We start from the raw sequence: 70,547 nt of genomic DNA, 5'->3' as shown, positions 1-70,547 counted from the left end.
GTACAACCACCCAGGCAATTTAATGAGCATGTTTTATGTAAATGGAATAATTACTGCTCCAGGTACAGAGAGTGAACACTCCACACCTCCCATGTCAGCCACCCAAACAAGTCATGAGCTGATCATGTTCCTTGTATGGACCACAGTGTGCAGGGACACAGCTCAGGCATGGGGTTGAGGAGCAATTCCCACCGGTGTCAGGTTGTCCCATGGAGAATGTTGGTTTCCCTGGGGATTTGCTTTGTGGATCTCACCTCCTCCAGGTACCAGCAGGTGATGAAGGTCAGAAATGTCCTATCTTGGGGGCTGTAGTGAGGTGGTGGTCATTCTGTTCTCCTGTGTAACAAGCAACAGGGTAAGAGGAAATGGCCTCAAGTTGCACCAAGTTGGACATGAGAAACTATTTCTTCCTCAGAAGGGTTGTGAAGCCCTGGCCCAGGCTGCCCAGGGCAGTTGTGGAGTCCCCATCCCTGCAGAGGTTTCAATGGGACCCCTGCAGGGGTTTCAAAGGTTTCAAAGCTGTGTAGATGTGGTGCAGAGGGACATGGTTTAGTGGTGACCTAGCAGTACTGGGTTAACATTTGGACTTGGTGACCTGAAAGGTCTCTTCCAACCCAAACAATTCAGTGATTCCATGATCCTGTGATTCTCTGTTGGGCTTGATGTCAAAGGTCTCTTTCAACTAAAAGGATTCTGTGATGTTCTGATCTTGGAGTCTGCATGGCTGCATGGTTTGGCTTCCCTCCCTTGATTGAGTTTCTTATCCAATTTGGTCCCTTCTATCTGGACTTTTTCAGGACAAGCCTGGGTCTTACCCACATCAGTGACCATGCTGAGTTGAATGAAATCACAGGCAAGAGGATCTCCCATTCTTTCTTTCCCCTTTCCCCCACTTCACTGTTTGTTGCATGAAGAAGAAGAAACAGCTCAAGGATAAAACAGCAGTCATAAAGCCACCAGCTAACAATTGAAATGAAAAATCAGCCACTTTAGGATTCAGGAGATGCTCATGGGCCTTCCTGAACAGCTACCACACACAAAGCAACATGTGTATGGGGGAGGTCAGGGGAAGGCAGGGATGAAACACAAGTTCTCTGAGTCACAGCCCACTGCCTCAGCCATCAATTATGCTGCCTTCTTCAGCACTGCAGATAATGAAGCCCAGCACTTTGTTCTGAGCTAGCTGTCCATTTAGACCAGCTAGGAGCAGTTATTCATCCCATTCATTATGGTGATTGTGCATTGTAAGAGGCAACCCTGCTGTGGTACCCACCCTGCAGACACCACTGGGCCTGCAGGATGGAATAGAATAGAATAGAATAGAATAGAATAGAATAGAATAGAATAGAATAGAATAGAATAGAATAGAATAGAATAGAATAGAATTAACCAGGTGGGAAAAGATCTTTGAGGTTATCAAGTCCAACCTATCACCCAACACCATCTAGTCAACTAAACTATGGCACCAAGTGCCTCATCCAGGCTCTTCCTAAAGACCTCCAGGGATGGTGACTCCACCACCTCCCTGGGCAGCCCATTCCAATGGCCAGTCTCTCCTTCTGTGAAGAACTCCTTCCTAACATCCAGCCTAAACCTCCCCTAGCACAGCTTGAGACTGTGTCCTCTTGTTCTGGTGCTGGTTGCCTGGGAGAAGAGACCAATCCCCACCTGGCTACAACCTCCCTTCAGGGAGTTGCAGACAGCAATAAGGTCTCCCCTGAGCCTCCTCTTCTGCAGGCTAAGCAACCCCAGCTCCCTCAGCCTCTCCTCACAGGGCTGTGCTCCAGAGATATTCCTAAGCCTCCTGGGCACTGTCATCCGGGGCAACCTGCTGTGAGTGACCCTGCTTTAGCAGAGGGGTCAGATTAGGTGATCCCCAGTAGCCCCTTCCAACCCCCACCAGGCTGGGATTCTGGGATCCTCTGATGATGAAGGCTGAAAGCAAATGGGGAGAACAAACCAAGCAGGGCAAACACAGGGCAGCCCTGATCCAATAAAAGCTGACACTGTGGAATGAAATGTGATAAAGCTCCTCTTTCATCTGCTGTTGGAAGGTACTTGGAGCGTTGTTCCAGCTGCTCCCCAGGATCTGGGGTCCTGCTCCTGCTCCCTCTCCTTTTCCAGCGGCTGTCTCTTTATTAGGCTTGGCAGTGGAAAGGACTTTGATTCTGGGAAGGACAAACCCCTCATGGCCTTCCTTCAAGGGTCCATCAGGCAGTGACTGTCTCTGCCTGCACCTGGCATCTGTCTCTCCTCTTTCTATTCTGGGAGGAAGAGAAGCAGCTGAGCTCTGCTACCCTGCGCGAGGGAGGCAGATGGGTGTGAATTCAGCAGTGATTGTCCTGCTCATTTGTTTGGCATCAAAATGATGGACACAGGATGGAACAACCCGGAACAAACACGCCGGGGAGGGGGCTGGGGGGGGTGGGGATGAATACTGAAGAGCTTTCACCATCATTAATTTTCCTGTGGCTGTGAGTTTTGCTTCTCAGTCAGGGATAAAGCCACACGAACACGGAGGGTTGGAGTTGTCACCCTGATCCTCACCAGCGTAGTTTCTAGGCTTGTAGAATAGAATAGAATGGAATAGAGTAGAGTAGAGTAGAATAGAATAGAATAGAATAGAATGGAATGGAACGGAATAGAATAGAATAGAATAGAATAGAATAGAATAGAATAGAATAGAATAGAATAGAATGGAATAGAATGGAATTGCATTGAATAAACCAGGTTGGAAGAGACCTTTGAGATCATCAAGTCCAACTTATCACCCAACACCATCTAATCAACTAAACCATGGCACCAAGCACCCCATTCCTAAACACCTCCAGTGATGGTGACTCCACCACCTCCCTGGGCAGCACATTCCAATGGCCAATCTCTCTATCTATGAAGAACTCCTTCCTAACATCCAGCCTAAACCTCCCCTGGCACAGCTTGAGACTGTGTCCTCTTGTTCTGGTGCTGCTTGCCTGGGAGAAGAGACCAACCCCCTCCTGGCTACAACCTCCCTTCAGGGAGTTGTAGACAGCAACTGTCCCTCCTGACCAGCCATGGCTTAATTCAGGAGACACCAAGCTCCTGCTATGCTCTTTGGCAAGCAAATCCCTGTTTGGATGGCTGAGCCCAGGCTTTTCCCCTCCTCCTTTGCCTGCTGTTATTTACAGTGGTTGCTAATTTCCAGGCTCACCTTTTTGCTGTGCACTGCTACACCTGCTCCCTCCCTGCAGCAGCAGCAGTGGCAGAGGTTCTGCATCAAACACACACCTAGAGAGCAACAAATAACCCTCTGCTGCACTGATCTTCTCGTTCTGACACCCAGCTAAGGAAAGGTTGTTGAGTTTCTCCTCTGTCCTACTGAGGGATTGACTATACTTCAAATCAAGGGGTTTACAGCCTCTTTGCCACTTCATATCCTGGTTCTGATCTCACCAAACCAAGCATTAATCCTGAGGAGTGATCTTTGAGGTCTCTTCCAACCTTAGAGATGCTGTGATACTGTGATTTCACTGGAGTTAATTAAACCAGGGTGGTGTTTTCAGGAGGCAAGAGGATGGGGCCAGACTCTTTTCACTGATGGCCAGCGACAGGACAAGCAGCACCAGGCACAAACTGGAACCCAGGAGGTTCCATCTGAACAAGAGGAGAAACTTCTTTGGTGTGAGGGCTCTGGAGCCCTGGAGCAGGCTGTCCAGAGAGGTTGTGGAGTCTCCTTCTCTGGAGACATTCCCAGTCCAGCTGGACATTGTGATCCTGGGCAAGTTGGTGTGGGTGTGGAATCATAGACTCATGGAATCATAGTCTCATGGAATCATAGAACCACTTAGGTTGGAAAATACCTCTAAGATCACCAAGCCCAACCCTCCAACCAACAACCCACCACCACCATGCCCTCTCAACCACATCCTGAAGTGCCATGGCAATGTGTGTTCTGAAAATGACCAAGCATGGCTGGAAATGAAGTCCTGCTCAGTGCCAGCATCAAACCCTGAGCTGTTATCACAGTTTCCTTAGCCTTGGAATGGAAAATGCTGCTGCCTTTATGCATGGGCTGAATGCTTGCCTGGCTTCCCTGTAACTTAATTAAGTCTCCTCTCCATCACCAGCCAAACTGCTGTGTAACCCAGGCTGGCACCATGCCTCTCCTATATTGCAGCAGATATGGCTGGCAATGCAGGGAGCTTATCATGGGGTATTAATTACTTGAGCATAAATAACATTCCCTCTTATCTCAGCTTCATGATCCACGAGTTCTGATGGAAATATATGCACCAGAGCAAGCCAGACAAAACAAGGAGGGGGGTGGAAAGTCAAGCCTGAAGCTGAGCACTGGGGGGCTTGAGAGGAGCAAAAGGTGAAGCCAGGCTGATTAAAAAATGCAAAGTAAAGGTGGATTTCTAAAAGTCACCTTGGTTAACCCCTGGAGGTGGATTTTGTTGTTTTCCCCTCCAGATATCTCCAGATTCAATCTAAGAAACATAATTTAGTCAAAATGCAGAAGCCCTAAAAGCACAAGGATGGGAATTCATGTAGGAGAAAATAGAAGCCATGCAGGAAGCATGAGTCTGGAAACTCAGAGAGGAGAAAATAGAACCAGAGAATGGTGGGGGTTGGAAAGGACCTCTGGAGATTATCCAGTCCAACTCCCCCTGCTAACTCATGCTTCCCAAGATCAGGCTGCCCAGGAACACATCCAGGTGGGTTTGGAACCTTTCCAGAGAAGGAGAACTCCACAACCTCTCTAGGGCAGCCTCTAGGGCTCCAGCACCCTCACACCTTTGGAGGCTTCCAACCCAAACCATTCCATGACTCCATGACTCTGTGTTGCTGAGCTTAGCTGCACGGTGGTGGAAAATCATTTGGGGCTGGAAAGAAAACCCCCAGCCCTGTGGGTTTGCTTGCTGGGGAGCCAATGTGGATGTTTGTGCTGGGAGGGCTGCTCAGCAGTGCCACCTTTCTGAGGCAGAGGTTTGGCATATGTATTTTTAGCCTGTTTGCTGGGGCTGCTGTGTGGAGATGAATGGTTATTTGTGCAGGAATGGTGTGTTTACAGGTTCTGAAGGCTGCTGGTGGAGGGTTAGTTAATATTGTTGAGAGGGGAGAGGCTGAGGAGTGGATCGCAGGGATGGGATATTGCTGTGGGTGATGCAGCTGGGAGAGCTAGTTCAGCTCACAGAAGAGCTGCAGACTTGCATTTAAATGCTCATTACACCCAAGAGTGGCTCTGTTAGGCTTTTATTCCCGTGGTTCATTGTCCTCCACACACTTGGGTGATGGGCATCACGAGGTGACAATTCTGGAAGAGGCTTTCCCTCCCTTCCAGAAAATTTGATCCACTCACTGAATTAAACCTCCCTTTGGGAGGGATTTCAGGGAAAGGAGAACACAGGTTAGTCATCACAGAATCACAGAATGGCTTAGTTGGAAGGGAACTCAAAGATAACCTCCTGCAACCTCTCTGCCATGGGCAGGGACACCTCTCAACCAGACTCAGCTGCTCAAGGTCTCATCCAACCTGGCCTTGAACACCTCCAGGGAGGAGGCAGCCACAACCTCCCTGTGCAACCTGTTCCAGAGTCTCAGCACCCTCATACTGAAGAACTTCCTAAGATCCAGTCTAACCCTACTCACCCTCAGGTTCAAACCATTCCCCCTTGTCCTGTCTCTGGACACCCTTATGAAAAGTCCCTCTCCAGCCTTCCTGTAGGATCCCTTTAGGCATTGAAAGCAGCTCTAAGGTCTTCTCCAGGCTGAACAACCCCAGCACCCTCAGCCTGTCCTCACAGCAAAGGTGTTCCAGATCTTGGATCATCTCTGTGGTCTCCTCTGGACTCACTCCAACATCCCTGTGTCCTTCTCATGCTGGGGACGCCAGAACTGGTTGCAGTATTCAGGGTGGGGTCTCACAAGAGCAGAGTAAAGGGGCAGAATCCCTGCTGGCAACACCAACCCCTAACAGAGGGTAAATGATTCCCCAAACTGAATTATTAGGAAAGTGCAGTTTTCTGTGATGAAATCTTGAGGGCCCTGAGCAGATGAAGTATTTTTTTGACTACTTGGAGATGCTTAGCTGCTTCCTGGAGGGTAAAAAGCCTGAAGAAGAAAGGTGCAGCTGCAATCTAGTGCCATTTCCATGCTCTCTGTCTCTGGCATTACTTAAGGGACCCAGCAAGCCCTCACTCACATCGAATTGAGCTGGACAAGTCAGCTCCTCGAGTAGAGCTTATGTAACACCTCTCCAAGGGGCTGAAATTGTCTCTGACTTGCACAAACCAGTCACAGTTTCACTTCCCATTACTCTCCTCCCCATTAGGAGTTTAGCTGCAGAACAAAAGAAAAAAATGCCCTGAGAAGCAATTTGAACACAATTAGTTTGCAGAGGTGGGATGAGAAGTGGGAAAAAAAAGAACAACCCCTTCCAAGAAACCTCTCCCATTTCCCTCCCTCTGCTCCTCTGAGGTTTCGTGTGGAAAAAGAGGAAGCTGAGCAGAAACTGCTCTCTCTGAAACTCTTCTGCAGCTGAGCATTTCACATCAAGCTACTTCACTTCAAAACTCAGTGCATCACATCATGGTGTTTCCTACATGCTGGAGGCCAAGCTGGCTGCTGGCTCTTGGGTGTTGAGTACAACAGAGTGATGCTCAGAGGCATACAGCACAGTGATGCTCAGAGTCATACAACAGAGTGATGCTCAAACACAGAGTGATGCTGAGCATCACACAACAAAGTGATGCTGAGAGTCATACAACAGAGTGATGCTCAGAGTCAAACAGCAGAGTCATGCTCAGAGAACCTCTCCTGTGGGGGACAGGCTACAAGAATTGGTGCTGTTCAGCCTGGTGAAAAGAAGGCTCCAGGGAGATGTGAAGGTTGTGCCTCTTGCCCTTTGTTCTGCCACTCTCCACCAGCTACTTACTTTGACTACTTGCTGTGTTTTAAATCATCAAGTGGAGCTGCAATTGGGACATGCAGGCCAGGAAGAAACCTTCACTGGGGCAAGGTCTAAACTTTGGCTGTGGACAGCCTGTGACATGTGTCAGAGATTCCAAGGAAAGAGTACACAAAGATGGTTTAGATAGTCATGAGGTGTTGGATGATAGGTTGGACTTGATGATAACCAACCTTATAGATTCTAGGAATAGAATAGAATAGAATAGAATAGAATAGAATAGAATAGAATAGAATAGAATAGAATAGAATAGAATAGAATAGAATTAACCAGGTTGGAAGAGACCTTCAAGATCATTGAGTCCAACCTATCACCCAACACCATCTAATCAACTAAACCATGGCACCAAGCACCCCATCAAGTCTCCTCCTAAACACCTCCAATGATGGTGACTCCAGCACCTCCCTGGGCAGCACATTCCAATGGCCAGTCACTCTCTCTATGAGAATTTCTTCCTAACCTCCAGCCTAAACCTCCCCTGGCACAGCTTGAGACTGTGTCCTCTTGTTCTGCTGCTGACTGGCTGGGAGAAGAGACCGACTCCCACCTGGCTACAACCTCCCTTCAGGGAGTTGTAGAGAGCAAGAAGGTCTCCCCTGAGCCTCCTCTTCTCCAGGCTAAGCAACCCCAGCTCCCTCACCCTCTCCTCATAGGGCTGTGCTCCAAACCCCTCTGTGATAGCACTTCAGCTGGAGAAGACAGCAAAACCCATCAGACAAACATGCTGATGGTTTGCAGGGAAAGTTGTCCTATTAATAGAGTAGAGTAGAATAGAATAGAGTAGGATAGGATTGGATAGGATAGGATAGGATAGGATAGGATAGGATAGGATAGGATAGGATAGGATAGGATAGGATAAAGTTGAATTGAATTGAATTGAATTGACCAGGTTGGAAGAGACCTTTGAGACCATTGAGTCCAACCTATCACCCAACACCATCTAATCAACTAAACCATGGCACCAAGCACCCCATCCAGTCTCTTCCTAAACACCTCCACATAGCATATATATATTTCCCAGGAAATAAATCACAACTGTGATCCTGGAGAGAAAAGGCTAAAATCTCTTCCTAAAACTCACGAAGGCAAAACACTCCACTGGATACCAGAGAGGTTTGGGTTTGGGGTTGTTTTTTTTCCTCTTCTTTTAATTTAGCAGTAACAAGGTCTACAATACATTGACTCACAAAGAAAGTGAAGGTATGAAACCACATTCTTCATACTGATATGGGACATTCTGGACTTTGTAAATACCCTTTCTCAAGGGAGAAGAGTTCTGGACACCCAATGAACATCTTTTGCAACAACCCGTGGTGGGAATTTCAACTTTGAACAGTGATGGTGTTTGGTGAACCTTGTCCATGGAGATCCAGATGCTTCACAAACGAGTGCAAAGCTCAGAACCTCACTGTACAGAGAGAAAGGGGAGGGAAACTGAGGCACAGTGCTCTGCAGTGGCTCGCCAGGGTCAAGCAGCAGGCAGCAGAGATCTGGACATCAATCTCAGCTCTCTGGCTCCCAGTCAGGGCCCAGCTTGCCAGGCCACAGTCTCCCAGTGCAGGTGGGTATCCATCCAGCAGTTCATCTCTTAGACAGGTATATCTTCTTTCACCTCTCCTGCTGTCCCATTGGCTCCATTCAGTCCTGCTGGCTCCTTGTCTTCCTCCTCCTCTTCCTCTTCTTCCTCTTCTTCTTCCTCCTCTTTCGCTGGCTCTGCTTCTCTGCCTCCGCTCAGGAGGGTGGCACTGGAGAGGTGGCCGAGGAGCTGTCCCTCCCGGCGGGACTCGGCCAGCTCCTTGGCGCAGCACACCGGGGTGTTGGTCTCGTAGGTGCTGTGGAAGCTGTTGTAGTCAACCTCATAGAAATCCTTCTCCAGGGTGAGGACGGGAGTGAAGCGATGTCCCCACAGCACCTCGGTGTCCATGTAGGAGCTGCGAGCCTGGCAAGTCATCCCTGGGTGGAAAGAGAGGGATGGTAAATGCAGAGCTTCCTTACGTGCTCACCCGAGCGCCTGCCCCGCTTAAAAGCACTTTCGTGTCAGCGCCGTACCCGAGTGCTCTGGGACACACAAAAGGTCTTCCCTTAGCAAGCCTCACAAAAGCCTCCCCCATGAAACAGCTGAGCACCACTGCACCTTCAGACTCTTGCCTGAACCTTCTGCACGTGGCTCTGAAGCCTGCTACCGCTAAGCAGCTTCTCTGTGTCCTCACATTGCTCTGCTGAGGTGTGGCTTGTGGGTGATACTAAAAACACACCTGGTGAAGTGTGCCAGAACAGCCTCCAACCCTGCCAACGTGCCTCAAACCTTCAGCCACCCAGCTCCTAAGCAACCACTGCCCTCCACTCACGTTGCATCTGACCCCATCCCTCTTCACCACCAGCAGATCAGCATCCTGCGCTGGAGCTAAGACACCGAAGTGGAGAGGGCTCTTATGAGTGGATCTTACCACTCTTATGATTTCATGGAATCATAGAATTGTCAGGCTTGGAAGGGACCTCAAGGATCAGCCAGTTCCAACCCCCCTGCCATGGCCAGGGACACCTCACACTACAGCAGGTTGCTCAGAGCAACCTTAAATCAGCCTGGCCTTAAAAACCTCCAGGGATGAGGCTTCCACCACCTCCCTGGGCAACCTGTGCCAGGCTCTCACCACCTTCATGGGGAAGAACTTCTTCCTAACATCCAATCTGAATCCACCCATTTCGATTTTTGCTCCATTCCCCCCAGTTCTATCACTCCCTGACACCCTAAACAGTCCCTCCCCAGCTTTCTTGTAGCCCCTTTCAGATACTGGAAAGCCACAATAAGGTCTCCTTGGAGCCTTCTCCAACAGCTCCAACTCCCTCAGTCTGTCCTCATAGAAGAGGTGCTCCAGCCCTCTAATCATCCTTGTGGCCCTTCATTTATACACCAGACTGGCTTTTTGAACACCTCTGGGAGGGTTCCACCCAACTGCATTGGGTTGGTAGAACCAAAATCCACACCACCAGTGAGTCAAGACCACAAGCAGGTTGAATTCCATGGGTTTGTGGATTGGATGGACAGCGGAAAATAGAAGCTGGTGCTTGCCAAGCTGCTTCTCAGCCCCAAGGAGCAGAGGTGGCTTGAAGTTCCAAGAGAAGCTTTGCAGAACAGGGATGAGTATTCAGCATTGGCATAACTGCAACCAAGCTCTCTTGGAATCATTTGCCAGTGTCAAGGTTGACTTTGTCTTCTGTTTGTCCTAATTATGGAACCAAGGACAGTGAAATCTGGAAAACCTGACCTCACAAAGTCCCCTCTCTGATCTCTCTTGCAGGATGAGGGATAGACCAGACTTGAACACATCCAAAACATGCACTTGATTCACTTCCTCACCAGTGCTTCCAAGTCTAACTCCTACAGCCCAAAGTACAGAAAGAAAGATCCAAAGCAATGCATAGGGGGGGAAAATACCAGGGTCAGATATCTTCTCCCCATGTGAGCTCAGAGGAACCAGAAAACTCCTTTCCTGCAGGAAAAAAGCAGTGACTTTTGTGCACAGATGACTGTTTTGTTCTCCTAATTGCTACAGCCCATGAAAAGACACCCACAGAAGCAAGCCCTCTGGAAAGCTTCGCTTGTCTCTTATTGCTTTCCTTAGTTTAAAGCTCTCCAGCAGGAGTTTATTAGGCTGCTTTGGTTCTTGAGGTGTTAGAAAGGAGGGGAGGAGGGGGGAGTGGTGGTGTGTGGAGACACAGGAAACACCAAGAAATTTCCAGCTTTGCATCACAGATTGAAAAGCCAATTTTATTTTCCCTTTCTTTTTCCCCCCACCAAGAAGAGCTGCAGGAGTATTTGCTTCTGGGCAGGAACAACAAGTACAGTTAGTCATAGTGTTCCAGTGTGCCTGCTTCCTGGCCAGGAAGGAACTGGGATGTGCAAAGCCTGCTATGATAAAAAAAAAAATAGAGAGAAGAAGAAAAATCATCCCAAGTGGGTTTTGCCTTTGGGAGAAGCTCTGCTGGGCTACAGGATCTCTTCAGGAAGCTGTCAGCGTGTGCTGGTAAAAGCCAGTGTGGAGCCCACTCCTGATGATGGTGACACTATCATGTGCAGCATCAGCTCTCCTGGGCTCCTCAAACCTCAAGGTGAAGACAGAGATGGTTTTGCTCTAGGAATGACAGACCTCCAAGTGCCTCCTCCAAGCCTTGAACACTGGAGCAGGCTGCCCAGAGAGGCTGTGGAGTCTCCTTCTCCAGAGAGATTCCAAACCCACCTAGGTGTGTTCCTGGGTGATTTACTTTTATTTCTGATTTATTTGTGTCCAGTTCTGGGGCCCTCAGTTTAGGAAAGATGTTGACTTGCTGGAAGGTGTCCAGAGAAGGGCAACAAAGCTGGGGAGGGATCTGGAGCACAGCCCTGTGAGGAGAGGCTGAGGGAGCTGGGGTTGTTTAACCTGGAGAAGAGGAGGCTCAGGGGAGACCTTATTGCTGTCTACAACTACCTGAAGAGAGGTTGTAGCCAGGTGGGGATTGGTTTCTTCTCCCAGGCAAGCAGCACCAGAACAAGAGGACACAGACTCAAGCTGTGCCAGGGGAGGTTCAGGCTGGCTGATAGGAAGAAATTCTTCCCAGAAAGAGAGACTGACCATTGGAATGTGCTGCCCAGGGAGGTGATAGAGTCACTGGAGGTGTTTAGGAAGAGCCTAGATGAGGCACTTGGTGCCATGGTTTAGTTGATTAGATGGTGTTAGGTGACAGGTTGAACTTGTTGATCTTGAAGGTCTTTTCCAACCTTCCTGTGTTGAGGGCTTCAGAGGTGGACACAGTTCTCCAGGTGAGGTCTTATGCCCTGAACTCCAGAGAAACCATCCTAGTTATGTTCTGAACCCCAAAGACACCATCTCAGTAATGTCCTGAATCCCAGAGACACCATACTGGTTATGTTCTGAACCCCAAAGACACCATCCTAGTTGCATCCTAAACCACACAGACACCATCCTAGTTATCTCTTGCTGCCAGTACTCAGTTAAGGGAGTAACAACACAAAGCTTTTAGCAGCCAAACACTCCACACAGCCAGCATCCTGCCATAGCTGCTTTCTGTAACCCCAGGGGTACCTGGAGCCAGCACAGCCATGCAACTTGTAATTGCTCCCTAATCCCCTTTGAATCTCCCTGTTAGCACACGTGCAGTGGTGCTTTAATTGCGTGGGGACAGGCCACTTGGCAGCTCCCACATTATCCAGTGAAGAACCAGCATTGTCTCTGCTTCGAATTCCATTAAGTGCCTGCTTTGCAGGCTGCCCTGTGCTCTCCAGCCTGGTTAATTAATGCATCTCTAATGTCCCCAGCTAATTATTGCCTCTGGAGCTACAAAAGAGAAAAAAAAGAGAGATGACAGGAGAGGTGTGGAGCAATAAACTTTGCTGTTGTTGCCAGGACATAGGTGTTCAAAGAGGGACTGGATGTGGCACTTGAAGCCATGGTTTAGTTAGTCATGAGGTGTTGGGTGACAGGTTGGACTTGATGATCTCTGAGGTCTTTTCCAACCTTATTGATCCTATGATTCTATGATTCTTTTCCAACCTTATTGATTCTATGATTCTATGACCCTATGACTCTATGATTCTATGGCTCTGACTCTATGATTCTATGACTCTGACTCTATGACTCTATGATTCTATGACTCTATGACTCTGGTTCTATGACTCTATGATTCTGTGACTCTATGATTCTATGACTCTATGATTCTATGTCTCTGCAGCCACCAACCCTTGCACACAACCTGCCCTATGGGCTTGCAATGTCTCCTCAGTTTCAGCTTGCAGTGGGGCTTGCAAACTTCTCTCTTGCAAAAATAACCACAGTATTTATGGGCCTGAAACAGACCTTTTCTTAAAGTAGCCATTGCTGCATGTTTTGGGTTGAAATGTTTGGTTGTTCTCTACATCTCCCTGATAGGAGGTTGGAGTGTTGGTCTCTTCTCCCAAGGAACAAGTGATAGAAAGAAAGGAAATGGCCTCAAGTTCCCCCAGGGCAGGTTTAGGTTGCATATTAGGAACAATTTCTTTGCTGCAAGAGTGGTCAGGCATTGAAACAGGCTGCCCAGGGAGGTGGGGGGAGTCCCCATCCCTGGAGGTGCTCCAGAACTGTGCAGACATGGCACTGTGGGCCATGGTTTAATGTGCATGGTGTTGTTGGGTCGCTGGTTGGAGCAACGAGTGCAGAATAACAGCATTGTTTTGTTTGGGAAAGCCTTCTAAGATCACTGAGCACCATGGCCATTAAATCATGGCCCACAGTGCCATGTCTGCACATTTTGGGAGCACCTCCGGGGATGGTTACTCCCCCACCTCCCTGGACAGCCTGTCCCAATGCTTGACCAGGGAAGCTTCTCCTTGTACAGCAGCAGACTAACACTCGAGAGCATCTGAAGCTCTAAGCTGTCTCAGAGGGCTTTGCCAACCTTAATGACTCTGTAAGAGTAATAGTTTGATAGTAATGATTCTCTGTAGTAATAAAAAGTGGTATTTGATGACTTGGGCACCTCATTTAAATAAGCTTCATGCCAAAAGCATATCCTTGGTTCCCCTCTGTCAGCCTGGGTGAAAAATAAAGCCATAAAGATTTCCCTGTATCAAGTCTATCGTGTTTTCCAGCTCCTGAGACCATTACCAGTTGAATTTTCTCCTAAACAATCTGGCTTGGAAAAAAAACCAAAAAACCACATAGAAGAAGAAGAGAAAAGTCTGCTCAATGTAAATTTGTACAATCTGTCAGTTGTGTGTGGAAAATGTGAAGTGAAATGTGAAATCTTCAGCTTTCAAGTGTTGGCTACATCTTTCTCAGCTCCTCAGTCAGCAGCTTGGCTTTCAGCTGCAGACAAGCCTCACATTTCAGTGAAACCAGGGACAGAAAAAAACAACCCCAAACCCAAACCACAAACCAAAACAACAACCCCCGCCCCCAACCACCCCAAACCCCAATTTTGCACAAAGCTAGAAGCAGATGCAGCAATTTTTCAACAAAGCTGGAACCAGTTTCAGGCTCTTTCAAAAACTGGAGGCCAGAGGACTGTCTCCTGGTTTCCAGCTCTCTATTAAAGACTGGGGAGGGTTTTAATGATAATTTCACTACAGGAAAATCCTAAGCAGTTGTTTTTTGGGGGGGCTGGCATCTGGAATCACTACTCCACAGATCAATATCAGAGTTTAGAATAGAGTAGAACAGAATGGAATATAACAGAATGGAATAGAATGGAATAGAATAGAATAGAATAGAATAGAATAGAATAGAATAGAATAGAATAGAATAGAATAGAATAGAATAGAATAGAATAATAGAATAGAATAGAATAGAATAAACCAGGTTGGAAGAGACCTTTGAGATCATCGAGTCCAACCTATCACCCAACACCATCTGATCAAATAAAACCATGGCACCAAGCACCCTATCAAGTCTCCTCCTAAACACCTCCAGTGATGGTGACTCCACCACCTCCCTGGGCAGCACATTCCAATGGCCAATCTCTCTTTCTATAAAGAATTTCTTCCTAACATCCAGCCTAAACTTCCCCGGCACAGCTTGAGACTGTGTTCTCTTGTTCTAGTGCTGGTTGCCTGGGAGAAGAGACCAACCCCCACCTGGCTACAACCTCCCTTCAGGGAGTTGGAGAGAGCAAGAAGGTCTCCCCTGAGCCTCCTCTTCTCCAGGCTAAACAACCTCAGCTCCCTCAGCCTCTCCTCACAGGGCTGTGTTCCAAACCCCTCCCCAGCTTTGTTGCCCTTCTCTGGACACCTTTCAGCAGCTCAACATCTTTCATAAACTGAGGAGCCCAGAACTGGACACAGGACTCCAGGTGTGGCCTAACCAGTGCTGAGCACAGGGCAGAATGACCTCCCTGCTTCTGCTGGCCACACTGTTCCTGATGCAGGCCAGGATGCCATTGGCCCTCTTGGCCACCTGGGCACACTGCAGGCTCATGTTCAGCCTACCATTGACCACTACCCCCAGGTCCCTCTCTGCCTGTCCACTCTCCAGCCACTCTGACCCCAGCTTCCTGGAGTCATCATCCCTGGAGGTCCCAAGAGGGGATTGGATGTGGCACTTGGTGCCATGGTTTAGTCATGAGGTCTGTGGTGACAGGTTGGACTTGATGATCTTTGAGGTCTCTTCCAGCCTTGGTGATTCTGGGATTCTGTGATTCCTGTTTAAAGCAGCCAGAGATGGTGACCTAAACTTCCTCCCGGCCTCCAGCAGATGGAAAGGTACAGAATATGCTGCTCTGGGTATTAAACCAAGGGTTTCATTACATTCAAAAGCAGAGAGGAGGACTGATGTCAGGGGAACCCCACTAACAAGGCACTTTTCTGTCATCAAACCCAGCTGGGATCAAGCAGCTTTCCACCTTATCAAAGACAAAGGGATGTTAACACATCCTGACAAAAAGCAGTTGTTTGATGGCTCCCCGGGTGAGGAGCTTGGGATTTCTGCAGCGTGCTCACAGGGAGCTGCACATTGCAGAAGGTTTCACTGCTTCAATACCACTGATTATGCAACTGGAGCAGAGCTTCTGCTGCTGGAGGTGGGGATGCCCCTCGGTTTCCAGGTCTTGTACATGGAATATTTACTTAGAATTTACTTAGAATTTACTTAGAATTAACCAGGTTGGAAAAGACCTTTGAGATCATCGAGTCCAACCTATCACCCAGCACCATCTAATCAACTAAACCATGGCACCAAGTGCCTCATCCAGTCCCCTCTTAAACACCTCCAGTGATGATGACTCCACCACCTCCCTGGGCAGCACATTCCAATGGCCAATCTCTCTTTCTGGGAAAAATTTCTTCCTAACATCCAGCCTGAACCTCCCCTGGCACAGCTTGAGACTGTGTCCTCTTGTTCTGTTGGTGGTTGCCTGGGAGAAGAGACCAACCCCCACCTGGCTACAACCTCCCTTCAGGTAGTTGTAGACACCCTCAGGTCACTGGTTGCAATCAAACTTTGTTATCACAAACCAAATCTAGCTGCATTTGCATCTCTTTGCCTGCCCAGAGATGAACCAGCAGCCTCTCTCCAGCTGTTGGAGGATGTGTATCATCCTCAAATGGACCATCATAACCAGCAGCTTAGAGGGAGAGGGCAAGGGGCCCCTAAAGCAACCTGAGAAATTGCCCCAGGCTGATCTCAGCAGCAGCAGAGTTGAATATTTCAGCGCTGCTCCATGGGCTGAACTTCTCTCGGTGGGTAGAGACATCTCAACCCCTGGGGCTCTCAAGACAACATTTTTCATCAGCCTAAAATTAACTCTCCTCATTGAAATGCCACCGAGCTCTGTGATTATCTGCTGGTGAAATGTCATGTGGCTGCTGCCTGTGTGTTTGCCATATTTGCTGGGCTGGCTCTGCAGCTCCAGCACAGACATTGCTGGATGGGATTCCACAGCCCTGTCCTTGCTTTCATACCCTGTTGGAGGCAGGGTATGGCTTTCCTCCTCCTATTGCATGCACTAAAGCTGCCTGAGACACCCTCAGCTCCAAACACACTGCAAGAGCACAGAGAAAGGTCTGGTAGGCTCTGAGGTGTAGTGACAGACTGATGTGAGTTAGGGTGACAAGGAGCAGCTCTGTAAATGTGAAGTTCTACCACTCTCATGAAGCAATACAAGCCTTTAGATTAGCATCAGCAATTGGAGAGTTAGAAAATCTATTAGTCCCTCTGTGTTAATTAGGCCAAAGAACAGTGTAACACCCCCCCCAAAAGTCAATATTCCTCCAGCTCAGAAAGGAATATTGGAAGGTAGAAGCATGGTCCTCCAATTATTTGTGCTTGTCTCCTTCAGGGGAGGACATGTCTGGGATTGATTCACTTTGATTTTTATGCAATCAGATTTTAATTTATCTGAGTGCTCTCCAGGCCTGAGAAAGCTCCTCAGCTCTGGGAATGGAGAGAGGAAAAGGTAAGGACCTTATGATTTAAAGATCTTGATGTCTCTGTCAGAGAGAGCCTCAGCCCCAAGCTTACATCACATAACTCCAGGCCTCTCACAATGGTATTTATCATGTCTGCAGAGACACTTCAGATGGCCAGCCTGCCAACATCCACCTCTGGAGGACAATTCAGCTCATGGAAAGAATGAATGGAGACCTCTCTCTCTCCTCCCTATTATTACATAAGCAGCTTCTGTAACAGTTCTGCCAGGTCCTTCTTGCACAGGACAAAATGCTGAGGGAGCTGGGGTTGTTTAGCCTGGAGAAGAGGAGGCTCAGGGGAGACCTTCTTGCTCTCTACAACTACCTGAAAGGAGGTTGTAGCCAGGAGAGGGTTGGTCTCTTCTCCCAGGCAACCAGCACCAGAGCAAGAGGACTCAGTCTCAAACTGCACCAGGTGAAGTTTAGGCTCAAGGTGCTCAAAGTTCTTCCCAGAGAGAGTTGTTAGCCATTGAAATGTGCTGCCCAGGAAGGTGATTGGGTCACCATCCCTGGAGGTGTTCAAGAGGGGCTTGGATGTGGCACTTGGTCCCATGGTTTAGTAGTCATGAGGTGTCGGGTGCCTGGTTGGACTTGATGATCCTTGAGGTCTTATCCAACCTTATTGATTCTGTGTTTAATTCAGGATATCTGATGCTGTGGCTGTTTCTTTTGGGCCTGGAATTTTTACTACATAGAGGTGGCTAAGTGGAGGTGTAGAAAAGCTGCTCTTTGCCTACCCTCTTGCAAGGACAGGAGGAGCTAAATTACTTCTAATCGTTAAGCCACTTTTCATCACACCGACTCTAAGCCAGGAAAATATATTGGATAAACTCTTTTCCCTAAGAGTTTATTAAAGCTCCATTTAGTGACAGGGATAATTGAGCATCTGGACTCTCTCTTGTGGCTTATTTAATGGTGCTGGGGAAAAGAGGTAAGGAAAAGCAGCAAGGACCAAAACAATCATAGAAACATGGAATCAATAAGGTTGGAAAAGACCTCAAAGATCAGCAAGTCCAACCTGTCACCCAGCACCTCATGACTACTAAACCATGGCACCAAGTGCCACATCCAGTCCACTCTTGAACACCTCCAGGGATGGGGACTCCACCACCTCCCTGGGCAGCACATTCCAATGGCTAACAACTCTCTCTGGGAAGAACTTTCTCCTCACCTCCAGTCTAAACTTCTCCTGGTGCAGCTTGAGACTGTGTCCTCTTGTTCTGGTGCTGCTTGCCCCCACCTGGCTACAACCTTCCTTCAGGGAGTTGGAGAGAGCAAGAAGGTCTCCCCTGAGCCTCCTCTTCTGCAGGCTAAGCAACCCCAGCTCCCTCAGCCTCTCCTCACAGGGCTGTGCTCCAGACCTCTCCCCAGCCTCATTGCCCTTCTCTGGATACGTTCATCATCCCAGAGCATGACCATACTGGACACTGTAGATGTGGAATGAAGTCTGCAGGACAGATACAGCAAATCTGATCAGAAACTTTGTCTCCTTTTGCCCTTTGTTAACCTCTCATGGAACCAAGAGAGTGCCTCAACCACTCTGAAACATCAATTGGTTAAGACCCCTGCCAGGGCTGCCTGCTGCAGCTGGCTTCGTGGGTGAGTTGTGCAGCAGCTGTGGGTCGCTGGAGATCTCTCACTGGAATAATGCAGTGTTTGTTTTCTGTTTGCAGCAAAAGCAAAACATCACATTTCAGGCTGGCTGGGAGGCTTCTGGTGTGGTGGTGCTGTTGTTGTTATTTATCCTGTTAAAAATTCAACTCAAAAAACCCAAAACCACAACATTTCCTTTGTCAACAAAAGAAAAACAACAGCAAGCTGAAGGAGTGCTTCAGGAAATTCAAGTCAGCTTGAAGACACAAACAAAGGTTTAAAACCAATGGCTTGAAGCCTTTAGGAAATTCAAGTCCCCTTCAAAGCACGACCATGGGTTTAAAAATCAATGATGTGAAGGGTTTTGGTGACTCTCTGAAATTTGTTCTATGCCTTTTGTTTGAAACTATTGACCATCTTTGCCTGCTACCGGGTCAGAATTGAATTTAAATGTCAGAGAGAAGAGTTATTTGCTTGAGAGGAGGCAAGCCATTGCCTTTGTGGTGCGTGTGTGGTTGGTTAAAGCTGCTGGAGGTGGTTATCAAATGGCTGGGCTGAATTTTCAGAGGTTTGTAGAATGGTTTGGTTTGGAAGTTACCTTAAAGATCATCCAGTTCCAACCCCCCTGCCATGAGGAGGGACACCTCCCACCAGCCCAGGTTGCTCAAGACCTCATCCAACCTAGCCTTGAACACCACCAGGGAGGGTGCATCCAGGACCTCCCTGGGCAACCTGTTCCAGTGTCTCATCACCCTCACTGTAAAGAGTTTCTTCCTAATCTCCAACCTAAATCTGCCCTTCTCAGGCTTAGAGCTCCCCAGTTGTACCTCTGAGCTCTGTGATGGTGGTTCCCAATTTTTCACGGGGGTTACTAAGGGAACAAATGCTCTGCTGCATTTTTCACTACCCTCTCCCTTCTATCAATGTCATGATTTAATAGAAGCCATGCTGGAAGCAAATGACACCTCTCCTGGAAGCAAATGACACCTCTCCTGGAAGCAGATGGGGCTTGAGCAGTACGATAGGAAATAAAGAACCTAACGCATTTGCTTGGAGTGAATTTGAAGGCCTGGAAGCAGGGATTAATATCCCCCAAGCTGCTTTATCAACATTACAAAGTGTGAGGACAAAGCAGGAAAGCACAAACAGTGCAAGCAGCTCTCACTGTGGCAAAATATCACCCCCACCAGTGACCATATGTCATTGATAAAACCAGCCCAGCCTCTGAATCAGACAACGCCATCAGCTGAGCTCTGCTCTGCTCTGCTCCCAGCTCAGTGCAAACTGCCTCTTCCAGCTTCAATTTGGGGATTTCAAAGCCTGCCTTCAGAGACCAGAATAATTCATTTCCACAGATGTATGCTCCCTCATGTCATTACATGCTGGCCTGGACAATCCCTCTGGGAGAGGAGCCCATTTGTAAAGTGATGTTATTCTGATGCCATGCTTTTAATTTGGAGGTTGTTATTGATAATGACTTCCTCTCAGACAGAGCCAGCAGAGGTTGAGCTTTCAGGAGAGGAAGGCAGCGCTGTCACTGTGCAAACAGAGTCTGATGGTGTCACTGTGTGATGAGCAAAGAGGCTTTGGACAAACAGGGGACTGCATTTCACTCTCAGGAGGTTCTAGTATCTACTAAATGATTAGGCTACACAATGAGCTTCCACTGCAAGTCTTTGCCTTTGATAGTCTTTTCCACCCACTCCTTCTTTTGCCACATCCCTACAATCCTCTGCTGAGAAAGATTTGCCTGCTAATGCCAAATGAATCCCTCTTTGGCCATACAGTGCACCAGCCCAGGTACAGTGCAATCCACACATCGTTTCCATCAGCTCCCTCTGGAAAAGTCACCTCTTGCTTCTCACCTAATGACTAAAAGGCATTCTGGGAAAGTGAATTAACTCTCCAGAGAGCTATCCTGAAGATCAAAGATCTGAGAGGAGGGAATTTGAAAGACTGTTTCCTTTTACATCTGGTTGTTTGGAGATCAGTAAGGACAAATCTCAAGAAGGGGACAACATTAAAGGTAAGCAAGGGACAGAATCTGTGTGGCAGGGTGCTGACAGCACTGCACACTCCTATCAAGCTGAACCCCCTTGCTAGTGTTTCAGAGAGAACCCACCCCAGAACCCCAGAACCCAAAGACACTGGAAAGAACCTACGAGGAGTATGGAGCACAGCTCTATGAGGAGAGGCTGAGGGAGCTGGGTTTGCTTAGACTGCAGAAGAGGAGGCTCAGGGGAGACCTTCTTGCTCTCTACAACTACCTGAAAGGAGGTTGTAGCCAGATGGGGGCTGGTCTCTTCTCCAAGGCAACCAGCACCAGAACAAGAGGACACAGTCTCAAGCTGCACCAGGGGAGGTTTAGGCTGGATGTTAGGAAGAAATTTTTCCCAGAAAGAGAGATTGGCCATTGGAATGTGCTGCCCAGGGAGGTGGCGGAGTCACCATCACTGGAGGTGTTTAAGAGGGGACTGGATGAGGCACTTGGTGCCATGGTTTAGTTGATTAGATGGTGCTGGTTGGACTTGATGATCTCAAAGGTCTTTTCCAACCTGGTTATTTCTATTTCTATTCTATTGTATTCTATTCTATGCTATGCTATGCTATTCCATTCCATCCCATCCCATCCTATCCTATCCTATCCTATCCAGTCCAATGTTCCTGCTAAAGCAGGGTCATCCATGGAAGGTTGCCCGGGATCTCAATGTCCAGGCAAGGTTGGGATCTCTCCAGGGAAGGAGACTCCACAACTCCTCTGGACAGCAAAATCTCGATGCCACGATATACTCCATTCCCCGCACCGCCCCCCCCCCTTTCCCTCCCCTCAAGACTGTGAGACTGTTTTGTGACACCTCCTTACCTGTTGCTTCCACCATTCCTTCCAGGATGACCACGATTTCAAACTCCTCTTTCTCCAGCTGGGTGCGGGACATCTCCCAGAAGGGGCTCTTCTCGTTGATTTCGTGCGAGATGATGAGAGGCGACACCAGGAACAACCTGTCGTCTCCAGTGTCAAATCCCACGTTGATATCCGTCTGGTTCAAGGGGATAAACTCTCCTTCTTTGGTCTGTTTGGATTTAATCAGTTTGGCTCTAATGGAAGCCTCGACAATGTGGGAATTGCGGAGGTCTCCCACCCGGAACATGAGGCAGAGCTTCTCATCCCTCATGGAGATCACGGCGTTGTTGGAAAACATGAGGGTTTCAGCCCTCTTCTTTGGTTGGCTGATCTTGACAAACATGCATCCCACCATGAATGCGTTGACAATGGAGCCCAGGATAGCCTGGATCAGGAGCAGCACGATGCCCTCCGGGCACTTCTCCGTTATGACCCTGTAGCCGTACCCGATGGTCGTCTCGGTCTCGATAGAAAACAGAAAGGCAGAAACAAATCCACTGAGGTTTTCGACGCAGGGGATCCAGTTCTCATCTTCCAGGTGGTCCAGGTCTCCCCGGATGTAGGCAATGAGCCACCAGATGAACCCAAAAAACAACCAGGTGATGGTGTAGACCATAGTGAAGACAAGGAGGTTGAAACGCCACTTGAGGTCCACCAGCGTGGTGAAGAGGTCGCTAAGGTACCGGTAGGTTTCCTGGACGTTGCCGTGGTGGACGTTGCATTTGCCGCTTTTCTCCATGTAGCGCTGCCGTGGCTTCTTCCCCTCTGCGGAGATGAGCCTGGTTCTGTCAGTGGCGATGGGGACATCATCCCGAGCCTGCTTGGGTATCTTCTTAGGCTCTCTGGATGCAACACCAATGTCCATGTCCTGGTTCATGAAGATCCGAGAATCTCCGGCCATGGCTGGGCTGCGGGGGAACAGAGGAAGAATGTTTAAGAGGGGAGGGAAAGAGCTGAGGCCATGCTGCAAGTTTTGCCACAGTGGTTTTTGTGGAGGGTTTTAGTGTGGGTTTTTTGGTTTGGTTTTGGGGGTTTGGGGTTTTTTTGTTTGGTTGTGGAGAAGAGGAGGTGGGGGTTGGTCTCTTCTCCACCACCAACCAGCAGAATAAGAGGACACAGTCTCAAGCTGTGCCAGGGGAGGTTTAGGATGGATGTTAGGAAGAAGTTCTTCCCAGAAAGAGAGATTGGCCATTGGGATGTGCTGCCCAGGGAGGTGGTGGAGTCACCATCACTGGAATTAGAATAGAATAGAATGGTTTAGGAAGAGCCTGGATGAGGCACTTGGTGCCATGGTTTAGTTGATTAGATGGTGGTGAGTGATAGGTTGGACTTGATGATCTCAAAGGTCTCTTCCAACCTGGTTAATTCTATTCTATTCTATTCTATTCTATTCTATTCTATTCTATTCTATTCTATTCTATTCTATTCTATTCTATTCTTTTTTTGGTGTTTGTTTGTGTTTGGGGTTTTTTTGGTTTGGTGGTTGGGGTTTTTTGTTTGATTTTTGTTTCTTTGGGTTTGGTGGGGTTTGATTGGTTGGGTTTTGGTTGGTGTTTTGTTTATTTGGGGGTTTGGGAGAGTTTTGGGGGTTTTTTTTGTGGTCCTCAGATTATAGAATCATAGAATTGTCAGGGTTGGAAGGGACCTCAAGGATCACCCAGTTCCAAACCCCTGCCATGGGCAGGGACACCTCACACTACAGCAGGTTGCTCAGAGCCCCATCCAGCCTGGCCTTATAAACCTCCAGGGATGAAGCTTCCACCACCTCCCTGGGCAACCTGAGTCTCACCACTCTCACAGGGAAGAACTTCTTCTTAACATCCATTCTGAATCTCCCCATTTCTAGTTTTTGTTCCCATTCCCATTATATTTTTCCACTCCCAATACTTTTTTTTCCATTCCCATTATATTTTTTTTCCCCTACCCAAAAAGCTGCTTGAGATCACAACTAGGATGAAAGCAAAGCTACATCAAGAGGTATCTTCACGAGGGACTGGAGCCTTTTGATGCCTCAGGTTTTGGGTGCACACCAAGGGAAAGCTTAGGCATGGATAGAAACTGCTGAGCACCACTTGTCTACCTAAAGCCCACAGAAGTCTGAATTATGCATGAAGGTTTCCCTTACAGTCAGCAGAGAAAGGCTCCTCCAGGGATGATTCCCACTTCAGGAGTGCTGAGTCACCCTTCTGGAGGTACCCAGCCCCCCTCCCCCAAATTCTTCTGGGAGCCTGGGCTCCAGTTGTGAGACAGGCTTTTAATGAACGACTCGGGTTGGGTGTCTGAAGGTGTGAGGCACCCAGGCTGACTGCTCATCAGCTGTGGGGGACTGTGATCAATCTGCGGACCTTCTGAAGAGCTCTGGTGAGAAAACATCCCTGTGTTCCCATGAGAAGCTGGAAACTCCCTTGGACTGGGTGTTGGAAGATGAGAAACCACAAGATAAGATAGGAGGCCACCTGAACTAGCTTAACAAGTAACTATAGCAATGCCACCACTAACCCATGAGGATCTTGAGAAGAGTCTGTTAACCAATCACATGCAGCCACACTAACAAGATAGATACAAATATGTGTTGCTTGCTGGACTAAAAGGACTCTTTTGTCTTTCTCTATACTCTGCTTGCATTTTATCTTGCTTGCTCTGACCGTCACCCTCTCCCCATCCCTATCCAGCGACAATCAGCCACCCCTATCATTTCAGCTGACCTCAGACAAGTGCTCCAGACACCCTGAACAGGCAGCTCTGGAAGGTCCTGCTGTCCACACACAAAACTCCAATTAACAAGGGACAAACTAGTCCAAAATGATGCCTGAAATGAGTTTTGCCAGCAGGAGCAGGGAGGTCACTGTGCTCCTGTACTCAGTGCTGGTTAGGCCACACCTCGAGTCCTGTGTCCAGTTCTGGGCCCCTCAGTTTAGGAAAGATGCTGAGTTGCTGGAAGGTGTCCAGAGAAGGGCAACAAAGCTGGGGAGGGGTTTGAAGCACAGCCCTGTGAGAAGAGGCTGAGGGAGCTGGGGTTGCACCAGAACAAGAGGACACAGTCTCAAGATGGGCCAGGGAAGTTTTAGACTGGATGTTAGGCAGAAGTTCTTCATAGAGAGAGAGAGATTTGCCATTGGAATGTGCTGCCCAGGGAGGTGGTGGAGTCACCATCATTGGAGGTGTTTAGAAGGAGACTGGATGAGGCACTTGGTGCCATGGTTTAGTTGATTAGATGGTGTTGGGTGATAGGTTGGACTCAATGATCTCAGAGGTCTCTTCCAACCTGGTTTATTCTATTCCATTCCATTCTATTCCATCCTATCCTATCCTATCCTATCCTATCCTATTCCATCCTATCCTATCCTATCCTATCCTATCCTAGCCTATTCTATTCTACCTGAAAGGAGGTTGAAGTGAGGTGGGGTTTGCTCTCTTCTACCTAGTCACTAGTGACAGCACAAGAGGAAATGGCCTCAAATTGCACAGGGAATGTTTAGGTTGGAGATGAGGAAGAATTTCTTTGCTGCAAGAGTGGCACTGGACCAGGCTGCCCAGGGAGGTGGTGGAGTCACCAACTCTGAAGGTGTTAACAAGATGTGTGGCCATGGCACTTTGGGACATGGTTTAGTGGCCACGGTGGTGTGGGGCTGGTGGTTGGACTGGATGATCTCAGAGGTCTTTTCCCAGCAAAGTGATTTGGTGATTCCACGCTTCTGTAACGTAGCATCCTGCTTGCAGGGATGATTATCTGCTCCTTTAAACCCAGCTCCATGAGAAAAAAAAAAAAAAAAGGAGTCTCAGCTCTGGATGCAGGGCACAGACAAACCTTCTGTGAAGGACTAATCAGGAAGCCTTAGGGACATCAAAGGTAGAGCAGCAATATTCTCCGTGCCGCTCGTTCCCCGCATTGTCCTCTGCAAATCCCATTAAAACCTAACTAAATCTATTACTGCTCCCTCTATCTTTAATCTCCTTACGCCTCTGTGAATGAGAAGAGGTGTAGAGATACAATTAAGAGTATCCTGGGAGAGACAATTTGAAGACTGAGCAAAGTGGCTTCATCTTTTCGGTATTAAAAAGCACGGAAGGGTGGGCGGGGAGGAAGCAGGGAGGCAGGATGAATAAATGATGCAACAAATTTCCACTTCCATTCCACCCTAGCCAAGTCTGGTTAACAGCAAAAAAATTACTTGTAGCCCTTGTATAAGTCACCATCAATCATTCCTCCAACGAAGCAGCCAGAGCCTGTTGCTGGAAGCAGCCCTGCTGGCTCTGCTCACCAGGGAGTCCAGCCATCTGCCCACAGCCCCGGCCCAGAGCTGCTTCCTGCTGGCACGTTTGCCTGCTGTGAAGGGTTTGGGGGCAGGGATGAGCCAGTGCAGCCACAGGAAGGGGGTAAATAACAGGGGATTAATGATGCTGGGATCCTAAGTGAGGAGGAATCAGGTTTGTTATCCTCACTGCACGGGGTGCATGCTCAGGCACCACTGAAGATGAGCCAGTGTGTGTCCAGCTGGCCAAAAATACCAAAGCATCCTGGCTTGGGTCATCAACAGTGTGGCCAGCAAAAGCAGGGAAGTGATTGCCCCCCTGGACTCAGCCTTGAGTACTGGGTTCAGTTTGGGGGTCCTCACTCCAAGAATACCTTGAGGGGCTGGACTGGGTACACAGAAGGGTGACAAAGCTGGGGAAGGGTCTAGAGAATAGTTCTGGAGAAGAGGAAAAGAAGGCTGAAGGAAGACCTCATTGCTCTCTACAACTTCCTGAAAGGAGATTGGAGCCAGGTGGAGGTTAGTCTCTTCTCCCAAGTAACAAGTGATAGGATGTGAGGAAATGACCTGAAATTGTGCCAGGGGAGGTTTAGGTTGGAGATTAGGAACAATTCCTTTCCTGCAGGAGTGGCCAGGCATTGGAACAGGCTGCCCAGGGAGCTGGGGCATGAATCATAGAATTACAGAATCATTAAGGTTGGAGAAGACCTCTAAGATAAAGTCCAACCATCAACTCAACATCACCATGGACACTAAAGCATGTCCTTAAGTGCCATGTCTATGTGTTTTTGAACACCTCCAGGGAGGGTGACTCCACCACCACCCTGGGCAGCCTGTTCCAATGCCTGACCACTCTTAGAATATTACTTTTGCTCTGTGTATCTCCTGATCAATCTGAAATTACTCCATTTGGACTAGAAGTTTTTAACTGAGGGGAAGCTTAGGCTCAAGGTGAGGAGAAAGTTCTTCCCAGAGAGAATTGTTAGCCATTGGAATGTGCTGCCCAGGGAGGTGGTGAAGTCCCCATCCCTGGAGCTGTTCAAGAGGGGACTGGACGTGGCACCTGGTGCCATGGTTTAGCCATGACGTCTGTGGTGCCAGGTTGGACTTGCTGATCTTTGAGGTCTCTTCCAACCTTGGTGATTCTGTGAAACTAGAGAAGGGCAGATTTAGGTTGGCTTTCAGGAGGAAGCTCTTCACAATGAGAAATCCTGCAACGGGCTACCCAGGGTGCTGGTGGAGTCACCATCCCTGGAGACAAATAAGATCAGCCTTGATGTGGCCCTGGGCAGCCTGATCTAGTTGGAGGTGTCCCTGCTGACTGCAGGAGGATTGGACCAGATGACCTTGGAGGGTCCCTTCCAACATAATGCAGTCTGTGACTCTGTAAAAGGTTTGTGAGCAGCCTGTGTAGGAAAGTAAAAGCAGGCATGTGGCGCATGTGGTCAGCGTAGAAAGGATTGTTTCAAAGCTAATTTCATTCTAAAATGATCCTTGAAACTGAGTTTTGTTTACCCTGTGTGAGAGAGCACCATCGATTTCAGGACATTGATTTATAGTGGGAGGCTTTGTGGTTTAGGCTCAAAGAAACCACAAAGATCTTGAAACATATTAAAAAGAAGAGAACAGAAGGCAAAAGAAACACCCCACCCCACCCCAAAACAATCCCCAAAGCCAGAAACCCTTAGAAATATCACTCTGATTGATGAGTGTGTGGTGGAACCTGCTGCAGCTGAAAAAAGCACTCAAGGGACTGGCAGTACCAAAGCTCTAATGCTATTGATCTTTAGCAAGAGGTCAAGGGAGATCTTCCTGGAAACCTTCAGAAGATCTTACCAGGGTCCATTAAAACAGGAACTCTCCTGCTGAATGAGAACTTTACTGACAGCTTTGGTGGCAGTGTGATCTCTCCTAAGGTTTAATCATAGAATTGTTAGGCTTGGAAGAGACCTCAATGACCATCCAGTTCCAACCCCCCTCACACTAGATCCACATCCAGCCTGGCTGCAAAAACCTCCAGGGATGAAGCTGCCACCACCTCCCTGGGCAACCTGTGCCAGTCTCTCACCACCCTCATAGTGCAGAACTTCTTCCTAACATCCAATCTGAATCTATCCATTTCTAGTTTAGCTCCATCCCCCCAGTCCTATCACTCCCTGACACCCTCAAAAGTCCCTCCCCAGCTTTCTTGTAGCCCCCTTCAGATACTGGAAGGTCACAATAAGGTGTCCTCAGAGCCTTCTCCAGACTGAAGAGCCCCAACTCTCTCAGTCTGTCCTCATAAGAGAGGAGCTCCAACCCTCTGATCATCCTTGTGGCCCTTCTCTGGACATGCTGCAGTACCTCCAGATCCTTCTGCTCTCCCATCATAAATAGAATAGAATTAACCAAGTTGGAAGAGACCTTTGAGATCATCAAGACCAACCTATCACCCACCACCATCTAATCAACTAAACCATGGCACCAAGTGCCTCATCCAGGTTCTTCCTAAACACCTCCAGTGATGGTGACTCCACCACCTCCCTGGGCAGCACATTCCAGTGGCCAATCTCTCTTTCTATGAAGAACCTCCTCCTAACATCCAGCCTAAAGCACAACCTCAGTATGTGGCTATTGAAATAATGAAACAGATTAATCTTTGGCTTCGATTTGCTTTAGTTCCCCAGCTTTAAAATGGATGGCATGGATAAAGCTGCTCTGGGGGCTCCTAGACATGGGAATCTTCCAGGAAATTTGCTGTCAATCCCTTATCATTGTAAGTTCTGTGGGAAACTTCAGCAGCAATGAGAAGATGCTCTACATGAAGCATGGTGGCTACAGAAGGATTTGGTTGACTCCTTCACTGTACAAGAGACAGCCACTGACTGCTATCCAGCAGAAACATCTCTGCTAGGTCTCCATGCAAGCATCTCGTGGAGACTTAGGCTTCCATTTGTAAATCACAGCCCACAGCCAAGAGATCCATGAGGTGAAACTGCCTCTTTTAGTCACAGGCACTGTCCTGTTCCTCTGGAATTTACCATCTTTGGTTAAAGGAGGCCAGGATCATAAAAATGTCACTTTTGTACAACGTTGCTTTCCTTTTGGAGAGGCTAAAGGAGAGGTGAGTCAGTGCATTATCAACCCTGCAAAGAGGGTTTTTTTGATCAGGCTTGCTGCTGCTCAGCTTTTGCCCAGATGACAGGGTGACATTTAGGACTCTGAGATTTGCTGAAGAAGAGTCAAGCTGGGGTTAGGTGTCTCCAGGAGGCATTGGCTGGCAAAGCTGCCTACAAGCTCTGCCTGACAGCACTGATGTACCTCCTGATAGCTCCAGGTCTTCAGGATAGAAATTGGCTGAACTCTGTACTCAGCACTGGTTATGTCATACCTTGAGTCCTGTGTCCAGTTCTGGGCCCCTCAATTTAATAAGGACATTGAGACTCTTGAACGTGTCCAGAGAAGGGCAACAAGGCTGGGGAGGGGTCTGGAGCACAGCCCTGTGAGGAGAGGCTGAGGGAGCTGGGGTTGCTTAGCCTGGAGAAGAGGAGGCTCAAGGGACACCTTCTTGCTCTCTACAACTCCCTGAAGGGAGGTTGTAGCCAGGTGGGGGTTGGTCTCTTCTCCCAGGCAACCAGCTCCAGAACAAGAGGACACAGTCTCAAGCTGCACCAGGGGAAGTTTAGGCTGGAGGTGAGGAGAAAGTTGTTCACAGAAAGAGTCGTTGGCCATTGGAATGTGCTGCCCAGGGAGGTGGTGGAGTCCCCATCCCTGGAGGTGTTCAAGAGGGGATTGGATGTGGCACTTGGAGCCATGGTTTAGTCATGAGGTGTTGGGTGCCAGGTTGGACTTGCTGATCTTTGAGGTCTTTTCCAACCTTATTGATTCCATGATTCTATGAAGGTGAAACTAGAAAAGTCTGCAAGAAACTGCTTTCCTTTGCTGACTATGATTCCACTTTAAATCATCACTAATCTTGCTGAAGTAAATGCAAGTTTAGGTGGAGACTGAATTTTCTTCTGCAGAGCTCTAAACTGGTCTAAAAGGAGCCTGGAGACAGGAATTTGTCATTGCTTGTCTAAAACTAATACTTGGGTTTGTTTTCAACCTGAGGTGCATGGGTTTGTGCATTATGAGAATAAACCTGAGATGGAACAATCCCCTGCTCCAGGACAGGTGAGGGCTGACCTGCTGGGAAGCAGCTCTGCAGAAGAAGGACCTGGGAGTGCTGATGGTTGTCCATGAGGCAGCAGTGTGGCCTTGGGGCCAAGAAGGCCAAATGTCTCCCAGGGTGCATTAAGAAGAGTGTGGCCAGCAGGCTGAGGGAGGTTCTCCTCACACTCTCTGCTGCCCTGGGGAGGCCATACCTGGAGTATTGTGTCCAGTTCTGGGCTCCCCAGTTCAAGAGAGGCAGGAAACTGCTGGAGAGAGTCCAGTGGAAGGCAATGAGGATGCTGAGGGGCCTGGAGCACCTCTGTGAGGAAGAAAGGCTGAGAGTCCTAGAGCTGTTTAGCTAGGGCAGAGGGAGACTTGTGGCACTTCACTAATGAATGTGTGCTTCCAAAGTTCCCTCATCCCAGCAATTGCTGTTCAGAGCATAGCCCCACTCAGCACTGGAGGAGGAAGATGCCTCTCACTTGTATCACACCACAAAGGGTGACTGATGGTTAACTAGACACTTGCTAATGAAGCAGAATGACTTTGTTCTTGTTATGGAGCTGGGCTGATGAGGGCTCCTGTCTGCTTGGAGTTCATTAAGCTGAGAAATCCCAAACCAGAAGGTGTTCAGGCTTCAAAAGAAAACATCTTGTAAGAAAATCTCACTGGGTAGGAAGCTAATATGAAACAAAACAGAGCTTTTGGACATTTGCACTTCACTTTTATCTGCTAATTATCTCACAATCTATTCTTCTCCCCAGCAGTGCTGGATAATCACAGCTCTGATATCCCTGAGCCCTTTCATTGTCAGTTGAGAGGTGGAAACGTGTCCCCTCCTTCCATTCCCAGATGTCTCACAGTGTTCAGTGCAGGCATCACATGCTTTGAAATGTTATTTATTTATGTATTAAGGTCTGTGGAACAAGGAAGTGCTTGAAAAAATTGCTGAAAATTGGAAAATGCCTCATGAGACATCAGCATGAGCCCAGGCTAGAGGGATTTGCTCTAGGATAGGGATTTGCTGGAGGACAGGGACTGAAGGACATGGGGGTTCCACAGCACAAGGGATATCTGCTACATGATAGAATCATGGAATCATTACAGCTGGAAAAGACCTCCAAGATCATTGAGTCCAACCATCAACCCAACACCTCCTTGGCCACTAAATCATGTCCCCGAGTGCCATGGCCACATGTGTTTTGAACACCTCCAGGGATGGGGACTCCACCACCTCCCTGGGCAGCCTGTTCCAATGCCTGGCCATTCTTGCAAGAGAGAAATTGTTCCTAATCTCCAACCTAAACCTGCCCTGGTGCCTGCTGAGGCTATTTCCTCTTGTCCTACTGCTAGTTCCTTGTGAGAAGTAACCAACGCCTACCTCAGTCCAGCCTCCATTCAGGTTGTGATGCACCACAGTTTCTGTGCCTAGGTGGATGGGAGGGTATAATCCATGTACCTTCCACTTAATGACCTTATACTTCATAGAATTAAAGAAGATAGGCATGAAAACTCCATGTGCAAAGGATCTGATCACAATATTATACTCCTTGATGGTTCTCTCAGTCTTGAATAGGTTAGGTTTTCTTTACCAACAGATAAAGCCTGAAAATCAACCAGTTTGAGCCTTCCACCTCCAGAGAAGTGACTCTGCCTGGGTGCACTCTCTGTCTCTGTCCCTTTAACCCAGCCTCTATTTTTAGGGGGACCTCATGGTGTCATTGAAAATCTGACCTTCCTCTTTCATCCAGCACGATGGAACAAAGACAGAGACACTTTTGTCTGGAGGAGACACTCTTGTTTCTCCTGCTACTGGCTGCTCACCCACAGCATACACCAAATACTGGGGAAAGCAGAAGCTCAATACTAGGAGAAAATCCTGCCCCAAGAAGGTGAAGGTTCTCCACTGGTTGGATATTTCACCAGTATGGCAACTGGGAATCACCAGGTAACCCAAAGATACAACTGAAGGATGTTAATACCACTCCACACTTATCCTCTAACTTGCATCCAAGCTGTTCAAAGCTGGACTGACCCAATACAGGCTCCTTCTGCCCCAAAATGTTCAACAGTGCTGCTGAAGCCACTGTGCAGGCAAGAGAAGATGAGCTAGAGAGAGGCAAACTGCCCTACCTAGCACCAAGCTGCTGGTTAAGTGCCTACGCTCATCACAAGTGTCCAAGGTGCTCTGCTGACCCCAGACTGAACAGCCAGTGGGTGACTCATAGAGAAATGTCCAGAGATTTGTTTCAGAACATATCTGTCCCCAAACTCTGCCTTTTTCAGTGTCTTCAAGTAACTGGGTTGGAACCTTCCAGAGATGGAGAATTTTGTCTCTCCTGGGAAGCAGAAACGATCCTGATCCTTTATCTCCAACTTAATAGGAACAGTGGAGGAGACAACTGAACCCCAGAAGTGAAGTAACTCCCCCAGCTGCCAGGCACACTTCAGACAGAATCATAGAATCAATAAAGTTGGAAAAGACCTCAAAGATCATCAAGTCCAACGTGCTACAGAAGACACTGGTTGCTTGAATTGGTCTGAGAAATAGTGTGCTAAGCCACTTTGGTTTCCCTCTGAGCTCCTCTGTTCTAAATCCAAGGTAGATGTCTATAGAAAAGGGGGAAGGAGGAAGGACCTGCTGGGTGACAGAGCCCCCAAAGCCCAATGGTAGGCTCTGTTTCTTGGGACAGGGACACTTTGTGCCAGCTCTCACTTGGTTCCTGGAACTGTCAGGTCCAAAGCAAAAAAGGGATATGATGTCTCAAAGCCAGCATGTTATTCCCAGCCTAATTCAAAAGGGAGAACTCTGGGCACCTTTTGGACTGATGCAGCAGGACATTGAAAATAATAACAATAACAATAATAATAACAGTAATAATACTAACAGTAACACTAACACTATCAATAATAATAATAATAGTAAAAACAACAACAACAGCAACCAGTCTTGTTTCTACCTCCCAGAGCCATAAAACCTCCCAGAGATTCCCAGGGCATTAAACTGCCTGAAGATGCAACTTCATTGTCTGGAGACTACACTGTGAGGGCTCTTTAAACCCCCATCTGACTAATAAGCATCTTAATTACAAAAGAGTCTAATCTTTGACTGCAGGTGAGGATTATGGAGTCGCTCTGTGCAATTCAGGGCTGCTCACTGCTCAGTCCCCCCCTGCCCATTATATCCCAGTGATCTCCCCTGATCTGGTAGCTGAACAGTTGATCATTTCAAGCATCTTTTCCTGCAGAACACCTTTAGCAGATCTGACAGTGCCTTTATCCAAGATCAGCATCTAAATCCCCAGCTCCCTACGGAGTTCCCTAGCAGCTGCTAAGTTAGACAACAGCACATCTCCAGCTTGCACCCTGGCTGGGCTGGGGAGAGAAATCTGGTGTTGAGCTGACCTAATACTTCAGCCACTTGTCCTCCTGCTTTTTGGGCTCCTGGTCCTTTGCAGCCGGAGAAGAAAAGAAAGTGGGAGAACAAACCAAAAGCAGGCAACTTACTTGCTAAGAGCAGCTCCGCATCAGCCTTGTGCCGTGGTGCTTCGGGGATGCTGGATGGTGACAGGACTGAGAGGTAGGTAAAGAAGCTGCTGGAGAAGTGCCCGGTCCATGCCATCACCAGAGAGCTGGGGTCGTCTTCTGGTCCTTGGGATCTCCCCTTCGTTCTTCCCTCTGCCTGGCGTTAGAAAACATTGATGTGGCACTGGAGGTTTGGATGCACACGCCCTGTCCCTGGGTATCCCTGGTTTCCCTAGCCCTGGGTGACCCTGATTTCTCTCGCTCTCTCAGAGCTGCCACATGGGCTACAAACCCTCACCCTCCGCCGCCGCAGGGCTACTTCTGTCTGTCCGGCGTCTGCATTCCCGGTGGGATAAGGCTTTGGAAAGCGCTAAGGGAGAGGGGAGGGAGAGGAGAGCATGTGATGGGGAGCATGATCCGCTCGGAATGAGCAGCGAAGGGAAGGGCTGCAGGAAGGGAAGCCCGGCAGGGAGGGGTTTGAGCTGCTGATGTGCACAGAAAAGGCTGGATCGGGGCGGGGGGGTGGGGGGAAAGAGGCGTGCTCGGAGCCCGCAGATAATCAGGCACTGTGCTCCCTCCCCTCACCACGGGTTTTACCCTCCCTGTCAGCCCCCTAAACTGTAGGTTTGTTTCTCCTCCCCGTGGCAGCTTCTCCTCTCTCCTGGATTCTCCTTTCCCGGTTTATGGGATAGGATTTCGGGAAGGCTGTGTTCTTGGTTTAAAACCGAGGAGGAGGAGAGGGAGAAAGCAGAAGCTGCAGGTTTCACATCTACATCTTCAGCAGCAGCAGCATGGAAATTCTCTTCCGGGCTGGAGCAAGGAATCTGGGATAAGTGAGGAGAGGAGGGAGAGGGTGATTCCTTTCCCTTGCTTGTCAACCATCGAGCTGCTGAAATGGTGTTGGCTGACTGAGTTGTGCTGTTTGATCCAGCTGGTCCCAGGGAATGCTCCCAAAGCTCTTCAGAGCTTTTCTTTGTCTTTCCTTCTTTCTTTCTTTTTTCTTTTTCTTTTTAATCATTGATAACACCACACTGCCTACTTGGCTTAGCAAAATATTTCCTCTTCTGCAAAGCAAATGTCAAACCAGCTGCATATATGAGACAGATCTGCCTGGTGACTTCAGGTTACCTTCAGGCTTTGTCGCCCTGTCCTCCCTAGATCTCCACTCCAGGACCACAGGCATCACAGTCCATCAGAAATGCCTTCACAGAAGGTTTTCTGGCCAAAGCCAAATCTCCCGAAGGAAATGTGTTGGGGTTGTTGGATCTGAAAGAGATTTAACAGTCCTATTGAGACATTCAATCACTTTGCACATCACCAAAGCCCGTGGCACTTGTTCTTTGTTCTGTACGGGGAGGAGGTTGGATCTGGCCAGCTAGGCTGAGGAATCTGGAGCCAGACCAAGGATTTAGGGCCATCAAAAAGGAGTTTTGCAGATCTAATTTGGCTTTTCCACTTGTTAGCTTGTGTTTCAGAGGGACCAGACAAGCCTGCTTCCCATGAATGAGGACAGGGCTACCCCATCCAGGCTGCAAACAGCACAGGGGACACCATTCAGGTCGGCAGTGGAACTGTTTTCAATTAAAGCAAGAGGCATGGTAAGAAACTGTTAATTAAATCCTATGAAATTAATTATGGTCGATCTTCTGCCTGCTTGGGGCTGCTAGGAGTGCTCCTTTTTAGCAGGGTTTGTTTCACCTTTTAGCAGGATGGATACAGCACAAGAATTATCCAAATGCTAAGTGGAGAATCATGGACTCATGGAAGCATTTTGCTTGCAGAGACCTTCAAGATCACCAAGCTCAACCACCCTCTACCAATCCTGGTGCTGTATCATGGTCCTCAGCACCACATCTCTGCATCTTTAACAGTTGTTTGGTGTCTCAGTCCCTCCTAAAATCATGGTGTTGGCTTTCAGAGCAGGTTAAGGATGCTGCTTCACCAGCACTGAGGATACTGTCACCTTCATGAAGGTGTCAGCTCCACTGCTGCTTTCCTTTAATCTCTTTTAATAAGATTTAGAATGATTTTGGGCAGCTCAGAAAAGCTGTCCAGCCAGCAGTCTCTGCAAGGCTGCAAAGCCAGGGTCAGCATGAGGAGAAGCCTTCCCTCCCATCTCCCACACAGTGCTTATGCTAACTATGAAGGCAGTCAACAGGCTCCCAGAGGAGAAGGCTCTCCCAGCTGTGCAGAGTGTGGGCATGTTGGTGGTGACCATTTGCCTACTCACATGTGGGAGCTGGCAATGGGCTTCATGCAATCTTAATCATAGAATCATTTTGGCTGAAAGAGACCTTCAAGGTCATCAAGTCCAACCATGAACCCAGCACAGCCAGGTCACCACTAAACCATGTTCCTCAGCACCACATCTCCATGGCTTTGAAACCCTTCCAGGAACAGGGATTCCACCACTGCACTGGGCAGCCTGTTCCAGGCTTTAAACCCCTTTTTGGGAAGGAATTCTTCCTTATATCCAAATTAAAGCCGGCCTGCTGCAACTTGAGGCCATTTCCTCTTGTCCCATCACTCATTCTTTGGGAGAAGAGACTGAGCCCCACCTGGCTTCAGCCTCCTTTCAGGGAGTTGTAGAGAGTGCTATGCAAAATAAAACAAAAACATTTCCAGAGCTTGAGCAGCCTCCTGTTTCTCTGACAGGAGGGAAACTCTGCTGACAGGCACTGCCATCTGCTGGCACCGCATCCTTCCACCCATTTCCTTGCAAACCCTGACAGAAATGGGGCACAGAGAGGTTTTAAAGCCAAGTCTGGATTTTTGCACACCCACTAATCTGGGAGGCTGCAGAAAGCCCTGTTTCTCCCACATCTCACATGTATTTTTCTGCTGGAAAAGAGACACCTCTCCACTAACAAGCTCTGTCAGGTCATGAGCACCGCAGAGTTTCGATGCTCTTCTCTCTTTGCCACAGCTCTGCCCCTCAGCTATGGAATCACAGACTGGTTTGGGTGGGAAGGGCTCTTCAAAGCTCACCTGGTCCAACCCTCCTGCAGTCAGCAGGAACATCTTCACCTAGGCTCCAGCAACAAAAAAGTTTCTGCTTCTGTTCAGATGGAGCCTCCTGCATCCCACTTTGTGTCCACTGCTCCTTGTCTTGTTACCAGGCACCACTGAGAAGAGTCTGACCCCATCCTCTTGCCCCCTGAGGGCCCTTTAGCTCTCGCTGAGCATTGATCAGATCCCCTCTGGGGCTGCTCTTCTCCAGGCTCAACAGCCCCAGGGCTCTCAGCCTTTCCTCCTCACGGAGAGGCTGCAGTTCCCTTGTCCATTCTGACAGAGCTAGATAATGGTTGGACTCGGTGATCTTAAAGGTCTTTTCCAAACCAAAACAAATTGTATGGTTCTATGACTCAATCTGAGCACCAGTGACAGAATCTGCAGCTTGCTCTGGAAGCATTGGAGGCTTTAGATGTATTCAGAGGAGGAGCAACAGTGCCTCCAGGGACCATTTTAATTTATTGTGCAATTTGATCCCTGGAACCAGAGATAATCTCTTCTGGTTTGTCAACCATTTCCCCACCATCCCAACTAGAAGAAAACAGAGTTCTAAGAGCTGGTGCTGGGGACAGCTTCTAAGATTGTCTCATCCACCTCCACTCTTCCCTGGTGCACTGAACAGCAGCTGAGCTTTCAAGTAGAGCTCTGGGAATGGAGCTGTGAGGACAGTCACCCACTCTGTCTCGACTCCCTTTGGTGTTTTGGGGCTTATTCAAACCCAAGAGTGAAAATGAAACCTGGCAAGCAGGAGCTGAGGCAGAGGAGGGGAAGGAAATGTTTCTGCAACAAACCCAAACTCCCCTGCCTCGGTGAAGCTTGTGTGGAGCAGTCTGCTTGCCATGCCCTTTGATGTGGTAATGAGGAGCTGATGCTAACCTGCAGGAGACAGCTCTCCTCACAGCTACGTGGGGCTATTGCCAAGCACTGATTTGCACCAGCTAACACCCCCCTCCTCCCTGCTCCCTCTTGTCTTTCAGCTTCGGGATTGCCCCCAAGGCCAGTTCTTAGAGAGCTGCTGCTATAATTAACACTAATGAAGTTCTTGCTTTTCAAGGCTCAAGGGCACCCAGAGACTGAACTTCCCACTGAGGACCATGGTAGCTGCAGGGCTAGAAGACACTGGTGAGAGGCACTGCTGGAGTGGCACTGTGGGACATGGTTTAATGGCCATGGTGGTGTTAGGTCGATGGTTGGACTGGATGACCTCAAAGGTCTTTTCCAACTGAAACAATTCTATGATCCCGTGACTTGCAGATGCATTGACACCTCTTAGGTGAACAGAATCATAGAATCAATCAGGCTGGAAAAGACCTCTGAGATCATCAAATGCAGCCTTTTACCGAATACCTAACACCTCCTGACAACTAAACCATGGCTCTGAGTGCCACATCCAAGCCTTTTTTGAACACCTCCAGGGGCGGTGACTCCACCACCTCCCTGGGCAGCACATCCCAATGGCAAATTACTCTTTCTGGGAAGAACTTTCTCCTCACCTCCAACCTAAACTTCCCCTTGCACAGCTTGAGACTGTGTCCTCTTGTTCTGGTGCTGGTTGCCTTGGAGAAGAGACCAACCCCCTCCTGGCTACAACCTCCTTTCAGGAAGCTCTAGAGAGCAATAATAAATCACTCTCCAGCTTCCAAAGTGCCTGGAAGCTCAAAACCACAGAATCACAGAATCAACCAGGTTGGAGGAGACCTCCAAAATCATCAAGTCCAACCCTAACTAATCAACAAAGTGCAGCAGTTGCAGCACTGCCGATAACAGCAAATTCATGGCAACAATGCCCTTGCCAGGCTGTCGGAACCCAGAGAGGTTTCTGATGAAAGCAACTCACAGCCTAGGTTGGAAAGGACCCCCAGAGGTCATCTAGTCCAACCCTCCTGCAGTTATCAGGGACATCTGCAACTGGGCCACGGTTTAGTTAGTCAGGAGGTGTTCGGTATTAGGTAATAGGTTAGACTTGATGATCTGTGAGGTCTTTTCCAGCCTGGTTGATTCTATGACTGATTCTATGACCCTATGACTCTATGATTCTATGCCTCTGACTGACTATGACTCTATGCCTCTATGATTCTATGACTCTATGACACTATGATTCTATGCCTCTGACTGACTATGATTCTATGACTCTATGCCTCTATGATTCTGTGACTCTATGACTCTATGATTCTATGCCTCTGACTGACTATGCCTCTATGACTCTATGATTCTATGACTCTATGACACTATGATTCTATGCCTCTGACTATGACTCTATGCCTCTATGATTCTGTGACTCTATGATTCTATGACTCTATGATTCTATGCCTCTGACTGACTCTATGACTCATTCTATAACTCTCTGACTATGATTCCATGACTCTCTGACTCTCTGATTCTATGCTCAGGGAGGTGGTGAATTCCCCATCCTTGAAGGGCTTTCAAAGCTGTGGAGATGTGATGCTGAGGGATGTGGTTTAGTGCTGGGTTAATGGTTGGACTCGATAACACTAAAGATACATAGAAACAAACCCAATTGCTCCATTCCTCCCCAAAGGGTCCATGGCCTGTAAATAATCTTCATGGGCTGCTTTAATTCAAGAACTGTGGCTGTTTATTAGAAAACAGCCTGGTAACAGTTAGATAACTCCTGAGCTCTTGGATTTCCACACAGTTTACTAACATTGAGGAAGACCTTCAGTCATTTGGGAGCTTGAGAGACCTATTTCTCAGGTTGTTTTGGGGTTGTGTTCTTTTTTCCCTTCTCCTCCAGACAATTCAATATTTATAAGGAATTCAATATTTATAAGGAATTCCCTGCCTCAACAGCATCAGCTGACAGCTATGAAAAGCCAGGGTGCTGTGAAATGCATGAATGTTTTAACTCTGCCTAAGACTGCCAGATGAAGAGATTTCCAGGGTGCTGGTCTTTTTGGGGTTGGGTTTTGGTTTATTGGTTGTTTGGTGGTTTTGGTACCTCATTGGTTGATATTTAGTTCAAGCAAATAACTGACAAAAGGAAATCTCAGTGGGAAAGGGGTAGGGTCTGTGGGATAGCAAACCAGCTAGGATAAGAGAGTTTTTTTCTGTGCTTACATGAAAAAGTAGCAGCAGGATCAGGGAAAGAATCAGTCTGCTGGTTCTGAGGTCTTCACTACACAAAGGACTTTGAGTTTGAGTTGCTGGAACATGGCCAGAGAAAGAATCATAGAACAGAATCATAGAATCAATAAGGCTGGAAAAGACCTCAGAGATCATCAAGTCCAACCTGTCACCCAACACCTCATGACTACTAAACCATGGCACCAAGTGCCACATCCAATCTACTCTCCACCTCCAGGGATGGGGACTCCACCACCTCCCTGGGCAGCACATTTCAATGGCTAACAGCTCTCTCTGTGAACAACTTTCTCCTCACCTCAAGTCTAAGCTTCCCCTGGCACAGCTTGAGACTGTGTCCTCTTGTTCTGACAACAAAGACAATGAAGGTGGGGGTCTGGAGAACAGGGCTGGTAAGGAGCAGCTGAGGGAACTGGGAGTGTTTAGCTTGGAGAAGAGGAGGCTGAGGGGAGACCTCAGTGCTGTTTAGACCTCCCTGAAAAGAGATTGGAGCCTAGTGGGAGCTGGGCTTTGCTCCCTAGTAACTAGCTACAGGACAAGAGGAAATGGCTTCAAGTAGCAGCAGGGAAGATTTAGGTTGGATATTAGAACAATTTCTTTCCTGCCAAAGTGGTCAGGGATTGGAACAGGCTGCCCAGGGAGGTGGTGGAGTAATCATCTCTGGAAGTGTTCCAAACACACATGGCCATGGCACTTTGGGACAGGGTTTAGTGGCCATGGTGGGGTTGGGTTGATGGTGTTGGACTTGATGATCTCAGAGGTATTTTCCAAGCTTCATGATTCTGCTTTCTCCTCCAGCCCCTTCCTCAGAGCATCATGCTAGTATAAGCTCAGATATCGCTGCAGGCTTCTGTGGGCCATCAATAAAACCTTTCCACATCCTCTAAATAAAAGATTGTGCTGAATCTGGGCTCTGGCACAAAAATGTGAGAGACTCCTGGTTAGTGATGCAAGGGAGAGCAAAGATAAATCTCCATACAGTGGCAATAAAGTGCCTTTTGATGAGCACTCCTGTAGCTGCCTGCCAGTGCTGGCCACCATCCAGGTGTGTTTACAGTGTCCCTGACTCCTGCTGCATCCTTACCTTTTGTTCTTGGTGTCTTTGTATCTATGGAGCCAGCTGACCTTGAAACTCTGCTTGGAAGGTAGAGGGAGGTTAGAAAGGGAGGAGGAGGGGTGGGGAGGAAGGAGGGGGAGGGGGTGGGGAAGAAAAAAGGCAAACCAGAAGAATAAAAAAGAAACCCCTCAGCAGTCAGAAAGCTTCCCACCCCCTATCCATCTCCCAGTTATTATCTGAGCATTTCTCCTCTGTTTGGTGTGCAGGGAGGGCATTCAATAAGGCTGGAAATGTTCTTGCTGTCCCCAGAGAGGCTTGTTCAGAGTGCAACCAAAGGAAATTAAAGGCCTATCAAGCAATCCCCTGACACAGGTTCATAAATATGAAACTGCAGGCAGAGCCTGGCTGAAGCACTGAGGACAAAATGTGCTAAAAGTCTTTTGAGTCCTTCCATTCCTGCCACCCCCGCACTCCCTGCCCTGGGAGGGGATGGGGTTTGGGCTCCCTTCTGCTCCTCAGCCCTGAGCGCTCGCAGCGGAGGAAGCGTTGGCTGCGGGACCGCCGCGGCGCAAGCATCGCTCCTGTGGCAGCAAAGCTTTGCAGCCCTCTGGAGGTGGGACAGGGCTCTGAGCAGCCTGATCTAGTGGGGGGATGCAGAGTGCAGGCTGGCGGTGCCATGCTGTAGCCAAAAGAGTTGCCATTGCTGGAGCGTCTCCAGAGAAGGGCAACGAAGCTGGGGAAGGGTCTGGTGAGGAGCAGCTGAGGGAACTGGGGTGGTTCAGCCTGGAGAAGAGGAGGCTGAGGGGAGACCTCAGTGCCCCCTACAGCTCCCTGAAAGAGATTGGAGCTTAGTGGGAGTTGGGTTTTGCTCCCTAGTAACTAGCTACAGGACAAGAGGAGGTGGCCTCAGGTTGCAGTGAGGAAGATCTAGGTTGGATATTAGGAAGAATTTCTTTCCTGCCAGAGTGGTCAGGGATTGGAACAGGCTGCCCAGGGAGGTGGTGGAGTCATCATCTCTGGAAGTGTTCCAAACACACATGGCCATGGCCCTTTGGGACAGGGTTTAGTGGCAGGTGGGGTTCAGTCTCCTCTCTCAAATGATAGGATAAGGGGAAATTACCTCAAGTTGCACCAGGGGAGGTTTAGGCTGGACACTACAAGGAGCTTCTTCCTCAAAAGGGTTTTTCAGGCATGGAACAGCATAGTATCAATCAAATTACACTGCCATGCTCACCACACTGTCCTCTTACATGCTGTGATTTGTGCAGCTCACTGAAGTTGCAGCAGAACTGTTGGCTTTTACCCTAAAACCATTCAGTGAAGCTTTCCTTTCAGGTTGGATTTGCCTGAGGTTTGATTCCTTTGCCGCTTGCTGCTCTGCTGCATCATTCCAGCGCTAGAGCTATGCTCAAATGGATCAAATTTGCTTTGCTTTGCTGTTCCCTGTGAAATTCATCCATGGTTTGATCCATCTGAGCATGGGATGAAGCAGATCAGGGTAATCTCAGATCATTACCATATCTTCTCAGCATGGGTTCCAGCCAGAGCAATAATTCAGCCGAGGCCACGAGTCGCTCTGCTCTCTGGTGTAAGAGACATCAGGAATTATTGACTCCATTCCCCAGAACGTGCCAGGGGAAATGAAGCATAACAGCAGAACTGTCAGTGTGTCAGAAAAGCATAACAGTGCCTTTTCCCAGGAAATCTGATGCCATATGGACACGGGCTTTGCTCTGGTGAGGCTTCCTTCAGCCTCCCCGGGCTTCGCTCCGTCACAGCATCTTCGGAGCATGGTGGCTGGGCTGTGACATCTCGCCATGGAAACTGCTTTGGGTTGTGGTGTTTCCACACTGAAGGACACCTATGGAGTCTGCAGGCTTGACACTGCCTCTGAATTGATCCATTTCTGCTGACAGCTTCCATACACCTTGTCAGACAAGCGAGTTATTGGAACCATCCTGCCAGAGAGGCTGCGGCCGTTGCCTTGGGTGATTTATCCCAGGTTTATTCAGCACTCGGAGCCAATGCCAAGAAAATTCCCTCATGAACCTAGAGCAGCTGTTGTTCTCATCTGAACTCCTGTTGCTGCATGAGTACTGTGCTCAGTTTTGGACACAGCAGCATCGTGGAGACGTTGAGGTGCTGCAGCAGGTCCAGAGAACAGCAACGAGGCAGGGGAAGAGTCTGGAGAGCGGGACTGGTGAGGAGCAGCTGAGGGAACTGGGGGTGTTCAACCTGGTGAAAGGAAGGCTGAGGAGAGACCTTCTGGCTCTCTACAGTTCCCTGACAGGGGATTGGAGCCAGGTGGAAGCTGGTCTCTTCTTCCAAGTAACAAACAATGGGACAAGAAGAAACTGGATTGAAGTTGCACCAGGGGGAGTTTAGGCTGGATATTAGAAGAAGCTTCTTTACTGAGAATAGGATAGGATAGGATAGGATAGGATAGGATAGGATAGGATAGGATAGGATAGGATAGGATAGGATAGACCAGGGTGGAAGAGACCTTCAAGATCATTGTACCCAACCTATCATCCAACACCACCTAAGAAGGTTCTCAAGCCCTGGAACAGGCTGCCCAGGGAGGTGCTGGAGTCCCCAGCCCTGAAGACCTTCATAAACCATGTAGACATGGCACTTTGGTGCATGGCTTAATGGCCATAGTGGTGTTGGGGTGACATTTGGACTTGATCTCTCTTAGATGCCTTCTCCAACCTTAATGATTCCATGAGTCTATGATTGAGACAGAACTAAAGCCAACAGTCCTGTAGTGCTACTACCACCTCTGTTTCTCCTCAGAGCCACCTCATCCCTGAAAAAGAGTCAGCCAAACAGCCACAAAAGGTTCAGCTCTCTGGTTTTGCCTCTTTGCTGTGCAAAATGCTTTTAGCACAGAGGAAATGTTTGGCTGATTTTTGTTCATTGATGCCACTGATCCCAAGGAAGGCCCTTTTGAAACAGGAAGATGGAGCTTTGTGGTCCTCAGGCAGGTAGAGCCAAAAAATAGTAACAGAAAGTGCAACCTAAAGTGCGAAGAGTCACCTCCACTCCCTTTATTTCACTTTTTAAAGGGTTATTCCCCTCCCACCCAGAAGCAGCATGAGCTCAGCAGTCCCTGCAGAGGCCAGCAGAGGGGACTGGGCAGCCACAGTGGTTTTTTGCTCTCATTCTCAGGGGAGGGGAGAAGGCACACATCTCTCTGAAACAGTAGGTTACCATCCAGCCTGCCTGGAAGGCCAGTTCAGAATGAAGCAGAAGTTGCACTGAAATAAAGTGTGCCCAGGATGGAGGTGTCTGGCTGGGCACAAACCAAGCTCCTTCCCAGCAGCACCTCCTGGTTCTGTGGAACCAGACATGGCAGAAACACATTGCAGAGAGCAACCCTCAGGACAAAGAGACTGCACTGTATGGACATGCTGTGAGAGGAAGGGAACAGCCTTCCCTAGAAGACAGGGGGCTGTCTTCAGCTACCCAACCTAGGCATGGAATCTCTTCTGGCATTATCAACCCAGGAGAGATAAGGAGCCAGCCTTATTTGGAGCTGGCCACATTCCTGCTTCCTTCTCCACCACCAAGACAGAGGTTCTCAAGCCAGTTGCCTCTTGAAGGAAACTGTGTAGCCCACAGCAACTCCTCCAAACCTTAGCTAGGAACAGTCCAGCCAGAGATAGAAAGGAATAGACTAGAAATGAATGGAATAGAAAGGACTAGACTAGAATTCACCAGGTTGGAAGAGACTTTTGAGGTCATCCAGTCCAACCTATCACCCAACACCATCTAATCAACTAAACCATGGCACCAATGCCTCATCCAGGCTCTTCCTAAACACCTCCAGGGGTGGTGACTACACCACCTCCCTGGGCAGCACATCTCCATGGCCAATCTCTCTTTCTATGAAGAGCTTCTTCCTCACCTCCAGCCTAAACCTCCCCTGGCACAGCTTGAGACTGTGTCCTCTTGTTCTTGTGTTGGTTGCCTGGGAGAAGAGACCAACCCCCACCTGGCTACAACCTCCCTTCAGGTTGACAGCAAGAAGGTCTCCTCTGAGCCTCCTCTTCTCCAGGCTAAGCAACCCCAGCTCCCTCAGCCTCTCCTCATAGGCTGTGCTCCAAACCCCTCCCCAGCTTTGCTGCCTGTGAGCTTAGAGCTGTGTCTGTGTTTTCCCCAGCCTGCCTGTTAAGCCTCACACAGATGAAAACACCACCAAGCATTGCCATTGCTCATGGACAGCCAGCAGGTTGTAGCTGATACTTCAGGCTTCTTTCTACTGCCATGGGTGGTAGCAGCTCTCTGCTGTCCCACCTGTTCTGACTGCCCTGCTGAGTGACTCATTTTGATGGAGTCACTCATCTGTGAAGCAGGCATTCTTTGCAGGGCTGTTTCTGAAGTCCTGACCTTCAAAAGCAAGGTCCATGATCATCCAGCACCTGTACTGAGTATGTAGCTGAAGCACCTGCAGGGACATGGAATAGTTTTGGTTGGAAGGGAACTTTATGATAATTGAGTCCAACCATGAACTCAACACTGCCAGGTCTCCACCATGTCCCTCAGCACCACACCTCCATGGCTTTGAAACCCCTTTTGGGATGGGGCTCCACCACTGCCCTGGGCAGCCTGCTCCAGTGGTTGAGAACCCTTTCAGAGAAGAAATTTCTTCTGATGCTGAACCTAAACCTCCCCTGGTGCAACTTGAGACCATATTCTCTGGTCCTGTTACTAGCTACATGCAAGAAGAGACCAACCCCACCTGGCTCCAGCCTCCTTTCAGGGAGCTGTAGAGAGCAATGAGGTCTCCCCTCAGCCTCCTTTTCTCTAGACTGAACAATTCCAGTTCCCTCAGCTGCCCCTCACCAGGTGCCTTTCCCAGCTCTCCTTACCCTTAGATTTCCCAATGCCTCCTCCATGGGACTGTGAACTGAGGAACACCCAACAATAACCCTTTTCCCAGGGAAAGAGCAGAACAAGGAGCATACAAGAGAAGGTGCTGCTTTCTTCACCAGCCTGTCCTCTGCCTGTGCTGCCTCTGGGACCACATTCCTACTCCTCAGAAGTAAGTGAATAAACAACCACTCCACACAACTTGCTCACTCCCTCACTCAGCCCAACTTCTGGGCTCCATCCAGGCCATTAGCTGGGAAGGGAGCTCAGCAGAGCTCTGATTCTTTCCAGCAATATGCTCTCAGTTGTCTTCATGGCTCCCATGAGAGAGATCAATGCCTGACTTGAGTGGGTCAGGATATCAACCCAGCCTTCCTACCTTGCTTTGCCTTTCTCTGCTTGCATTGGTTATCATCTCTGAAGAGCAGGATGCTGCCTGCCTCCTGTATCTTTCTCTCCCTCTCCTGCATTCCAAAATAAAATGAATTTCATTTATTAATGCTGATGGAGCCCATGGAGACCTGCAGATAAAAAGACTCAATGTGAAGCAGAATATAATGTTCTACCTTGCAGAAAGCTTTATGCTTTACTATTTCTTTTTAAGCACCTACTGACATTGCTAGGCAACTGGGACATTGTCCAAAGTAAAGCCACCAATAGCAATCAAAGAGACAAATGCTGACTCCAACAGTCTATCAAATGCAGCTGAGGACTCTCAGGTTAAGAGACAAGAGATGGAATGAACTCAGGCTCAAATGGTCACCAGCTGACCCCAAAAGTAACCTTAGAGATACAACAAAGCTGTGGAGCGGTCTGGAGCACAGCCCTGTGAGGAGAGGCTGAGGGAGCTGGGGTTGCTCAGCCTGGAGAAGGGGAGGCTCAGGGGAGACCTTCTTGCTCTCTATAACTCCCTGAAGGGAGGTTGTAGCCAGGTGGGGGTTGGTCTCTTCTCCCAGGCAAGCAGCACCAGAACAAGAGGACACAGTCTCAAGCTGTGCCAGGGGAGGTTTAGGCTGGAGGTGAGGAAGAAATTCTTCACAGAAAGAGAGATTGGCCACTGGAATGTGCTGCCCAGGGAGGTGGTGGAGTCACCATCACAGGAGGTGTTTAGGAAGAGCCTGGATGGGGTGCTTGGTGCCATGGTTGAGTTGATTAGATGGTGTTGGGTGATAGGTTAGACTCGATGATCTCATAGGTCTTTTCCAACCTGGTTAGTTCTGTTCTACTCTACTCTATTCTACTTCATCCCATCCCATCCCATCCCATCCTATCCTATCCCAAGGGCAACATGACCACCATCCAGGAGCTGCTGCCTCAGAGCCATGGTAATATCTGGGAGCTTTTGAGGAACAGCAAGATCAGCTTGTTGGGTTGTCAAGAGACCTTCAAGAACAGCAGCACAGAGGATGGCCACTGCTGTGCAAAGGTGATTGCAGAGTTGTATCTACACAGAACTCTTCATCTGCTCACAGCAAACCTGGAGCTGGTAGCTTCAGGGGCCCTCAGATGTTGATGGAGGGACAACACTTGCAACACACCAGCATTTAAAACCATCTCATGCCCTTGAGGACAACTTCAGCTGCCACAGACACCTTTCTGGAGGTTACAGAAGCGTGAGAGAGGAGCATGCAGAGGATGAAATGAAGTGTGATCCCATTTTAGGGCTTCATGCAATTTGATGGATTGCAGCTCAACCCCCACCCTGTTAGAGGAGCTCAGTGTGCACCTGAGACATCTGTGCTGCTTCTGCTACCAAATCAATAAACCTTGTCACTGAGCTGCAGCTAGTTATCACCTTCAATACCATCACATGCACCAGAAGGATGAGAGATCTAATGTCCAATCACAGAATCACAGCCTGGTTTGGGTGGGAAAGGACCTATCAAGGTCATCTAGTCCAAACACACCCCCCCATAGGGACATCTGCAACTAGAGGAGCCTGCTCAGAGCCCCAACCAACCTGACCTGGAATGGTTCCAGGGATGGGGCAGCTACCACCTCTCTGGGCAACCTGGGTCAGAGTCTTACCACCTTCACACTGAAGGATTTCTTCCTTCTCTCCAGTCTAAATCTCCTTCTTAGTTTAAAGCCCTCAGCCTTTGTCCTGTCCCAACAGGCTCTGCTAAAATCTCTGTCCCCAGCTTTCTTACCAGCCCTTTCTTCTGCTGCCCGCCATGCAGAAGCCTGATGTGAAACCTAAGTGAAGCTCTAGAAACAAAGCTTCAGCAGGTGTCAGCTGCTGACACCAGTTGCTCAGTGCTTTCAAACACTTCCCTGCACACCTTGTTTTCAACAGCTATTTTCCCAGCTTCAAGCAGGGAAAAGGATTTCAGATGCCAGTGTCGCAGCCTGGAGCAGTGACTCATGCGTTCATGGCAGGTCGCTTGGCTCAGTGCTGCAGAGAAGGGGCAAGGTGACAAGGGCACAGCTGCCAGGGTGGTACTTTGGATGCCTTTTAACAGGAGGTTTGAGTGGCTGGAGGACAGGAAGTGACTCAGGACATAACATTCCTCACTGGACTCTGTGTGGGTGGTTACACAAAATGCAGCCAGCCAAGGTCTGCTTGGAGGTGCTGGTGGATCCCTGATCCAGCTGCTCTGCTCCTGGTCCTACACCATGCTGGCAGCTAAGCACCAAGTGGAAAGATGTTGACTTGCTGGAAGGTGTCCAGAGAAGGGCAACAAAGTTGGGGAGGGGTCTGGAGCACAGCCCTGTGAGGAGAGGCTGAGGGAGCTGGGGTTGCTTAGCCTGGAGAAGAGGAGGCTCAGGGGAGACCTTCTTGCTCTCTGCAACTCCCTGAAGGGAGGTTGTAGCCAGCTGGGGATTGGTCTCTTCTCCCAGGCAAGCAGCAGCAGAACAAGAGGACACAGTCTCAAGCTGTGCCAGGGGAGGTTTAGGCTGGATGTTAGGAAGAAATTTTTCATAGAGAGAGAGATTGACCATTGGAATGTGCTGCCCAGGGAGGTGGTGGAGTCACCATCACTGGAGGTGTTCAGGAGGAGACTGGATGGGGTGCTTGGTGCCATGATTGAGTTGATTAGATGGTGTTGGGTGATAGGTTGGACTTGATGATCTCAAAGGTCTTTTCCAACCTGGTTTATTCTATTCTATTCCATTCCATTCCATTCCATTCCAACCAGGAGTACTGTGGCCAGCTCTGGGCTCCCTAGTTCAAGAGGGACAGAGAACTACTGGAGAGAGTCCAGTGGAGGAGCATGAGGATGCTGAGGGGTTTGGAGAATCTCTGTGAGGATGAAAAGCTGAGAACCCTGGGGCTGTTGAGCCTGGAGAAGAGCAGTCTGAGATGGGATCTGATCAATGCTCAGCCAGAGCTGAGTGGTGGGCAAGGGCATGGGGCCAGACTCTTCTCAGTGGTGCCCAGTGGCAAGACAAGGGGCAATGGGCACACACTAGAAGCCAGGAGGTTGTGCTCAAACTGAAGGAGAAAATGATTTGTTGTGAGGGTGCTGGAGCCCTGGAACAGGCTGCCTGGAGAGGGTGTGGAGTTTCCTTCTCTGGAGACTTTCAAAACCTGTCTGGATGCATTTCTGTGCAATCTCACCTAGAGCACCATGCTTCAGCAGGGGTTGGAGTAGATGATTTCCAGGGGCCCCTTCCAACCCCCACCATGCTGGGAGTCTGTGATCCTGTGAAGTGCCTTTGTTGCAGTCCACCCCTGCCCTACATTTCCAGGGGAAGTAAGGATTTCCCTGGCACTAACCACCTCTGCCAAGCAGCTGAATTACAAGTAAGGAGCTTTACTCCTTCCAGTGGGAAGCTGGCACCGTTTCCTCCATGAGCAGAGTTGCATAAATCCCTTTCCCCACGTGGCTTTGCCAGCAGAGGTGTTCTACCTCGGGGGCTTGCCAGGAGCTGCAGGAGATTCCAGGCCATGCTGTCCCAGGAAATGTTTCTTGCAGCTATGCTGTTCTAGTCTAACAGAGACAGTGCTAAACTCTTGTCACCAATTCCTTGTGCTTTCTGAACAGTTAAGGGTGTGAACATGTCCCAAAGACACAAACCAGCTCATCCTGATGATCTCTGAGGTCTTTTCCAACCTCGTTGAGTCTATGATTCTATCATCTTTGGACTAAATGACCTCTGAAGGTCCCTTCCCACCCAAAGCAGTCTGTGATTCCATGGGCAGTGGGCAGTCAAGTTTTTCTCTCATGCTTTTTTCCCCTCTCCCAAGCCCACCTGCACTGCTCTACAAAGAGCAAGGCAGAGAACACAAGGTTCCTGCTGCTGTTCAACTTCTGACTGTGACTTCAAGGAGTTAACCATCACAGCTCTCTGCCTTTCTAGGTTTCCTCAAGCATTGCCCAGCCAGCTTTGCTCTCGAATTCAAGCAGCCTATGCATTTAAATTGTGTCATTCCTGCTGGCAGAGGAGGCCAAGAGCTTCAATGGGCTGCTGTTGAAGAAGGAAGGCTGAAGTGATTAGAAACCTTCTACTTTCATTAGCAGCAATGCTTGAAGGTGCTGCATGGAGACAGGACAAGGGGGAATGGTTTGAAGCTGAAGGAAAGTAGGATTAGATTGGATCTTAGGAAGAAGTTCTTCAGTAGGAGGGTGGTGAGACTCTAGGACAGGTTGCCCAGGGAATTTGTGGATGCTCCCTCCCTGGAGCTGTTCAAGGCCAGGTTGGATGAGGCCTTGAGCTACTTAGGCTGGTGGGAGGAGTCCTTGCCTGTGGCAGGAGGGTTGGAGCTGGATGATTTTTCAAGGTCTTTTTCAAGGACTCAGATCACTCAGTCCTTCATCAACAGCAGGCAAAGGCACTCTAGCAAAGGGCTGAGAAGCACAAGCAAGGCACATTTCTTTGAGCTGCAAGGTGACAGCAATGCAGAGAGAGAAAGAGCAATGAGTTACCTCCTGCAGTCAGTCCTCTGCAAAGAGTTCAGATGGACTCTGAGCTTCAGCTCAGCTCTAGGAAGCAAAAGCTAAGGAGGAATTTGGGCAACGGCACAGGGTCTAACATAGCACAGACCGAGCAAACCACACTGCAAAGGGTTCTGCAGAGCATGGGAGGTGTCAGGAGGCATCTGATCCTTTCCAAAAGCACAATTCCCATGCAAAGAAAGGCCTGATGCTCACAAGCAGTCAAGACTCTGTTGTGGTTCTGCTAGTGGGAAGGGACAAGAGACTCAGCTGGTGACATTAAGAGGAACATCAGCTTCTTCAGGCACTGCTGCACTGCTTTCTGCTGGGTGTTTTGTCCATCCAGCAGCCATTCCTCTGCCTTTCACATCCTGAGCTGCAATGCTAATGAGCCATTGCATATAGATGAGCTGGCAACCAGTCTGAGCTGACACAGCCACCCATAAAAGCCAAAGAGGGCCTTGGGCTCTCTTCCTTTGGGACAGGAGCTGTTGGACCAAAGCACAGTGGAAACTGCGTGGTCTGGGGGACACAAAGCTGGGCAGCTGCTTCTCCCAACGCTCCTCACCTAAGACACAAGGTAAGAGGCTGAGTGCCTTCCTGTTTTCCCCACGGGATTCCCAAACAGACTGTCTCTCCTGTCTCCTTGCACAAAACTGTCAGCTGATGACTACAGCAAGGGCACCAGAGAGTCCTTTTTGGTGAGCAGGGTGTCTGGATTCCACTCTGCCTGCTCACTGCCTTACCTCTCCTTTGACAACACTCTTGGTTGTTCTGTGCTTCAGTCTCTGCTCCTGTGGAACAGGAGAGCCTTAAGAAAACTTCTGCATCTGCTGCAGTCACCTCAGATCAGAAGGCAGAAGATGGTAGTTCAGGCATTACTGTTCTTTAGGGACGCTGAGGGCTGTTTCTGACAGAGCTGAAAGGGGCTTGAAATACAAAGGGAAAGCCTGAAAGACCTGAGGCTGTTCAGCCTGGAGGAGAGCAGCCTGAGAGGGGATCTTCTCAGTGCTCAGCTAGAGTTAAAGGGTGGAGCTCATGAGAACGGGGCCAGATTCTTCCCAGTGATGTCCAGCAACAGAAGAAAGGACAACAGGCACAAACTGGAACCCGGGAGGTTCCTCTGAACAGAAGGGGAAACTTACTGTGAAGGTGCCAGAGCCCTGCAGCAGGCTGCCCAGAGAGGTTGTGGAGTCTCTGGAAAGCTTCCAAACCCACCTGGACATTGTGATCCTGGGCAACCTGCTGTGGGTGACCCTGCTTTAGCAGGGGGGGTTGGAGTGGATGATCTCCAGAGGTCAGTTCCAGCCTCACCATGCTGGGATTCCATGGGAATAAACTAGAGAGGATGAGCTGACACAGGTTCACAGCACTTTAGCCGTTGTGTGGTAAGTGCCAGCACTGCTGTTTGAACCCTGTATTAGCAGCAGCCAGCTTGTCTTCACCTTGTAGCTGCTTGGAGGCTAAATATGTACACCCAGGCAGCTAACAAGAAGCATCTAATGATTTTCACAGCTTTCCCTCTATTCCAGCATGCTTCAGTTCCACAGCAGTACCCTGCACAGAGCAGTTCTCTCCCTTCAGCTGCACTGAGATGCTCAAAGGCTACCCAGCAACAAGTTTCTCCAAACTGCTGTTAAATAAAACAACAACCCCTGAAATTCTCTTCTATTTTGGGTCTGACACCAGGTAGTGCATGCTTTGCTTCCTCAGTCTCAACAGTCAGTGATTCTGCTCAAACACCAGCAGGAGGAAAAACAAAAGAAGCAGGGGAAAAACAAATTCTCTGCATGTGTGGTAGCTAAAAATCAGAGCACAGCACCCAAGGGTTGACTTGTCAGCAAATGGTAATTAAAAGTGTTCCAGCTGACAGCACCCCTTTAATGAATTATTAGTGATGTTCTCTGAGAACATAGAACCATAGAATCAACAAGGTTGGAAGAGACCTCAAAGATCATCAAGTCCAACCTGGCACCCGACACCTCATGACTAAACCATGGCACCAAGTGCCACATCCAATCCCCTCTTGAACACCTCCAGGGATGGGGAATCCACCACCTCCCTGGGCAGCACATTCCAATGGCCAGCAACTCTCTCTGGGAAGAACTTTCTCCTCACCTCCAGCCTAAACTTCCCCTGGCAGAGCTTGAGACTGTGTCCTCTTGTTCTGGTGCTGGGTGCCTGGGAGAAGAGACCAACCCCAACCTGGCTACAACCTCCCTTCAGGTAGTTGTAGACAGCAAGAAGGTCTCTCCTCAGCCTCCTCAGACACATAAAATTGTTTTGGTTGGAAAAGACCTTGAAGATGACCAAGTCAAACAACCCTTTAACTCTGCCAAGACTGGTCCCTCAGCACCACACTTCTGTAGCTTCCAAGGATGGGGATTCAGCCACCTCCCTGGGCAGCCTCTGCCAGTGGCTGAGAACCCTTTCAGTGAAGGAATTTCTTCTGATATTCAACCCAAACCCTCTCCTGGTGCAGCTTGATGCCTTTTCCTCTCCTCCTTTCACTTGTTATGAGGAAGAAGCAGCCAACCCTCATCTGCCTCCAACCTCCTTTCAGGGAGCTGTAGAGAGCAATGAGGTCTCCCCTCAGCCTCCTCTTCTGCAGGCTGAACACCCCACTTCCCTCAGCTGCTCCTCCCCAGCCCTGTTGTCCAGACCCTTCATCAGCTTCATTGCCCTTCTCTTGACCCTCCTCCAGCCCCTCACTGTCTTTTTTGTGGCAGTGAGGGCCCCACATTTGACTGCCCACACACAACAGCCACTGACCAGCTCAGTTTCAATGCAGATACAGCAGTACCCAGGGACTGATCCTTTCAGCTAATACCTAATTACACCAGAACCCTCTGAGCAGCAATGAGTGCCCTACGCAGACCTGCAGACGGCTGCCTTGTGCTGGGCAGTGTCAGCAGGAGCAAACACCCTCTCCTCCCATGCACAAGAGCCTCAGCACATGCCAATACATCTGATTAAGCACAGCTTGCTGGTGTGCACACCAGCACAATCCAAGCTGCTGGATTCTGACCCTATTTGGCTGCTGATTGAGGACAGGGAAGCTCAACAATGGAGCTCAAAGGACGTGATTGAGGCGGTCCACGCTTGAGATGGAGGAGAAGAGGACATGGGAGCCTTAAGCTGGGCTGTTGGGTTGAAAAGCAGACAGCAAGCAGCTGGGAGGGAATGTGTGAGGACATGGAAACGCAGCCCTGTGTAGTGGGAGCACTGTGTGGAGTGGGGAAGGATGAGGGCAAAGGGCACTAAGCCTTAATCATGGATTTGTATTTGGGCATGAGGGAGATGGGGGCTGGGAGGTGGTGGCAAGACAAGGTGGTGGAAAGAGGCTCTCATGCCTCATTTCCTTCCACTGAGTTTCTTGCTGGCTTCCAGCTCCATCCAGATCTGCTCTTTGTCCTTGACTCTTTCAGGAGAAATGTAACAGAGAGCAGAGCTCTGGGAGTTCACATCTGGTGGCAGAAGTTCTGTGGACCCAGCCCTGTAGCTGGTAAGTGGTGATGTGTTGGGCTGACTGGTGATATTCTGGGGCACCTGGGTAGCTCTTGCAAGGGGAGAGGGTGTGTGTGTGATGTTAGGTCATGGGGAAAACATTTTCCAGCCACAGCAACCTGCTGCTAAAAGCTACTCCTGTGATTCAACTGTTGTCATCAGCTCACCTTGAGTAACTAAGGTGCATCCTTAAGTCTCTGGGCTACAATGGGAGTGAAGGGAGCTTGGCATGGGAATGTGGATTTCCAATCCAAGGCCAGCTGCTGCTGAAGTGCCAGCTGCCTAGTCCCTCAGCAGTGTAATCCACCAAAAGACAGAGAAGCACTGCAAACCCTGAGGTTTGCCCATGGGAAAGGACTGCAGCTCGTCCTGCAGACTGGAGAGAGGGTGCTTTGGAGTTCAGAGCTGGTTAGCTGCCCCCCAAAGGCTTGCCTGCAGAAGTCTTTCACAAGTCTTTTCCACAGAAGAGGTCACTTGGACCCCACCTCAGGCTGCCAGTGGCTGATGAGTTTGCACAGTCCATACTGAGTCCTCCCAGAGGTAAGGTAGGTTTATTCATGTCTTCATTTGACAACACAAGGTTTGCACACCAGAGTGGGGTTTTTCTGCAGCACTCCCTGAGAAATGCAAAGCAAGCCCAAGGGGCTCCTGCTTTGCTAAACTCTCTCAGCTGCCTTCTGTGCCACAGGGAGAGAGGGACACAGAGAACCACAGAGCTGGGGTTGTCTAGCTGGGAGAAGAGGAGGCTCAGTGGAGACCTTATAGTCATCTACAGCTACCTGAAGGGAGGTTGTAGCCAGGAGGGGGTTGGTCTCTTCTCCCAGGCAAGCAGCACCAGAACAAGAGGACACAGTCTTGAGTGCTAGGGTTCAGGCTGCATGTTAGGAAGAAGTTCTTCCCAGAAGGAGAGATTGGCCATGGGGATGTGCTGCCCAGGGAGGTGGTAGAGTCCCCATCCCTGGAGGTGTTCAAGAGGGGATTGGATGTGGCACTTGGTGACATGGTTTAGTAGTCATGAGGTCTTGGGTGACAGGTTGGACTTGATGATCTTTGAGGTCTTTTCCAACCTTATTGATTCTATGATTCTGTGACTCAATCCTAAAGATCATTTACAACCAAAATGCTTCTGTGGTTCTAATCTTGTCACCCAGCTTGGCCAGACAACTTGGTGACAAGCAAGTGAGGTGGAGCATCATGAAGACCTCATATACCCCCTAGTGCCTCTCTTAAATTAGCTGCCTGGGCTTTTCTAGCTGTTTGAGGGGTAAGATGAGGTGAGAGTAAATCCTTCACAGGGTTTAGGCCACTTTACTAGGACTCTCAAATCATAAATGGCATCTCAAGTCTGCTGCATAACTGAATGCTGCATGAACAGGAGCAGCCAATACAAGAAAGACTCAGAGATGTGGTGAGCTGAGCAACATGGTTCAGCACCAGCCTTGGCAGAGTTAGAGGATGGTTGGACTGGGTCATCATGATGATCTTTGAGGTCTTTTCCAACCTTGGTGATTCTGTGTGATTCTCTGTGTGATCATAAAGGTCATTTCCAAGCAAACCAATTCCGTGATTCTACGATCACATTTCACTGGCAGAGCTTTTCCTACTCCAAGCCTTCAGTTCCTTTTCTGTCCCTAATTACTTATACAAGAGCCTCCCTTTTGGAAGGAATTTAGTGGCAGGTTTAAGTGAAGCACTTTCACAGAAGCAGAAACAACTGAAAATAGGATTTGTGGGAGCTGGGGCTGCTTGTGGAGCTGAAGATAAAGGTACATTCAGGAGGAGTAATTGGCTGGAAGCAATTCACCTTGAGATGCCAGTTTCTGATGGCTGAGAGGAATTCTGAGACACAGGGGCAACTGAAGTGGGCACTTCAGTAAGTTCCCTCAGGCTGGTGGAATGAATCAGCACCAGAAAACATTTCCAACAAACCAAGCTCCTAAATGAAAGGGAAAGAGGTAAGAGGCCTGTGGAGGTTAAACTATTTTCCACTGGAAATGAGACCCATCAGCTATTTCAAAAGGTATCTGAGAATTCTACAGCATTCTTTTCCTTTCCTGCCTGGTTTTGCCTGGAACATTAGGACCTCCTGCAGGAAGTGCATTAGATGCTGAAGAATAAGAGACACAAAGAGCCACCAGGCACTCAGTGAGAGAGTAATTTAAATACAAAGGCTTGCACAGTGTAGGAGCTCAGGACCTGAGACTTCCATTTGCAGATTAGTTTACAGAAGCACAGAATTATTTCAGTTGGAAAAGGCCTTGAGGGTGACCACCATGGCCACTGAGCTATGGCCCCGAGTGCCGTGGCCACACGTTCCTTGAGCACCTCCAGGGATAGGGACTCCACCACCTCCCTGGGCAGCCTGTGCCACTGCCTGACCACTCTTGCAGCAAAGGAATGTTTTCTAACATCCAACCTAAACCTCCCCTGGTGCAACTTCAGCCCATTTCCTCTTTTTCCTTCACTTAGAATCACTAAGGCTGGAAAAGATCATCAAGTCCAACTGTAACCCAACTACCATGACCACTAAACTATATTCTGAAGCACCACATCTACACAGTTCTTGAACTCCTCCAGGAATGGCAACTTCACCACCTCCCTGGCAGGCTGTTCCAGTGCCTCACCACTCTCTCAGTAAAGAAGTTTTTCCTATGTCCAGTCTAAACCTTCTCTGGCACAACTTAAACCCATTTCCTCTCATCCTATTGCTAGTTACTTGTTCCTAGGGAGAAGAGACCAACCCCCACCTCACTCCAACCTCCTTTCAGGGAGCAATGAGGATTCCCCTCAGCCTCCTTTTCTCTAGGTGAAACAACCCAGCTCCCTCAGCTGCTCCTCACCAACCCTGTTCTCCAGACCCTTCCTCAGCTTTGTTGCCCTTCTCTGGACCTACTTCAGCATCTCAATGTCCTTCTTAGAATCACAGAATCAATAAGGTTGGAAAAGACCTCAGAGATCATCAAGTCCAACCTGTCACCCAACACCCCATGACCAACTAAACCATGGCTTCAAGTACCACGTCCAATCCCCTCTTAAACACCTCCAGGGCCCCAAAACTGAACACAGACTATTTGTCCATCTCTAAAAGGCAGATTGTATTCCCCTCTGCTTCACTCCATGCTGAGAATATTAAGATATTATGCACATGAAGCTTTTCTCCTTAGGTAACAAACAGCTTTCTGCCAAGAGAGCAGCTTGGCACCTTTATATTCTCCTACAACCTGTGCTCCACTGAAATCCTGACTGCAACCAGCTGCCAGAATGCAGCAACTCATTCAAGAGGTCCCAAATCTTTTTGTAGTCATTGAATTTATCCACACAACACTCTTGGTTTCAATTCCATCTTATGAGCATACAAGGAAACAGAGAGGGGAGAACATTTGACACACAACAATGTGAAAAGCCAGGCAAGCAGCACCAGAACAAGAGGACACAGTCTCAAGCTGCACCAGGGGAAGTTTGGGATGGAGGTGAGGAGAAAGTTCTTCCCAGAAAGAGGAATTGGCCTTTGGAATGTGCTGCCCAGGGAGGTGGTGGAGTCCCCATCCCTGGAGGTGTTCAAGAGGGGATTGGATGTGGCACTTGGAGCCATGGCTTAGGTAGTGATGAGGTGTTGGGTGACAGGTTGGACTTGATGATCTCTGAGGTCTTTTCCAACCTTTTTGATTCCATGAACTGGGCTCAGCTATTTGGACCTTTTGGGGACTGCTCCCTGGGTTCTGCAGCCAGCAGTCTTCTTATTAGGGTGGATCAGTTTGCTTATGGGTTGAGACCAAATGTGCTCATTAAGATCACTTTTCCCGCCCCCCCTCTCTGAAATATCAAGAAATAGAGTGTGCTGAGGACTGATCTCTGACCTCAGTAATAAGTTGATTTAATTAAATTGGATTTTTCCAGCATAACATCTCAAGTCAGCCATCAGCTCTGGAATTAGCATAGCACATCTCAAGGCAGGAGGGATTTTAAAGCAGCACGAGGAGATGAAGCCCATGGCCAATGAATTCCAAATTACACTCAGGATGAACTCAGCCATATGCATGTCAGCCTGAAAGGATGGCAGGCTCTGGCTGCACAGAGCAGCAGAGTTATTAATGGCTTGCCTTTGCTATTAAGAATGCAAAGCACCTGCTTTGCACCCAGGCTGCTCAGACATCTCCCCACATCAGTGACCCATGTGATGGCTCAATAATTCACTCAATGCATACTGGAAGCCAAGAATGTCTTGCAAGTCAATTACACTTGTATAAATAATCAGGGACAGAAAAGGAACTGAAGGTTTGGAGTAGGAAAAGCTCTGCTGGTGAAATGTTCTCATAGGATCACAGAGTTGGTTTGGATGGAAAAGACCTTTTGGGATCATCCAGTCCAACCTTTCTCTAACTCTCCCAAGGCTGGGGCTAAACCATGTCGCTCAGCACCACATCTCTGCCCCTTTTAAACAGCTCCAGGGATGGGGCTTGAAACACCTCCCTGGGGAGGCTTTCCCATGTTTGAGAACCCTCTGAGGCTGGAATTAGCTACTCCCTGTGAACTACTGTGAGAAGACCTTAAACTACAGCAGCATTGTCCTGCTTTTGTTCCTTTAGTACCTGCAGAGCACAGAGAGCACATCTTCATGCTCTTCTTGGGCACTGAGGAAGCAAGAACCCTTTTCCCAGCCATGTTACAAGCTATTGCACGAGTGCTAGGTGTTTGCTGTCAGCAATCTTCCCCACACCCAGAGCTGGGTCCTTCCTGGGGTGACATGAAGCCACTACTGATGTAAATTCCCCAACGTTTTGGAAAGGATTAGCACATGTGAACAGGAGCTTTGGGGCACCAAAGTAATGCTGAGTACTGAGATACCTTGGGGTTAGATGCCAGAGCAGGGTCAGAACTGTCTCTCTTCACTGCTGGTTTTGCCTTGGCTGGTACCCCAGTCAGTTGCCTCTCAACCTTTGGGGCTTCCACAGCAAGTCCTTTTGCTGCTGGTGACTGAGGCTTGACATTGCCAACCTGTGGGAACAAATTGTGGGTTAATGATTGAACCCCTTAAAGACCTCAGCAAGGAAAAACAAAGTGAGAGGACAGGCAGAAGTGGCTCACATGACTCTGTCCATTCACCTGGTGACTTTTATGGGAGGTGTTCAGGCAGCATTGCCTCCCCTTCCCACCTTGTACTGTAGCACAGCTCTTTGGCTACAGATTGTGCTCACAGCCATCCAGGTGAGAACCCACTGCAGATTTTCTCACATATTTACAATGCAGCTGTTTCTGGTGATGGAGAGGAAAAGTAACTCCTGTCTGTCTCCTCTAGAAAGTTTCAAGCTCCCAGTTCCCTGCTCTCCAGAGACAAAGTACCCAACATGATTGCATAGCTCATGGAATTGTTTTGGCTGGAAAAGATCTTTCAGTTCACCAACCCCAGCCACTCACCCAGCACTGCCAGGCCATCACCAAACCATGTCCCTCAGCACCACATCTATGTGACATTTCATTCCCTGCACAGGATAGTGCCCAGGTGGGTTTGGAATGACAGAGACAGAGACTCTGCCACCACTCTGAGGATGGCAGAGCACTGGAGCAGGCTGCCCAAAGTAAAGAAATTCCTCTTCTTTGTCCTGCTGTTGGTTCTCACAGAAACCACACTGGAAGTGAGACTCACTGAGTGTTCTGCTTGGCAGGAGCACACACCAGATAGCAAACTCAACCAACCACATACAAAGAACAATGAGAAGATTCTTTAGGCTGGTGAGGTATTGCAGCAGTCTTCCTGAAGTGACTTCATCCCCTAAGAGCTCCTGTAGGGTCTACACATCCTGTGGCAGAGATAGAGAATGGTTGGACTCAACCTTGAAGGTCTTTTCTGTGGTTCAATATAGGTCAGAGCACAGAAGTTTACTTCTCTTGAAAATCAGGACATGGGGGAAGCAAGGGAGGGTGTAGAACATGACCTGGTTACATCACTGGTGGGGGTGCTGGGACCACCCAAGTTCACCCTGTTTAAGGCAGAAGGATGAAACCTCTCTCCTCACCATCTGAAGAGGAAACTGAGGTTCTTAAGAGGACTTCTTCATGAGATACTCACAAACTTGTGTTCTTAGAGTAACCTGAGATGAAAGACATTCTATCTGCTCTGAAGATGCTCCATATTCCCAGGGGATGGCATGAGCCAGTGGACAACCCACAGGCAGGTACCACCTGGCATCTCCTGCTGAAAAATGGCATTAAAAAGGGCAGCTCTTGAAGATCTTACAGAAACTCTCTTTAGAAGAGAGGGCAAGGCAGAGGATAAGATCCTTTGGTGTATCCACTAGAAATTCCAGCTGGGCTTTAAGCTGGCAAAACATAGTCACTTGTACTGGAGCTGTGACAAGACTCCCAGATTAGCCTGCTGAGGTGGATTGAAGGATATTTGCCACATGGAACTGGCATTTCAGGCAGCACTTTGGAGGCACAACCACAGTGCTCAGATCTGCCAGCAGAAATAAACACAGGTCCAAGGAGAAAGTTTGCCTGTGTCAGCAGGTCTGGGCCCTTTGCTAAGGTGTCCATCAGAGACATAAAGTGGGCATGGAAGATGGTGGAAGTCAGAATCTGGGGCTAACCAGAGGACTTTAGGCAAGCTGATGCTCTTGCTGTTCTCACAATTAAATCAGTAGGGGCCCAGCTCTCTTTGTCAGTCTTTGATTCTGATCTGAGCAGCTAGACAGGATGCTGCAACCCTCATCCCCTCCCAGCAGGCACATTCCTGCTCTACCCAGGGCAGCTAGTGAAGAGCAAATGAGCTGTACCACCCAAAGGTCTTGGTAGCAAAGCAGCCAGCAGATAATAAACCATGAGACTAAAGGGTTTAGTTTGCTTTCCTAATATATATATAAAGGGTTTTATAAGGTATTAGGAATTGGATATTTCACACACTTTGTTCTGAGATAGTTCATCCAAAAGAAAGGGCTGAAAGAAGATTTGAGTTTTGAAAAGGCCTGAACAGGACTGGGGAGAAAAAAAAAAAAAGAAAGAAAGAGAAAGAAATAATAATCCTTTAACTCTGTATCCCCCTTTCTTCTCCCTAAGCTCCTTAGAACTTCATCTGAATCCCTAACAAAGATGGATTTCCAACAAAAGCTGGGGGTTCAGTGGGCTGCTTTTCATTCCTGTCTCCTTCCCTCGTGTTTTGGGTCTAGCAGCCTTGCTCAGGCACTGCTGGAGGGGGAAAAAAAGCAGCCACTGTATCAGAACTTGAGGGAAAGAGCAGGTGAGGGAACTTTGTTCTTGTCAGGCCCCCATCAAACATTAAACTCCTACCCTCACTGAGCTCCTCAAGAGCTGCACGTGGCTGGGATTAAAGCCATTTCCCTGGATTCATGTGCTCTGCACCAAGGGCTTGCCCACAGAACAATGAAAGCTTCTGCTTGTGGTCCTGTCCCCTCCCAGAATGATTGAAAGCAAGGGAGAGCCAAGAGAAGCACTCAGTGAGAGTTCTGGGTGAGCAGAGGAGCTCCAGCTGGTATGTAGCCATCAGGAACTGGAATGGTTGCTGTTAGAGGAACTCAGAGAAAGGAAAAGGCAGAAATGCAGTTGCTAAAAAACTGAACTTGTGGGCACTGGTGTGTTGTTAGAGAGATGTTCCCACAATGGTCAGATATTTGGGGTGGAGGGGTGGAGAGAGGAGTTTGATAAGGAGGAATTTTAGAATGGAATCACAGGTAGGGGTTGGAAGGGACCTCTGGAGATCATCCAGCCCAACCCTCCTGCTAAAGCAGGCTGATCCAGAGCAGGTTTCCCAGGATCACAACATCCAGATGGGAAGGAGACTCTGCAACCTCTCTGGACAGCCTTGCTGCAGCACCCTCAGAGGAAGGAGGTTCCTCCTCACACTTGGACAGAACTTCCCCTGTCCAAGTCCGTGCCTGTCGCCAGGTACCACTGCAAAGAGACTTTCTGCTTCCTCTGCTGATGGCTGGGGAATACAGCCCTGGAATGGGGAAGTGGAAACTCCTTGTTTTCACGGCTCACCTTGACATGCCATCTTTATTCATGGAGTCGTTTGAATGGTAAATGCCCCACGGTTTAAGACCCCACCTTCTCTAAACACATTCTGCCTGGGGACAGCAGCAGCAGCAGGAGCAGCAGCAGCAGCTCTGCTAAGTGCTGCAGCACAGGATTTCACATGAGACAGCAATATTGGCTTGATTGGAGCCCGACAGGAAGCATATCCTGGTAAATATTAGCTAAGATGGAGCTGGGTTACCTTTGCTGATTTGAACTGAAAGGGCTGTAAGTGCTGCATTATATAACTGGCTTTACATAACCTCCTCCAGACACTCTGTGATGTGCTCACAGCAGGCTGATGCAGGAGGGAATTATTTCTTCTTTCTCCTCCTGCTGAAGCAAATCAACACACTTCAGTTGTGTGTGTGGGAGCCAAAAAAGATTTGTTGAAGGGAGAATTCCTTTGTCGTGCTGCCTAAAGAAGGGTGCAGTTCCTCTGGCTCTTTGATCTACTTGGGGGTAGCTCAAGCAAGGCTTGTAAAACAGCCTCTGAGAAGAGCTTGGGAGGTTTAAAGGGGCAGGAAGGGAATGGGAAGTTTGGGGGAAATCTCTTTTTCAAGGTTGCAGTCTGGTGACTCTGCTGCTTAACTTGCTGTCATAAAGTCATTTTGGTTGGAAAAGTGCTTTAAGATAGAGTCCAACCAGCCTCTAACTCTACCAAGGCTGGTGCTAAACTATGCCTCTCAGCACCACATCTCTGTGGCTTTTCAACACCTCCAGTGGTGGGGCATTCAGCCACCTCCCTGGGCAGCCTGTTCCAGTGTTTGAGAACCTTTTCAGTGAAGAGATTTCTCCTAATATCCAACCTAAACCTCCCCTGGTGGAACTTGAAGCCATTTCCTCTCATCTCTTTGGTGATTTTATCTGTCCAGAGCCAAACTCAGGGCTCCAAAGATTTCCATTGAAGGCTGAATTGGATCTACCAGAAAAGCAGCAGCAATTTATCAGCACCTTTAGCATGAGAAGATGGGTAGAGTAGAAACCAGAATGTGCCTTCAGATTTCTCCCTTTGACATCTACTCACTAGGCTGGACTGGATCTCCAGAGATCCATTCCAGCCCCCTACCTTTCTATGATTCTATACTCTGCTGTATCTCACCTGTGCCAAAGGTCTGTGTGTGCAGCTTAGGGTGGGCACAGTGACATTTCCCCCACTGTTTCCTTGTGGAAAAGGACAAAATGAGTGCTGCTGCCAGCTGAAGCTGCAGGTTTTTCACTGATAGAATTGGTTAGGTTGGAAAAGACCTCTAAGATCAAGTCCAACCACCTACCTCACACCACCCCTGCCATTAAACTGTGTGCACCCCTCACTGTGGTTTTAATCCTACCACTGGGCTATAATTTTGTGCTCAGATTTGCTGGATCTTGATGGGTTCAGGGTTGGGAAAGGGCTAGAAAACACTTATTTATTTCCCACCTTCAATTTATTCCTCAGGTTGGAGCTTGAATGGTGAAGCTCCAAAGAGGAATGGAATGGAATGGACAGAGGTTCACAAGCCAGTTGCCTCTTGAAGGCAACTCCTCCAAACCTTAGCTAGGAACAGTCCAGCCAGAGAATAGGATAGGATAGGATAGACCAGACCAGATTGGAAGAGACCTTTGAGATCATCAAGTCCAACCTATCATCCAAACCTATCTAATCAACTAAACCATGGCACCAAGCACCCCATTCAGTCTCTTCCTCCCAACACTTTGCTTTCTGGAGGAGGATTAACAGACTGTGAAGCCTACAACACTGCCAAAACTGCTTCCCCCAAACCATTTCCCGCCGCCCCCCCCCCCCAAGATAAAAAGAACCTTGACATCTCCAGAAAGCTTGGCCCCTGCAATAGGGGCTTTAGAAGTGAAATAGTGGAAAGGCTCTTCCAAGAGTGTGCTGCACAGGGATATTTTATGCTTACTCAAACTCTGCAGTAACATGACCACATTAAAAGTACATCAGGAGAATAAAACCTGAGGATTGTTTAGAAAGTGACCTCATTCCCCACCTCCCCCACCCCCTACCCCCCCCCCCCCACCTTCCTCAGATATGTGCTTAAAGTTTAACCTTTGCCAGCTCCGTTCCCAACCAATAAATTCAGCAGCAGAAGCTTAAAACAGTGCAATGCTGCTTTACAACAAAAGTGACCTTCATCTTGATTATTTTTTTGCCTTCCCTCCCGCCCCCCCCCTTCCTAATTTTAATGAGCAGAGGAGAAAAGTGGTTTCAGCTTAAGTGGAGAAAGCGAGCGAGAGGGTGAGACAAAGCCATTCAGTCTCAAGGCTGCCGAGACAAACAAGGGCAGCAAATAATAGAATTTGCCTCTGGCTTTGCAAAAATGTGATTAATTTGTACTTGGACTCCATCAGTCATAATTCAATGTTTTCACTGGCTGCTGATGGTCGTAGCTAAAGGTTTCCTCTGGCCCCTGGAGCTATGTCTAATGGAAGGACTTCAGGTTCAGCCAACTAAAAGGTTAGGTAGCTCCTCTAAGTTCACTGAGATGCCTGCAAAGGAGAGCCTTTGCCCATCAGCAGGTCTTTGCTTCATAAAACCTTGTGGTGGCAAGATGAGTGGAACCTCAGAGGGTCCACACAGAATCACCAAGGTTGGAAGAGACCTCAAAGATCATCAAGTCCAACCTGTCACCACAGACCTCATGACTCTGGTCTAGTTGTGAGGTCTGTCGAGACAGGTTGGACTTGATGATCCTTGGGGTCTCTTCCAACCCTAGTTATACTGTGATACTGTAATACTGTGACTAAACCATGGCACCAAGTGCCACGTTCAATCTCCTCTTGAACACCTCCAGGGATGAGGACTCCACCACCTCCCTGGGCAGCACATTCCAATGGCTAACAACTCTCTCTGGGAAGAACTTTCTCCTCACCTCCAGCCTAAACTTCCCCTGGCACAGCTTGAGACTGTGTCCTCTTTTTCTGGTGCTGCTTGCCTGGGAGAAGAGACCAACTCCCTCCTGGCTACAGCCTCCCTTCAGGTAGTTGTAGAGAGCAACGAGGTCTCCCCTGAGCCTCCTCTTCTCCAGGCTAAACAATTCCAACTCCCTCAGCCTCTCCTCATAGGGCTTGTGCTCGAGTCCTCTCCCCAGCCTCATTGCCCTTCTCTAGACATATTCAAGTGTCTCAATGTCCTTCTTAAACTGAGGGGCCCAGAACTGGACAGAGTACTCAAGAACTTCCTTTACTGTCACTTAGGAGTCAGCTCTACAACTGTCACAGGGAATTCGATCATTTATAGAATCACTAAGGTGGGAAAAGAACTCTGAGACCATTGAGTCCAACCATCATCCCAACACCAGCATGGCCATTAAACCATGTCCCAGGGTGCCATGGCCACACATTTCTTGAATACCTCCAGGGATGGTGACTCCACCACCTCCTAGGGCAGCCTGTTCCAATGCCTGATCAGTCTTACAGTGAAGTTTTCCTAATATTTAACCTAAACCTCTCCTGGTGCAACTTGAAGCCATTTTCTCTTGTTCTAGCCCTTGTTCCTTGAAAGCAGAGACCATTCCCCACCGAGCTCCAGCCTCCTTTCAGGGAACTGTAAAGAGCAATGAGGTCTCTCCTCAGCCTCCATTTCTCCAGGCTAAACAACCCCAGCTCCCTCAGCTGCTCATCTTTAGCTTGTCTCTAAATAAGTCATTCCTAAGTGTTGTTTCAATGTCACCTTCTACTGGGAAGGGTAATGCAGCAAAGTCACAGCAGCAAACAACCACAAAACCAGGCTTGGTAGGACAGGTTGGACTGGATGATCCTTGGGGTCTCTTCCAACCTTGGTTATACTGTGATACTGTGTGACTCTAAGCAACCTGATCTAGTTGGGGATGTCCCTGCTCACTGCAGGGGGGTTGGACTAGATGAGCTGTAAAGGTCCATTCCAACCCAATGCATTCTATCATCATAGAATCATAGAGGTTGGAAAATACCTCAGAGATCATCAAGTCCAACCTATTACTAATACCTAACAACTCCTGGCAACTAAACCATGGCTCCAAGTGTCACATCCAAGCCTTTTTTGAGCACCTCCAGGGACAGGGACCCCACCACCTCCCTGGGCAGCACATTCCAGTGGCCAATTACTCTTTCTGGGAAGAACTTTCTCCTCCCCTCGAGCCTTAACTTCCCCTGGGGGAGCTTGAGACTGCGTCCTCTTGTTCTGCTGAAGCTGCCTGCTTCTGTCTCCGCTCCCTCAACTAAGCAGAGGACAACATTAACAGCTGACTGACTCAAAGCTTACTGAGCAAGCCCAGGTGATTATTTTGGGCTGGAATGCTCCTTAGGCAAGAAACTGCTAATTTCCTCATGGCTACTGGAATTTTTCCCCCCCATCAGTTGAGGGAAAATATGCAAATTACACAACCTTCTTTTTTTCCCGAGGTCTTGAGACCTCATCAGAGTTTACCTCTGGCCTGCAGGCAGAGCCTGAGGCTGCGCTTCTCACCGTGTTTGTTCTTCCTCGCTCTCCAGAGCGCTGCCAGCAGAGGGAATGTTCAGCTACCTCCGGAACCGCTTTGCCAGCCACCTGCGGGAGCGCAGCCGGCGCAGGGCCAGGCTCGTCTCCAAAGATGGGAGGTGCAACATAGAGTTTGGCAACGTGGAACAGTCGAGGTTTGTCTTCTTGCTTGACATATGGACCACTATCCTGGATCTCAGGTGGAGATACAAAATGACTATCTTCATTTCGGCCTTCTTAGGCAGCTGGTTCCTGTTCGGCCTCCTCTGGTACGTCGTGGCGTACATCCACAAGGACCTGCCAGAGTTCAATCCTTCCATCAACCACACTCCCTGTGTGGAGAACATCAACGGCCTGACCTCAGCCTTCCTCTTCTCCTTGGAGACGCAGGTGACCATCGGCTACGGCTTCCGATGCGTCACGGAGCAATGCGCCACTGCCATCTTCCTGCTCATCTTCCAGTCCATCCTGGGGGTGATCATCAACTCCTTCATGTGTGGTGCCATCTTGGCCAAGATATCCAGGTCCAAGAACAGGGCCAAGACCATCACCTTCAGCAAGAACGCTGTCATCAGCAAGCGTGGGGGGAAGCTCTGCCTCCTCATACGGGTGGCCAACCTCAGGAAGAGTCTGCTGATCGGGAGCCACATCTATGGCAAGCTCCTGAAGACCACCATCACCCCAGAGGGAGAGACAATCATTTTGGACCAGGTCAACATCGAGTTTATAGTTGACGCTGGCAACGAGAACCTCTTCTTCATCTCCCCCTTAACCATTTATCACATCATAGACAAGAACAGCCCTTTCTTCCACATGGCAGCAGAAACCATTCTGCAGCAGGACTTTGAACTGGTGGTGTTCTTGGATGGCACTGTGGAAGCCACCAGTGCTACCTGCCAAGTGAGGACATCCTACATCCCCGAAGAGGTGCTCTGGGGCTACCGCTTCGCTCCCATTGTGTCCAAGACCAAAGAAGGGAAATACAGAGTAGACTTCCAGAACTTCAGCAAGACAGTGGCTGTGGAGACTCCTCACTGCGCCTTCTGCCTCCACAACGAGAGAGAGGCCAAAGCCAAGGAGAAGAAAGGGTTTGACAACCCTGGGTTCGTCCTGGCAGAAGTGAATGAAACCAGTGACACGAAGATGTAGCTCCAGAGATTCAGGGCACAGTCTCTTTGTCTTTTTTTTTTTCCTCCCATCATGAATTCAGCCTTGAGAGGATTAACAACTTAATAAAGCAAAAAAATAAGTGTTCCTTTTCTTTTATTTTCTCCTCTAAAAGCAGCATTTTTCTCTTCTCAAAACCCTCAAATCAATGAGGAAGCAGAATAGCAGTGATCTCCAGGCCACTATCTGACTACACTCTCTCTATATATTCCATGGATATTCTATTTTTATACCTGTGGGACATTTTATGAAGCTGCTCTGCTGGAACAGCCAACTCACTTAAGCTCCCAGAGGCGTGGAAGTCTCTCAAAACAGCCTGGAAAGGTGGGGAGGAACTTGAGGACATGCTAAAGACACACAGCTGTTGGAAGGAGAGCACGAAGAAGAGAGACAGAAGGTGAAGCTAAAGAAACCTGAGGAAGTTCTGAGCCAAAAGCCTCAAAATAAATGTCTGTTCCTGGCTGCCAAAGCCCTGGATGAGAGCAGAGTCTGGCTCCAGAACACTTGAGCACTTTTGAAGCAATTCCTTCTTTCTCTGAGGCCCTTTCACGTCTCCAGAACTGGAGCTTTCAGCTTGGGAAGCTGGAAAAGACAAAGCTTGGGCCATTCAGAACTCTGTAAAAGAGTAAAACTTCCCTTCTGTGAAAGCCTTTGATCCCTTTTAGGGGGAAAAGGCAAAAAGAGAAGTGAAGTAAAAAAAAATTACCATGGAAAAGCAGAGACCTGCTGTGGGAGAAGAGGAATTTGACAGCTTATTCCTCTCTCACCCCTCAGATGCTCTCCTCTCTGCTTTGCCAGGAGCTGGCTGACTGTGAAATTAGGAAACATCTGAAGACAACTGCCCAGAAGTGAGCCACAGTGAGGAGATGAAGAACACACTGATGGCTTCACACCTGGCAGAGGAGCGATCCGCTGGGAGAAGAGAGGAACTTCGCAGCTCCAGACGATTCCCCACGGTGCTTTGAAGCGTGGAGGCTCTGCTAAAGCAAAAACACAGCACAGGAGCCTCCCACCAGACTCAGTTCCAAACTGTCCACCTCACCCCAGCTGAGTGCACACCCTGCAAGAAGCTTGTCCTGCTCAGGGGCAGATCAGCTGTGGTGAATGTTTCCCATGTGCCTTTTTCAGCACTGAAGTTTCACAAGCAACAAGAAGCTTCAACAACTATTTTTTTGGGGGGGTGTGAAGTTCCACTTCCTCACAGCTTTCTTTTTCCTTTTGCCCCCTCCCCAACTTGTTCATTTGTCAAGCTGGAGCTGCAGACCAAAGAAAGGGGGGAAGGGGGGTGTTTGGGGAGCTCTTCCTAGTGGCACATTTCAGCTCACCTCATTTCCACCTGGTGGTAAAAGGTGCTGAGCTGAGCAGTTTTAAAAGGGGAGGATTAAGCAGGTCAAGGTAAAGCTATTCTGCAAGTGAACATAATGGGAGTGTGGAAATCAAGCTCTGGGAACCAGGTGTTCAGGTCTCAGCCCCAAACCAACCCCTAATCATTTTGTTAGGGGATGACCTGCTGGGAAGCAGCTCTGCAGAGGACCTGGGAGTGCTGATGGACAACAAGCTGCCCATGAGGCAGTAGTGTGGCCTCAGGGCAAAAAAGGGCCAATGATCTCCTGGGGAAACATGGAAAAGAGTGTGGCCAGCAGGTCAAGGGAAGTTCTCCCCCCACTCTACTGCCTTGGTGAAGCTGCACCTGGAGTATTGTGCCCAGTTCAAGAGGGACAAGGAGCTACTGGACAGTGTCCAACAGAGGGCCACAAAGGTGCTGGTGGGACTGAAGCATCTCTTATGAGGAGAGGCTGAGAGATCTGAAGCTGTTTATCCTGGAGAACAGCAGCCTGAGAGGGCATCTGATGGATGCTCAGCAAAGGGTGGGGGGCAAGTGGGTGGTGCCCAGGGATAGGACAAGGGGCAACGGGCACAAACTAGAAGGCAGGAAGTTTCACTTGAACTTGAGAAGAAAATTCTCTGGTGTGAGGGTGCTGGAGCCCTGGAGCAGGCTGCCCAGAGAGGTTTGTGGAGTCTCCTTCTCCGGAGACATTCCAACCCTGCCTGGACACTGTGATCCTGGGCAAGCTGCTGTGGGTGACCCTGCTTTAACGTGGGGGTTGGACTAGGTGAACTCCAGAAGCCCCTCCCAGCCCCTACCCCTCTGTGATTGTGATTTTGAGTATCTCAGATTTGCCATCTGTGTCATGTGCTGTACAAAGAGATATGTTATGAACAATGATGTCACTAAAGCACTTTAAAAGCCAGTTTGAAGCCATTGCAACCCTTCCTCTCTTCAGTGCACCACTGTTGTACCTTTCGTCACTCCTAGATGGAAAAGGCAGCACAGAAGTGTCTGTTCCCACATCACAATGACTAACCATGGCTGTAACATCCCCCAGGGTCTAAAGGATCCCTAAATAAAACACTTTCAAGGCCTTCTCCTTGGAATGCCTCCTCAAAGATCCTAAACCTCAAATTTCTTCACAGAATCATAGAATAATTTGGATTGGAAGGGATGGTAGAGATCATCTAGTCCAAACATCTGCCTGCAAGGGCACCTTCCTTCTGCCCCATGCCTCTACAGCACAAGCATGAGGAGGTGTTGCCTCCAAGGAGACCTTATTGTGGCTTTCCAGTATCTGAAGGGGGCTACAAGAAACCTGGGGAGGGATTTTTGAGGGTGTCAGGGAGTGATAGGACTGGGGGGAATGGAGCAAAACTAGAAATGGGTAGATTGAGATTGGATGTTAGGAAGAAGTTCTTCCCCATGTGGGTGGTGAGAGACTGGCACAGGTTGCCCAGGGAGGTGGTGGCAGCCTCATCCCTGGAGGTTTTTGCAGCCAGGCTAGATGTGGCTGTGAGCAAGCTGCTGTAGTGTGAGGTGTCCCTGCCCATGGCAGGGGAGTTGGAACTGGCTGAGCCTTGAGGTCCTTTCCAACCCTAACAATTCTATGATTCTATGTCTAGAAGTACCAAGTGCCACCACAACTCAAACAGAAGATACTCCAGCTCACTGCAAGGCTGGCCACCTGTGGTTCAGCCTATCCCTGCCTCAAAAGCAAGTTGACATGGCCATGGCTGAGCTGTCAAGCTTGGAGGGAGATCACACTGGGACCTAACTGAGAATCTGGGATCAAAGCCCTCCACCCATGAGCCTCTGGCTGATTGTCACTTCAGGAAAC

At 48.9% G+C, this 70,547-nt stretch overlaps 2 protein-coding genes across 3 annotated transcripts; one reads left to right on the top strand and one right to left on the bottom strand.

The window, feature by feature from the left end:
- Positions 1 to 8,085: 8,085 nt before the first annotated feature.
- Positions 8,086 to 33,783, bottom strand: KCNJ5 (potassium inwardly rectifying channel subfamily J member 5). The gene is made up of 3 exons (XM_009906478.2): positions 33,273 to 33,783; positions 21,340 to 22,286; positions 8,086 to 8,902 (listed from the first exon to the last, which is right to left on the bottom strand). Exons 2-3 carry the CDS (start codon positions 22,277 to 22,279, stop codon positions 8,538 to 8,540), a joined length of 1,305 nt encoding a protein of 434 aa, XP_009904780.2. The 5' UTR covers positions 22,280 to 22,286; positions 33,273 to 33,783; the 3' UTR covers positions 8,086 to 8,537.
- A 19,756-nt stretch (positions 33,784 to 53,539) lies between these two features.
- On the top strand, positions 53,540 to 67,360 carry KCNJ1 (potassium inwardly rectifying channel subfamily J member 1). 2 transcript variants are annotated; one of them, XM_054176107.1, is made up of 3 exons: positions 53,540 to 53,721; positions 54,188 to 54,263; positions 66,225 to 67,360. In XM_054176107.1, exon 3 carries the CDS (start codon positions 66,244 to 66,246, stop codon positions 67,357 to 67,359), a length of 1,116 nt encoding a protein of 371 aa, XP_054032082.1. In that variant the 5' UTR covers positions 53,540 to 53,721; positions 54,188 to 54,263; positions 66,225 to 66,243; the 3' UTR covers position 67,360. The 2 variants fall into 2 exon arrangements, with proteins under 2 accessions (XP_054032082.1, XP_054032083.1); XM_054176108.1 differs by lacking the exons at positions 53,540 to 53,721; positions 54,188 to 54,263 and adding an exon at positions 61,103 to 61,209.
- The last annotated feature ends 3,187 nt before the right edge of the window (positions 67,361 to 70,547 follow it).

Source organism: Dryobates pubescens, chromosome 34 (assembly GCF_014839835.1).
Source record: "Dryobates pubescens isolate bDryPub1 chromosome 34, bDryPub1.pri, whole genome shotgun sequence".
NCBI classification, from domain to species: domain Eukaryota; kingdom Metazoa; phylum Chordata; class Aves; order Piciformes; family Picidae; genus Dryobates; species Dryobates pubescens.
The sequence above is the reverse complement of the archived record's forward strand: the minus strand, read 5'-3'. Positions and strand labels throughout refer to the sequence as shown.

What these genes read in the sequence shown, in the direction of transcription:
- KCNJ1 (XM_054176107.1), top strand. Translation starts at nt 66,244, where the DNA reads ATGTTCAGCTACCTCCGGAACCGCTTTGCCAGCCACCTGCGGGAGCGC.
- KCNJ5 (XM_009906478.2), bottom strand. Translation starts at nt 22,279, where the DNA reads ATGGCCGGAGATTCTCGGATCTTCATGAACCAGGACATGGACATTGGT. An exon ending in AGGAATGGTGGAAGCAACAG is followed by an intron (nt 8,903 to 21,339) that starts GTAAGGAGGTGT and finishes CTTTCCACCCAG; the next exon opens with GGATGACTTGCCAGGCTCGC.